At 37.8% G+C, this 70877-nt stretch overlaps 1 pseudogene; it reads right to left on the bottom strand.

The window, feature by feature from the left end:
- Nucleotides 1-24174: 24174 nt before the first annotated feature.
- LOC105525465 lies at nucleotides 24175-59938 on the bottom strand (annotated as a pseudogene).
- Nucleotides 59939-70877: the final 10939 nt, after the last annotated feature.

Genomic DNA, 70877 nt, shown 5'->3' on the forward strand with positions numbered 1-70877 from the left:
ATCATTGTCTTTCCACAATGGTTGAACTAATTTACATTCCCACCAACAATGTAAAAGTGTTCCTATTTCTACATAGCTTCACCAGCATCTGTTGTTTTTTGACTTTTTAATAATCACCATTCTGACTGGTGTGAGATGATATCTCATTGTGGTTTTAATTTGTATTTCTCTAATGATTGGTGATGTTGAGCTTTTTTTTCATTTATTGGCCACATAAATGTTTTCCTTTGAGAAGTGTCTGTTTATGTCCTTTGCCCACTGTTTTATGGGGTTGTTTGTTTCTTGTAAATTTGTTTAAGTTCCTTGTAAATTCTGGATATTAGACCTTTGTCAGATGGGTAGATTGCAAAAATGTTCTCCCATTCTGTAGGTTGCCTGTTCACTCTGATGATAGTTTCTTTTGTTGTGCACAAGCTCTTTAATTTAATTAGATCCCATTTGTCAATTTTTGCTTTTGTTACAATTGCTTTTGGCTATTTCATCATAAAATCTTTGCCCATGTCTATGTCCTGAATGATATTGCCTAGATTTTCTTCTAGGGCTTCTATGGTTTCGGGTTTTACATTTAAGTCTTTAATCCATCTTGAGTTAATTTTTGCATAAGGTATTAGGAAGCAGGGACCAGTTTCAGTTTTCTGCATATGGCTAGCTAGTTTTTCCAGCACCATTTATTAAATAGGGAATCCTTTCTCCATTGCTTGCTTTTGTCATGTTTGTCAAAGATCAGACTGTTGTAGATGTGTGGCCTTATTTCTGAGATCTCTATTTTATTCCATTGGTCTAAGTGTCTGACACCAGTACCATGCTGTTTTAGTTAATGTAGCCTTGTAGTATAGTTGAAAGTCAGGTAGCGTGATGACCTCAGTCTTGTTATTTTTTCTTAGGATTATCTTGGCTATAAGAGTTCTTTTTGGTTTCACATCAATTTTAAAGTAGTTTTCTCTAATTCTGTGAAGAATGTCAATGGTAGTTTGATGGGAACAGCATTAAATCTAAAAATTACTTTGGGCAATCTTGGCTCACTGGAACTCTTGCTTCCTGGGTTAAAGTGATTCTTCTGACTCAGCCTCCCAAGTAGCTGACACTACAGGCATGTGCCACCATGACTGGTTAAGTTTTGTATTTTTAGTAGAGACAGGGTTTTGCCATGTTGACCAGGCTGGTCTTGAACTCCTGACCTCAGGTGATCCACCTACCTCCACCTCTCAAAGTGCTGCGATTACAGGCATGAGCCACCACGGACAATAAGAACACATGGACGTGGGGAGGGGAATATGCACAAGTATGTTTATCCATCTTTTTTCTTTCATTTCAAACTTGGAGAATCTGACGATTATGTGTCTTGGGGTTGATCTTCTTGTGGAGTATTTTACTGGGGACTCTGTATTTCCTGAGTTTGAATGTTGGCCTGTTTTGCTAGATTGGGGAAGTTCCCCTGGATGATATCCTGAAGTGTGTTTTCTGACTTGGTTCCATTCTCCCTGTCTCCCTAAAGTACTCCAATCAGTCGTAGGTTTGGTCGTTTTACGTGGTCCCATAGTTCTCAGAGGTTTTGTTTGTTCCTTTTCATTCTTTTTTTCTCTAATCTTATCTGCCTGCCTTATTTTAGCGAGATAGTCTTTCTTCTACTTGGTCGATTCGGCTATTGATGCTTGTGTATGCTTCTCGAAGTTCTTCTGCTGTATTTTTCAGTTCCGTCAGGTCTTTTATGTTCATCTTTAAACTGCTTATTTTAGTTAGCAGCTGCTGTAACCTTCTATCATGGTTTTTAGCTTCTTTGCACTGGGTTAGAACATGCTCATTTACCTCAGCAAAGTTTGTTATTACCCACTTTCTGAATCCTACTTCTGTCAATTTGGCCATCTCGTCCTCCATCCAGTTCTGTGTCCTTGCTGGAGAGGTGTTGCAATCATTTGGAGGAGAAGAGACACTCTAGCCTTTTGAGTTTTCAGCATTTATTCATTCATTCTTTCTCATCTTCATGAGTTTGTCTAGTTTCAATCTTTGAGGCTGCTGACCTTTGGATGAGGTTTTTCTGGGGATTTTTTTTGGTTGATGCTGTTGTTGTTGCTTTCTGTATGTTTGTTTGTTTTTCTTTCAATAGTCAGGTGCCTCTTCTGTAGGGAGCCACTACTGCCATTTTCTAGGGGATCACTTCAGGCCCTATTTATCCGGATCCCTCCTGCATCTGAAGATGTCACTGAGGAGACAAGAGAACAGCAAAGATGGGTGCCTACTCCTTCCTCTGAGATCTCTGACCTTGAAGGGCACTGATATGATGCCAGTAGGATCACTCCTGTAGAGGGTGTCTGGCGACGCTTCTTTGGGGGTCTCACCCAGTTGGGGCCATGGGAACCAGGACTCGTTTAAGAAAGCACTTTGGCTGTCCCTTGGTGGAGGGGGTATGCTACCTTGGAAAGAAACCCACTCTTCTGGGCTGCCTAGATTCCTCAGAGCTAGCAGGAGAGAACACTAAGTCTGCTGGTCCATGGAGACCATGGCCACCTCTCCCACTAGGGGGTGAGACCCAGGGAGATCAGAGTTCTGTCTCTAAGCCCCTGGCTGGAGTTCCTGGAGTTCCTGCAGGGAGGCCCTGCCCAGTGAGGAGGGATGGGTCAGGGCCCGGCCTAGAGAGGCAGTCTGGCCATTGTCTGCCACTGCCAATATGCTGCGCTGTGGGGAATAACCCTTGGGAGGAAGTCATCCAATCTCCCCGGCTCCAGCAGGGGAAAAACACAGCCTGGAGCTATAATGATGGCTGCCGCCCTTCTCTCCAGGAGTTTAGTGTTTTAGGTAGGTAGCTGCTTGCAGTGATGGCTGCTGTCCCTTCCCTGGGGAGCTCAGTTTTTTTAGGCAGCCGGCAGCTGCAGTGATGGCTGCTGACCCTCCCCCAGGGAGCTCAGATGGCTTAGACAGCAGGCAGCCACAGTGATGATGGCTGTCCCACTCCTTGAGAACTCGTTAGTCTTAGGCGGATTCCAGCTGAGTGGCTGTTGAGAATCTGCACAGCTCTGTGGTTGGGGCACAAGGCCCTGGTTGCATGGGCTCACAAATGGGATCTTCTGATCTGTGGGTTGCACAGTCCCGTGGAAAAAGGACAATTTCCCAGGCTGGGTAGCGTGCTCACTTACCACCTCTTTTGGCTGGGGGTGGGGACTCCCCTTGCCCCATGTGGGATCTTAGGCAGGCTGATGCCCCACCCTGCTTTTCCTTGCTCTCTGTGGATCACACCAACCGCTTAGTCAGTCCTGATAATAGAACCTGGATACCTCAGTTGCCAGTGCAGGATTTACACGCTGTTTTGGTTCTTCTCAGTGGGAGCCTCCAAATGCCACTGCTTCTAGTTGGTCATCTTGGCCACACCCTCATCCCATGAGTTTTGATGAACTTGTTAAAATCACTTTAAAATATACTCATCACCATAAATTAATCAATTATTACCAATACTCTTCTAAATGTATTGCTCCTGGTGAGTGGATCACTAAAATTTACCTTCTCTAAGATATTTGCCTTAGCATTTGCCTTTCATTCCTTTGCATGCTAAGCATTTATGATTGGAACTAAAGTCATGCTGAAGGAAAGGGTTAAAAAGACAACTGGGGAGAAAACAAATACTTATGAAGCAGCTACTGTAAGTTAGGTATAACTATTTACAAATACATGATTTCATAAAATCTTGATAGGTTTTAAATTTTTTCTTATGGTTGAGAAAACTGAAGCTTCAAGATGATGAATAATTTTCTTAGAATTTGAATCTATGTCCTTCAGAAGACTGAGGTTATGCTCTATTTGTGTCTCTTCTACATAAGATAAATGAAGTTGAAAAGTTGTGTTTAATCATCTGGATCTTCATGTCAAAACTACCTGTGTTTGGACTATTCCAATTCATTTGCTCAAAAGCCAGCTTCTGGAATACCTGCTTTGTGAGCCATATTGTACTAAACCCATTCCCAACCTTCTCATTCTCTATGATCTTGTCCTGAGTGAAGAACTCGTCTTGCTAACCTGTTTTTGATACAGGATATAGTGTCATTGTGAATGTAAACTTATTTAGTTTCTTTGAACATCAGAAGGACCTTTGTTCATTGATCTCCTTCAGAGAGATCTGAGGGGTAGGAGGAAAGTTAAATTCCATGACTTTGTATATTTTAATCCTTTGACTTGAAATCACAAGGATACTAAACTCAGCTGGCTCATTCCAATGACCCAAATGACAAACTGGGCTTCATCCTGAGTGAGTTTCACACAGAACAAACAGCCCTTTGTAGATTCAAGAGTGACCCAGGCTGGGGACTGACAACCTCAGAAATCAGCTGTGCTGGTCCCCACAACATAGTCCTAAGCAGAGAGACACACCGGACAAAAAGAAAGACACTGAGACTGTGTCCCACAATGCCAGAAAAATAAAATGTAATCTTTCCCTGATTTCATCTACATGAAATCAAAATATTGTATTTTTGGAAACATCTGGATGACTGAGTACATTTTTGCACAGCTTCATCTGAATATTTGATAACATTTAGACACAGCCTGAGGTTCCTAGACTCAAGTCATCCCCTACTGTTAGGAACAATTTTTTCTTCTTTTCCTCCCCATAAAAATGGGTTCACTGTTCTTTATTTAGTCTAACAGAAGGATCCATGTACCAGCACTGCCTTAGCTTTGCTTGGCTTCAGTTACACAAACTAACCACACTCAGTTGGACGGCAACTGCCGTAGCCGTGTGCCTGCCCTCTCCAAATTCATGAGTGGAGTTTTTCCACCCACAGTGTCAGGTACAAGATCTGAAATAAGGATTAACTTCTCTAGTACAAATAAGGGGAAAATTTAAATGAAATAATACTTCTGCTAAGCTTAAGTTATGCCCAACTGTTCCCCATGGAGAATAATACTAAAAGCAGGCAGGTTTTCAACAGGTTAATCACTATCATCCTGGCACTATGCTAACTTCCTTACATATATTATCTCACTTACCACTTTACCTTTTAAGGAAGGCAATATGGAATTCATCTATAGAGTAATTTATCAAATTCTTAACTGCTTGAATATATATCTCTCTTACTTTTTTTTCAATCATAGTTTGTTTTAATCCAGTTGAGCTGTTGGTCCTCCCCTCTTTGTGGTCCCTGAGGGCTGTCAACTCCCTGTTGCCATGAAATACCAATTACATACTTCTAGACCGCTAATCTCTCTCCACCCCACCAGCTTTCCTGCTCCTGACCACAGAGTGACAACATCAGCTGCACCATGCCACGGAAAACAGGACTCAACATTTTCGGAGAACCAACTCAGCTAAGAGAGTTTCCTGAGTTGTGAAAATCCTCTTAACACGTCAATATTGCATGAACCTTAATGTCACTGCTTTTCTTTTGGGCACAGGGGTCATTAGTCATGTGAACATCTTCAGTCCAACCACAAACAGAAACAGGGCAGTTGCTTTTACGCTGGGGGGGGCCTTCTAACCTTGGCAAGAGGGTGGTACAGCTCCATGGGCAATGTGGCAAAGTGAAAATCCTGTTGTAGTGCCACCTAGAAAACCAAGATATTGTGGGAGCCTGAGCTAGTATTTAACTTTTTGGCTCTTTCTGAGCCAAATTGGAGATGCCTTATGAAAACAGTTGGATAACTCCTAGTCAAACATTAAAGAAAATATTTCCACAAGTGAGCACTGGCCATCACTGGTCCCTACCTATAGTTTAGGTGATATATCTTACAACCGTGTTCAACCAAGGTTTGTATGGACCCTCATCAGTTCTCAGTGTTTTTCCCTGGTTCAAAAGCCACTGACAGGACTAATGAAACTGTATTTTTCCAACTGTATGCTCACTTTCAAAACATCATATCACTAAGCATAGGTATGATATTCTCAACTTCTTCTCTAGTGTACTTCTTTATTATTAATGAGCACAGTTGGTCATTCTTGCAACTTTGATTGGCTCTTATAGGGCTTTTGAAGTTTAAAACAGAACATAAAAATTTATAAGTTAATGACTTTCTGATGATTTCCTTTTTTTCTTTTTGTTTTTTCCTCCTTTTTCTTTAACCTAAAATGCATTGCTGGGTCCTAATGCTACGGTGAACATGGGATGAAAGTAGATTCTGGTAACATGTTACAAACTGCCACATTCATCCATCTTTCATGTATTCCTGTATCCTGACTTTCCACAAAAGTGTTGGATTAACTGTTTTCAAGGCTTCTTAATCTGTTTCTGAAAAGCCGGTTTTATTAAAGATCATGTGGGGAGTTGAGAAACAAGTAAATAAAGTATCAAAATAAATCACTACTCCGTTTGTTTTTATAATGGGGAAGTGACATCATAGGGTGCATTAAGACTCAGCCACAACCACATAGCACTGCAGTATATGGGAGACTCGGTATCAAAATTCCGTCGATGATCTAAAGCTCTCACATACTGTGATACACAACACATGATACTGTATTAAACTAAGACACTCCTTTCTTTCCAAAGTCATTGCAGGGAAAATCATTCCCTAAGCAGGTGGTGCTTCTGATCCAATGCCTTCTCAGTGTTCTGAAGTAAAAATATTGAACACAGCACCAGAATTGGCTATTTGTTTGTAGGGGAACTGAAACTGGAATAAATTATGTACACTTTTTATTATGAAACAAAGAAAGGACTTTTGACAGCAGATCAAATAATTTATCCAGATTCAGAGTGAACATTTTACTTATACTTCTACTATGAATAGTTTTCCTGTGTACAGAAAAAAAAAATGAATACAAAGAAAAGGAAATAAGCCATTCATTGCTCTCTTTTTTTGACAGAGTCTCACTCTGTCATCCAGGCTGGAGTGCAGTGGTGCAATCTCGGCTCACTGCAACATCTGCCTCCCGAGTTCAAGTGATTCTCCTGCTGCAGCCTCCCCCATACCTAGGATTACAGGCATGCACCACCATGCCTGGCTAAGTTTTGTAGTTTTAGTAGAGATGGGGTTTTGCCATCTTGACCAGGCTGGTCTCGAACTCCTGACCTCAGTTATTCCGCTACAGGTGATCCACCCATCTCAGCCTCCCAAAATGCTGGGATTACTGGCATGAACCACCGTGCCTGGCCCCATGCACTACTTGTGAAGAATGCTGTATTCTTGCATTCTGGAAATGATTGGCACTTCCTTCTGATTTGTGACTGTCAATGATAAACTGACAATGGAAATAGCAGTCAAGTATATATACTTTCCTCTGCTTTCAAAAATCTTACTTAAAAACTTATTAAAATTTGAAAAACAAGGCTAATACCTTATTGTTCTAATCAGAATCTGCTCAGAGTCACCAGTTATTTCCACTTATGACCAAGAATTGAAGGATATGATTTTCTTCTACTCCTTATAGCATATATGCAAATATCACCAGCCCAAATTTTCTCTGCATTTCAGCCCAGAATAGAAGGTGAAAGCTTTGGGCTCAGTAAATGTTTCAAATAACTAAAAGGGCCACTAATGATGACCTTTTCGTTGTAATGTGCTTGGCAGGATAACTTGTGGGTGTCCTCCTTATATCCACTCTTTCTTGATCAGGCTGCAACCCCAGCCTCAGTGACTTTGGCAAAGTCTCAGGCAGACAGAAAGAAAATAATACTTTCAGGGTCAGGAATCAGGCAGAAGGAGATGTATTTGATAAGCTGAAACATAACCTGAAAAATGAGAGAGATCTATAAGTCCCCTAAGTATTGCCTGCATATGCTCTAACAGCAACTTAAGAAAGTGGCAAGACTTCAAAGGGGGAATGGTTGAATAGGGTGTGTAAGGAGCAAAGATCTCAGGCACCAAGATTCCCTAATCATAAAAATCTTCTGTGCCCAAGTGCAGCACAGAAACAGCAAAACTTCAGACTAAATTACAATGTAAACTGGATTAATGTGGTAACTGCAGTTCAACTGTGGCAGACTACTGACCAACATCTGAATAAACTTCTCCAATGCTTTAGGACCAAGCAGAAACACAAAGTTTTGGAGGATGGGAAAAATCAGTCATACTGATGATGAAATTTGGGGTCTCAAGATTGACAAAAAAGTTTTTGATGTGGTATTTTTCATATAAATATGTTTATTTTGTTTTGATAAGAGGCAAACTTCCCTGATATATCAGGTGCTGTTAACATAACAAAAACCCAGTACCCAACTATGTATTCTTGAAAGTCAGAAAAACTGGTTTCTTTCCTTGCTTCTACCTTGGGTATGTGCTTTGACCTTAAAGTAAGTCACTGAAGTATGCTCAGGTGCATTATCCTTAACTTGGAAATAAGTGTAGCTGTCAGGCTTATCTCACAGGGCCAGTAGACACAGAACTACCAATAGTAGTAGTAGTACCAGAGTTAAAGTTGGCGCTATTGTTGCTGTTGTGGCTTATTTTGTTATGACACATCTTGCAAATGGTATAACTTCCCTAATAACATCTTCCAATGACTATTATTAATACAATAACTGATAAACATCATACTTACTCTAGCTGGAAAAGGTAAATGTTGCAGATAATATAAATGTGCTTTTATATATTAACTTATGTTTTGATAAATGTATTAAGCCATAACTATAAATCAGCTTTGAGGTTATATTTCTAAAAGAGGGATAATTATAAAAAGCTCTTTGAAAAATCACTTATTAAATTTACGAACCAACTGAGGAGATGGTTGCTTGATTTTGCTCATGTGAGTAATATTCAAACATGGGTAGTTTGCCTTTTAAAGGACATTCCAATAACCAAATTTTGGTGGCAAAGTGATTTGAAATAGAGCATGGTATCTTAACCAAGCAATATTTTTGCTTTAAGTCAGGGAAACAAGAGCTGCAGAACCAGGAAATGTGGAGGAGCATGGAAAATATTTAATCAACAGTTATTCTGCTACAGGAAAATCACTGGTGTCCATAAAATGAAGCAGATGACAGCGTTGTTCTGCTTCTTAGTATTGTGGGAGGAGGTACTAGGCATTCAATTTCTTTCACTTAAAGAGGGGAAAGAACAGAGAGCAGAATGCTGAAATCTGGTAGTGAATGGGGCTGGGAGGGTGGGGATAGGCAGTGAGGAGAGGTGTGGAATCTACATAACATTCCAAAGATGAATTAGAGCTAGGAATTCTACTTTTATAAACTATGCAGACAAAGGAGAAATGATGAATGAGACCATTAAAACATATCTAAGGGATCTGAATTTTAACCAGTCTATAATTTACAAAACCTCGATATTCCCTTTAGCATAACTATATTATCATGGAAAATCCTGAAGTCAGTAAGTAGTTCCTAACTACCCACTAATAAGTTACCTATTACAACAATAATCTAGAAATCTATATTTCAATGTAGCAGTGAAATTCGTCCATTATCTTTGGAGTTTTTATTTCCTATCAGTGAAAAAGAGTGACTCCTCAAAAATTACTCAGTAACTGATGATCATTCTAATTAAAATCTAAAGGTAGCGTTTGTATTATTTAATTCACATGCATTATCACATATCATGACAGGAAAATACGTCATTTTACTATAATATTCTATCTTGACCAGAAACACTTAACAATCTTCATTTTTTTCTACTTCCCTGAGATGTTGGTCCATCTTAGGTGCCTACTCACAAAAGTGAAATAACCACTTGTTACACAACTAGGACTCATACTCAGCATACCGGGACAAGACTCTGTTTTTAATTTAGACCAACTAGATTACAGCCACTGTGACCCTGGCCACTTCAAAAAGCACATAGATTCTTTTCATTGCACACACACACAAATCAATCTATGTTGGGAAATTAGACCTCTCCTTGCAACTACCATTTTGAGAAATAAGCATTGTTTCTGTGGGAGTGCAGGATGAACCTAATTATTTTAAATGGATGACGTCAGTAGCCCATTAGAGATGAACCAAGATTGTGCTGGAAAATAAGTGTGAACAAAAATCATCAGAGTTAATGCTGCAAAATGGCCTGAGTTCATTTGCACTGAGAAGTGCCACTTGGCTTGAATTATTTATAATGCTAAATTCCCTCATGTGGTAAATATAATGCAGTATTTGGGAGGATTCTGTTTAGTTGGTTAGTTGCTTTTAAGCCACTGGGCCTTTAAAACCCCAATACTCTTAAATCTGGGCCAAGAGATGGGATGTGACCACATTATGTCTTGTAAAGTCTGTATTAATCTCCTTTTTCTGTTGTCTAATCTCCCATCTCTCAATACTAAGATTATGAAGAGTAGACTACGTAGTCATAGTATAAGGCTATGCAGGGGTACATTAGCATGAGTTTATGTAGTAGATTAGATGAGTAAAAGAAAGTCCGTTACACCCACTCCTTTGTCCATAAGCCGGGACAAAGCATTTGATTTGACTGTTGCCCTTAAAGGGGTCCAGGATGCCCCCTGGTGGGGAACCAGAACTAATATTTAAACTAGACTCCAGAGAATCATTACCAGTTCTTTCAGTTCTTATCCATGACTTTGATACTTTTAAATTCTTTCAGGGATTATTGCCAACACATGCACTGTAATCACCCAACTTGTAGTTACTGTGGCTCCTAAGCAATGATTAGCTTTTAAGCAAACAAAGTCTATTAGATTAATCTTAAACACCTATGTTGCCAGCTGATTATTGGATAACACGCAGAATCTATTTCTGAAGGTGGTGGCTTTTTGGAAGACTATATCACCAGGCTCTCTCTTAAAATAGCTTTCAATTGGAGAGTTCGGATTCATTCAGTCCAAATAAATGAGACCTGTGCCTAAAAGTTCAGTTATTTTTATTATTTAAATGTTTCATCCTATGGTGATTTTGTCTCCCTCCACAGTCTTCTATTCAACATCAAGGCAATAAAAACGAACTTTTAAAAAATTGTTTTGGCAATGTAAATAAATAAAAATATTTGCTTATTCCTCATGCGTAGTCTAACTGAATTATATATTCTTAGCATTACCCCTGATATTTCATATATTAACAGACATTTTGCATTATTGGCTTTGTGCTGCAAGCATGTTGTTTTGATTCAAGTACCCTTTAGAAAAACTTCTCCATCTCTTTGTACATGTCTGTATCAACAGTTAAGTTTGCTGCTCCAAAATAGTACTGTTATATGTTCAATAAAGAAGCATTAAGCCTTTGTTGTTCTTTACACTCTGCAACCCTCTTCTCTCTTTCCATCTTGACTCCAGTCTGCACACTTAGACAACCACATTTACAAGGACCAATCTTGACTTTAGGCATACTGACTTTAAGCATCTCCGTATTCTTTGACTTGATATCTTTACTGTTTTTGTTAGTCCAACCATTACTTTCTTCATGCATATTTAGTATCTGAGTTCTTAGGTTATTTATGTACTCAGAAATCTGTGGAAATAAAATATTCCTTGCATTTTTCAGTTCTCTACTGTGCTCTTCTTGTTGAAGGCAAAGGGGCAGGGCCTCTGCTTCCTGCTACTCTTTCTCCCTGATGCCCATTTCTCTTATCCAGGATTCCAGATTATCACTCGCTCTCACACTCCCTATTACAAGGATATTTTCCCAATTGAAATAACAATTCCCTCATTAGACAAGTTCCTCACACACCCCAGACTGCTGGACCAGCTACTATCTGTTATATAATAGTTCAAGTTGAAGTTATTCCTCTCTCCTGTAAATGAGTCTGTTTCTGGCACAGAACATGCTCATTACAGTGGAAGAGGCCAATTTCAAGTCCTGTAACCTCTCAACCTGGCCTGTTTCACTGTAATTCACTATCCATAGTAAGTCATGTATAACATGCAGGAGAAAACAAGGATATCAAGATATGTGACCATTGGCAAGAGAGATAATCAGTATAGTTTATCGAAAAAAAAGCTTTAAGTTGGATCAAACCATAAACAATTTCCACTTGATCTCCTTGTAATCTAGAGACAGCTTAAGTTTGTGGACTGTGTTTGGTGAGGTATCTATATCCTTTTTCTAATTGAACTCTATTCAAGTGAGGAGCAATATTGTAGAGTCAAAATAGCAGAGACACAAACATTAGAGGATCTATGATCTAGACCTGGCTTTGCTATTTACTATTACCCTCATATTGAGCAGGTCTCTTAACATCCTCTACTTGTTTCTTCTAGGTTGTGTGGGGACAGTAATGTTCATTAGCAGATACCTGCAAACCACTGAATATTCAAGACTTGGCTATGGTGAATTAGAAAAACAAGGAAGAAATTCCTGGCCAGAGCAATCAGGCAAAAAAGAGAAATAAAAGGCATCCAAGTAGAAAGAGATAAAGTTAAATGTTCCCTGTTTGCAGATAATATGACTCTATACCCAGAAAAACCCATGTTCTCTTCCCAAAGGCTCTTTGATCTGAAAAACAACTTCAGCAAAGTCTTGGGGTACCAAATCAATGTACAAAAATCAGTAACATTCCTATACACCAGCAACATTCAAGCTGAGAGCCAAATGAAGAACTCAATACCATGCACAATAGCCACAAAAATAGAATAAAATACTGAGAAATACAACTGACCAGGGAGGTGAAATAGCCTTACAAAGAGAATTACAAAACATTGCTCAAAGAAATCAGAGATAACATAAACAAATGGAAAAACATTCCACATTCATGGATAGGAAGAATCAATATTGTTGAAATGGCCATACTGCCCAAAGGAATTTACAGCTTCAGTGCTATTCCTACGAAACTACCAATGACATTCTTCACATAATTTAAAAAACCTATTTGTTTTTATCTTTTCTTCAACTTTTATTTTAAGTTCTAGGGTACATGTGCACAATAGGCAGGTTTGTTACATAGGTAAATGTGTGCCATGGTGGTTTGCTGCACAGACGAACCCATCACCCAGATATGACGCCCAGCATCCATTAGCTATTCTTCCCGATGCTTTTCCTCCCTCTCCTCAACCTGACAGGCCCCAGTGTGTGTTGTGTCCCCTGATGTGTCCATGTGTTCTCATTGTTCAGCTCCTACTTATAAGTGAGAACACGCAGTGTTTGGTTTTCTGTTCCTTTGTGAGTTTGCTGAAGATAATGGCTTCCAACTACATCCATCTTCCTGCAAAAGACATGATCTCAGTCCTTTTTATGGCTGAAGTATTCCATGTTGTATATGTACCACATTTTATTTATCCAGCCTATCACTGTTGGGCATCTGGGTTGATTTCCTGTCTTTGCTATTGTGAATAGTGCTGCAATGAACATACGCATGCATGCATGTATCTTTATAATAGAATGATTTATATTCCTGTGGGTATATACCAAGTAATGGGAATCCTGGATCAAATGTTTTTTCCGCCCATAGGTCTTTGAGGAATCACCATAGTCTTCCACAATGGTTGAATTAATTCACATTCCCATCAACAGTATAAAAGCGTTCATTTTTCTCCACAACCTAGCCAGCATCTGTTGTTTCTCGACATTTTGGTAATTGCCATTCTGACTGTCATGATATGGTGTTTCATTGTGGTTTTGATTTGCATTTCTCTAATGATCGGTGATGTTGAGCTTTTTTCCATATGTTTCTTGACCACATGAATGTCTTCTTTTGAGAAGTATCTCTTCATGTCCTTCGCCCACTTCTTAATTTTTTTTTTGTTTTTTTTGTTTTTTTTGGTTTTTTTGAGACAGAGTCTCGCTCTGCCGCCCAGGCTGGAGTGCTGTGGCCCGATCTCAGCTCACTGCAAACTCCGCCTCCCGGGTTCACGCCATTCTCCTGCCTCAGCCTCCCGAGTAGCTGGGACTACAGGCGACCGCCACCTCGCTCGGCTAATTTTTTGTATTTTTAGTAGAGACGGGGTTTCACCATGTTAGCCAGGATGGTCTCGATCTCCTGACCTCGTGATCCACCCGTCTCGGCCTCCCAAAGTGCTGGGATTACAGGCTTCAGCCACCGCGCCCAGCCCGTGTTTTTTTTTTTTCTTCTCATAAATTTGTTTAAGTTCCTTGTAGACTCTGGATATTAGAGTCTTATATCCAGACCTTTGGGTATTAGACCTTTGCCAGATAGATAGATGGAAAACAATTTCTCTTACTTTGTAGGCTGTCTGTTCACTCTGATGACAGTTTTCTTTGCTGTGCAGAAGCTCTTTAGTTTAATTAGATCCCATTTGTCAATTTTTGCTTTTGTTGCTATTGCTTTTGGCAGAAAACCCTATTTTAAAATTCATATGGAACTGAAAAAGAGCTTGAATAGCCAAGACAATCCTAAGCAAAGAGAACAAACCTGGAGGCATCACATTACCCAACTTCAAACTATGTTACAAGGCTACACCCCATGTGAATAAAGTTCCCCCATGTTCTACCTGTGGTGAACAGGGTGAGTCAGAGTGCTGTGGGAACACAGAAGTAGGGCACTAACCAGGTCTGCAAGGATTGGAAAGACTTCCAGGCCAGGTGATGCCCAAGCTGCTTTTCTTGAGATGCAACCAGATTCCCCAGAGCTTTTTATGCATAAATTCTGGGGTCAAAACAGAGAAATGTCACCCTCTAACTACAATTGAGCTGGTCTCTAAGGAACCTCAAACCCTAATGGGGCACACAGGCCTTCCCTAATCTCATCACTGCTTACCACTATAGTACATAACTGGGCATCTATGGAGCCAGACTGACCATGATAATACATCCAGAAGAAAAACTCTAAGTTCAAAAACATCGATAAGCAGGGTAGTTCTACTAAACTCTTTGTGGAAAATCAAAGGGCATTACATAACACTATACACAAGAAATCTTCTTAAAAACCTCAATAACAGCAGCTCCCTTTCTTTAAGGTTCTCATGTCTGTGGTTGTTGCTGTCTTTCCTGTTCTCTGTCTCCTTCTTTAATGTCTGTCTTTCAATGAATGTCTCGATCTCTGTCTCTGTTCCCTCATTGCCTGTCTGTGTTCTCTCTAGGTGCTCCTACTTCTCTATCATGTGTCTTTCATTATTACTGTCTTATGTGTGTGTTTGTATGTGTGTGTGTGTTTTTCTGTCTCTCTTTGTCTCTCTCTTTCCCTCTATCTCCACCACCTCCTCAACTTTTCCACATGCTTATGTCTCCATCCTGACTGTGGAAGGCTCTATCTCCCAAATCCTTTGTTCTCCCAATGGATCTATCATCATTTTTAGTATGTGAGGCAATTTTCAGCTTCTTTCATTTTCCATTTCAATCTTTCACGCCACTCAGGAAATAAGGACTGTTATCTCTGAAATCCACATTTCCTAGAATATCAGAGACGGAACATTGTAAATGCTTATAGTTTTATCATCCTTTCTCGCCAGTCTCATCTGTTATTATTCCCTTCTTTTCACTCTCCTTATAAGGAATAGAGAATTTCTTGCAATTTCACAAACTCCTTCCTCCTTAGAAGGCCCTTTCCAGCTTGTCTAACATATGACTTCCTCCTGTTCCCTGGATAACTCCCATTCTTCTTTTAAACACTAAGTGTCACCTACCCAGAAAGGAGGCTGCCCCGTTCAATGCGGAATCAGATGTTCATTTAGTGCTTCCAAAGCCTTCTGTGCTTACCCTTACAGCATTCATCACACTGATTAGGAATTGTTAGTAGGGTTTAATGTCTTCTCCATAAGACATGGCTTCTTAGACATATGAACACATGTACTTTCAGTGCATGGTTCAGGTTGGTGCTCCATTAACACCTATTTAATGAAAATTGAAATTCTAAGGGATAAGAGTGATCCATGCCAATTTCCATTTTCTTTGAAAGATTTCAATCTTAAATTGCAAACAAAAAGAGCAATGTGCAATTACCAATAAGCCTCTCCATCTTTCTCAGAAGACCTCGGCAAAGAGAGAAAAACAAACAAACAAACAAAACAAGAGTTGCAAAGGAGAAAGGAAAAAGACCAGGTTCAGTGGCAAAAATCACAAAGCAATTCTTGCAAATCATAAACTAAAACATCTTGGCTGCATAAAGCTTCTTTTAAAGCAGAGTCGTATAATTAAAAAAGATCATTTGTATAAGGGATGCCATAACTTTGGCCAACAGTTCTCTTACCACTGATTTAAGAATCTTGGAATAGGTAATTCCAAGGAAAAGGCTTAAAGTAAATGAAAATATATTCAAATTATAATCAAATGAAAATGCTACAGAGGAGATGGTTAGGTTGAATTTTTTTTCAGGGCCCTACATTTAACCATATGAGACTATTTTCCAAGTATCATCCTAGTCTATCTCTGGGAATGGATTTGCTTTTTAATACTAAACCACATTTCATCACATGGATGGATCCTAACCTCCCTTATTTAGTTATTTCCCTTGACCACAGATAATTTTCCATGTTATATATACAGCATATACATAGCATGATGGCAGCTTTTTCAGACTTGGCAAACTGGAGCTACAAATATACAAAATAAGCAACAGTTAAAATCTGTTCTCTTCTCCCAACGAACTGAGTTACCTGTGCGAAATACTGTCTGTGGGGATATTACAGCTAACTGTTTCACAATGAAGTATAACAAAAAGATGAAAAAGGGGCAGGTTTATGATATGTGAATTATGTGTTTAAGTCATTTTATAGACAAGCTCTCTATAAGGCACAACTATTTAACTGTAGGTTTAAGCAATACCACATTAGGTATTGTTTAAATCTTATTTACCTGGACAATATTATTGATGTGTTAATTAGCCAAATGCATACAGGGTTTCTCTAAGTGCTGGGGACTGGATAAGGTTTCTGCTATGGAGTTGAGGGTGTGAGTGAAGTTTTGGGAAGGTTGAATACCAAGAAGAAAAATAAGACTTGGCATCTATCCCAGAGAAGCAGACAGTTAAATAAAGAAGAGAGACTTTTAAACTTGCAATTCAGCAAAGGGGAAATCAATGGCCCTTCTGGGTCCATTCAGTGGAAGGAATCTTAACCATCAAGTTTAAGATAGACCTGCCAAAGATGCAAAAGCTGAGCTAGAGTATTGGAAGTGAGTAGGGAATAGTAGAGAAACTAGCTAGAATGGTAAGATTTAGGAGAAAGAATTGCCAGTCTTTGATGACTGGTGAATGAGGGGGGCAGGAGAGAGATAACACCTAGATTTCTGCTTTGGAAAACAAGTAAGTCCTCATGTGCTGCGAGTTGTGTTCTTTGGAAGCAGATGCCAAAACAAAGACTGGCATGACAAGTATTTATTAGAGATCAAATTCTGTAGAAGGAAGGCGGAGGAAGCAGGGTTAAGTGGGAGGAGAAGATGAATCACAATGCAGGCCTGATGCCTTGGTCAATCTCTCAAGAGCTCTGGGTAGCATATGGCTCATCAAAGTTGTCCTGAAGGGAGCTGAAATGACTAGGGCTTTGTGCTCTCACTCTACTCAGTAATTGGATGTAGACCAGTCCAGGAACAGCATGGTCTTAGGTAAGATGGCTCTCTGAAGCTGTGGAGAAACCTGTGGGAGCTGACAACTGAGGCTGCTTGCTGACAACCTTCCCAGCTACTGAATACAAGTCTTCCTTGAGGGGTATCTGGGCAACACAGGTTGGGGCAGGAAGTGGTTTGAATGAATATAGAGTTCTATCTTGGACATACTGAGACTGAAAGACATTTAGCCAGAGCCAGCCTGTAGCCAATTAGTTGTATAAGAAGTCTTTCAGTGCTGGAGAAGAGTTTGGTCCAGAGACATAGATTTTGGAATTATCAATATTTGAGACTAAATTGAAGCAATGGGAAGCTAGGCAAGCTCACCCAGGCATGTAAAAATGGCAGAAGGGGACCAAGACTGGAAGCCAGGAGAGCACCAGCTTTTCTGAAACAGCCAGAAAGAGAGGATATTGACAAGGTTTAAGAGAGAATGAGAATCCAAGAAGGATCATTTCATAGTAAACAAAGAAGGAAAATTCTTCTAGGAGGAGAAATTGGACAGGAGTCAACACTTGCCTTAGAAAACTTCAGTAAGATAAGGACCCAAGTGTCAAGTGCATGTGTGTGTGTGTGTGTGTGTGTGTGTGTGTGTGTGTGTGTGTGTGAAGTGAGCTATCTATAAAGTCCAGACCTCAGGATCAAACCACATCTTCCCTCAGCATCTCTATCTCCATCTGCCATCTTGTCCTTATCTTTAGTTTTGAAGGAGAAATGGTCTTTTCTCCATATTAAATGTTAAATTACTTGTTGGTTTATCACATTTAACTCCTTTCTTTATATATTTCTCTTCAATTGACTATTTCTACCAAGTACCCTTATTTTCTGCCTTATTGCGACAGATCTACCCTATAATGGCAGGTGGAAGGGGTGGTAAAAGTAAGGTTAGCTTGATGCCATCTTCTAGCTATCATCAGATTTCCCTATTTTCTTTCATTGATTACTTTTCTTGTATCAGGGGTATATTTCTATTATTTTTATCTCCTCTTCATTCATTCCTCACCACTGAAATGATTATTCTCTTGAAGACTGTTAATAATAACTACTTATGTTTTTCTAATCTTTGTATTCAAGTTATTAGGTAGTAATCATAATTTTGGCTTTACCTTTGAGGGTCAGAGAGATAATTTGATTTGCCAGAGATTACAACATTATGAAGTGGCTCAACCGGGATTCAGACTGGCATTTGCTTGGCTGCAAATCTTTCCTAGAACAGCCCACTGCCTTTCTCACATTCAGGACTATTGATAAATTCAGAGATCTTTTTTCCTCATAATCCTTGTCATCAGCTGCATTTGATATTTTGGCTTTCCTCTTTGTGGAAGACATCTGTTTTTGCCAGTCCAGAATTATTTTCTTCTAAATTGGGTAAGAGTATCCCAGTTTTCTCTTTAGAGACGCACCCATTTCTCTCATTTCTAAAATGTCTATCTCAGCATATTAGGGCTGGTCTCACTCACTCCCAGATCTAGAGGTAAGCACATGACATAAAAGAAAGCAAATATAATAAGGCCAAAAGTCCTGCATACATGCCAATGTTCCTGATTATTTTAGGTACTCCATTCCTACATAACTCTTCTACTTCTAGGGGGCAATACTGATGTACCAGTTTGAAACATGGACTTGCTGAAAATAACAACTACTTGTATGATTTGCTGAAATCCCTGTCCTCTTTCCACTGCACCATGATGATCCAGTGTTTGGCTGGTGTCGTCCCAATTCAGGCCTTAAGCTCATAATTTGTATGGCCAGTAGCCACCAGGAATGAGTCACAAGCTGGCCAGCTTGTTCTCTGCAACGATTTGGGGTCTTCTCATTTTCCTTCTGCCTTGTTCTCATTCTCTATGTGGTCTTAGTGTCTACCAGACTCTTGTTCTTTCCAATTTTAATTTATGCTGACTTCCACTTGCAAAAGTGATAGAACTTGGACTTCTCCATAAATAAATAAATAAATGTATATATCATGTATATATATATCATATATATATAATTTTTTTGAGATGGAGTCTCACTCTGTCACCCAGGCTGGAGTGCAGTGTCACAATCTCAGCTCACTGCAACCTCCACCTTGCTGATTCAAGCGATTCTCCTGCCTCAGCCTCCAAGTACCTGGGATTACAGGCACACACCAACATGTACAGCTAATTTTTGTATTTTTAGTAGAGACAGGGTTTCACCATGTTGACCAGACTGGTCTCCAACTCCTGACCTCCTTTGCTCCCAAAGTGCTGGGATTACAGGGTTGAGCCACCACACCCGACCCAAAAATATTTTTTATTGTCTATTTCTTGGTTTAGTTGGGGTTTGGGGTTGTTTTCATATTTTTACTTACTAAGTAATTCTGCCCATTTCTGGTTGCTTCAGAACACTTACAAACCCAAGATCCAGCATCCTGGAACCCAAACATAGCACTAATCCATTTGGTCAATACCCAAACTTATTATGCTGGGTTTTCAGAAAAGGAGGATCAGACAATTTTTTGAATTCACGTTTATCTCTCCTGCTTATAAGCAAGAATCTCAGGGATGAGGACCAGGTCTTGTTAACTTTTGGTTCTTACAGTCCCTGAATAACACCATGGTAGTTATTGAGAAAATTCTTGCTAAATTAAACTGGTTGGACTCCATATGGCTTAGGATTAGAATCTTAGAATTTCAGTTTTTAACTGTGACAAGAATTCTCCCTGCAACCTGGAATGACTCAATATTTCCCTTACATATAACTTAGGGATGCTGATTGGAATTGTCTACAAAAGACTGTAATATTTTAATACCCAAAACTGAATATTACAAAATGTCCTTTATGACTATTACATAATAGAGAAAACCACAAAGAAAAGAGGTTTTCATTTGTTATGATTTCTAAGCTTAATTTCAAATTTTATCTTTTTAATAAAAATGTCTTCTGGAAAAAAATTTTAGGGTTTGGAAATTTTCATTCAAGTTCAATATGAGAAAATCCTAGAACAGTGGAGAATCATATGATATTGGACAAGATCCAATTTTCCAAAGAAGGAAGCAGAATTTCTTTTGCACATTTCTAGTCTTTTTCTACTGTTTTAGGTGTTAGTATCTTCTTTATTTTGTTACCTGCATGGCAAAAATAGAGAACAAAATGTGTGGCCACAGGAATTCTAAGCTGAATTTATGATCGTGAGAGAGACATGTTTAGGCATCACAGAGGGATGTACTTTTGTCTCTTCGGGACAATGAAGTTATACTAAGAGTGGTTATGTCTTGCATTAATGAAATCATGGAAAGATTTCTATTTGAAACTACCACAGATAGAACAATATATTCGTTGAAATGATAGTTTTCTTCAGTGTATAAGGATACATATATTGAAGAGTAATTCTCTATGTGGAAGATGATATTGCAGTTTGAAGGGACTATTAAATAACCCCCTGGTTTTCCCTCTTGAATTCTAAATCAATTGAGATGGGCAAAGGAGTGAGCCAGATGAACATAAAAGTAGGACTCCCAGGGAACATGTGACAACAATGAGCTTCCCGATTATGAGCCCTGGAACTAAGCAAACATATTCACCCACTCACTCTGGGGGAAGAAAAGCAAGCTTACAACCTTTACCACTAAGCTTTCCATATGGTCCACTAGAGCAGATTCTCTGCAGGCAGGCAAATCCCAAAGACCAAGGGGAGAAGAAGGAGCTACACTTGCCAGGTTCTCCTCCGAAACTCACCAATCTTGAAATTAGTCTGCCTCTCCTTGGAATCCGGCAGAGTAAAATAAAAACAGAGTGAAGAGCCTAAGAGGAGAAAATTCCTTTTGAAGGAAAAGAGGAGTGAGGAATAACAGCACTTCTGGCCCCTATCAGCGCCACCAAATGATGTGTACTTGGCACACTCCCGAGTGGGGGATTATAGGCGTGAGCCATTGTGCCCAGCCTTTTTAAACTTTCTTATAGAAATATCTTTTCAAAAATTCTGGATGCTCAAATGATGCTATTATCTCAGTAATGATACTTTCCCTAGAATATATTGTTTGATGTGCTATATTGTTCTACAATGGTTCAGTTCTTAAGAACGTTTCTGTTAAATATGATGGTAACCTTGTTTACTATCCAATTTATCATAATTTATATTTCTGATACTTATACTAACCAGCTGTGGCATGAAAGACCTGCAGAAGACTTTCTTAGATGTTGATGCCTATGAAGAAGACCAAGAAAGAATGGCCAAAGGTGGGAAGCAAGACAAGAAGAAATTCTCCTGAAATCCAGCAGCGTGGGGGAGTAAAAGAAAATTTCCATGGAGGTGCATTTTCTAAGAACTATATTAAACATTTTTTCCCATCAGTGATTTTGGCTTTGCAAGGTCACTTTCTAAGTGTTTATTTTTAATTGTACCACAGATCATTAGAAATTTGTCTTTTAACTTTCTTCTTTTTATTTATTTATTTTTTATTTTATAGAGACAGGGTCTCACTATGTTGCCCAGGCTGATCATGAACTCCTGGGCTCAAGCTATTCTCCAAACCTGGCCTTCCAAAGTCCTGGGAATCCAGCAGAGAAGATTCAAGAAGATTCCAGAAGTGATCAAGATATTGATGTTAAACAGTTAAGTAAAAGAAGAACTGAAATACATATTTGCCTCTGGCAAGTAAGAGGTTGTTGCATACCTCAATGAAAGTAGTTTTAGTCGAAAGGTAGACTAAAAACCATTTATAATGGGTTCAAGAGTAAATCATCTGTGGAAATGGAAACTGCTATTGTGAAATGTAGATTTCCACTTCTAAAGATTTACTTATGAATAGAAGTAAAAAGAAAGTACAAGATTTTACAAGATATGTTAGGTCAAAGGAAAATCAATGTTCTTTCGTAAAAAATTACTACCAATCTAATAAACATACTGAAAACCTATAATAATTAGTACATTGCTGATGTATTTCTACATAATGGTATCATACAATAAATTACAACTAATTTCTGTGGTCCCTGTAATTAGACCGTACAGTATATGATGGAACTAAATGTGATGAAAAACAATACATACAAGAGAGTTCTAAATGCACCAGGAACTTTATCAAAGGCTTCCTTGAGGGAGTAGGGCTTGGCCATTCATTAAAATTAGGTGGAATATTAAAAAAAAAAACTTGGTAAAAAGGACAAAGATTTTTCAGGATGGCGATAGAAGGATAAAAGGTATTGATCAAGGCATAACAATTAGAATGCAATTTTGTTTTTGAAATTTGAAATTAAATGAAAATTCTTCCCATTGCCTGTTCCTCCTTCAGAGGCCCCAAACAATTGCTCAGCCTCAACCTTCTTCTTCTTGAAAAGACTCCCAACCCTGGAATTATTAGTCAAACTAGACATGGGTCAGGGTGGGGAAAATAAAACAGATGAGGTGGTTTATGTGTTTTTCTTTTTCTTTACCTAAGAACATATTTATAACATATCACAGTTAGTGATTACTATGTACAAGACACTAAATCAAGCACTTTTTCCATATTAACTAACTTTTATAATTTAATCCTCACTATAACCCTATAAGAAAATTATTTCTATTTTGCATTTTACAAAAGGGAAAACTAAGACATAGACAAGGTAAGTAAATTACCCAAGGTTATCCAGCTGGTAAGTAGCAGACCTAAGATTTTTTTTTTTTTTTTTTTTTTTTTGAGACAGAGTCTTGCTCTGTCGCCCAGGCTGGAGTGCAGTGGCTGGATCTCAGCTCACTGCAAGCTCCGCCTCCCGGGTTCACGCCATTTTCCTGCCTCAGCCTCCCGAGTAGCTGGGACTACAGGTGCCTGCCACCTCGCCCGGCTAGTTTTTCGTATTTTTTAGTAGAGACAGGGTTTCACCATGTTAGCCAGGATGGTCTCGATCTCCTGACCTCGTGATCCACCCGTCTCGGCCTCCCAAAGTGCTGGGATTACAGGCTTGAGCCACCGCGCCTGGCCCAGACCTAAGATTTAAACCTAAGCAGTCTGGTGCCTGGGGCTAGGCTCTCAAATGCTTTTCCTCTGCTGCCTTTATCCTTATTTCTATATTTCTTGTTATTTTCCACAAAGTAAAAGTAATACAAGCTCAAGATCTCAAAAAATAAATAAATAAATAAAATCAAAAGTATGCTGTCTTATAATGAAAACAATGGTCTCTACCTCTTGAGGTGAAACCCCACCTCTACCTTCAACCACTGCTTTTTAATATTTTTATATTTATATAAGTATGTTTTAATGTAAATTTTATAAGTAATATATCTTTATATTATAAATACACATATCCTGAAAGGTAAATACAAACACGACATAATTCCCACCTACCCAATGTTACAGACATTTTAGAAAATTGACAAATAAATAGCAAAAGCCTCCCTGCTTCTCACGTATCCCAAAGGTAATTGTCAATCCCAATTTGTGTAATTCATCTTAAGAAAAAGAATATTTGCATATAACCAAAATAGATGTATCTATTGATATACTTCTTTTAAAAAGCACACAGAGTAAATGAATCATCTTTACGCACTGTGCTGTGCTTTGCTTTTTTTCTTCTATAATGATAATTATTTAATTTTTATACAACAATATTTATTATTTGAACAATCTCTAAAGAGTAGGTGTTTCACAGATAATGATATATGTACAAAAGATGAATTAAAACACATCCAAAGCCATGTGGTTTGGGGCTAATTCCTTGTTAGGTAAATGTTTTTACTTAATATAAATATGGGTATGTCCTGGGAGCCAGGAAGTATGGGAGAGTACAAAAGAGTACAAAATGTGGTCCCTGTCATTAATAGCTTATTGTGAAGGTCCAAGAAGATGTCAAGTAAAGGCAAGTGTGCATCACTGCCACCCTCTGCCCTGTTCTTTGGTCAGGGCCTCCAGTGCTTTGTTCTGCAGCTGCAGTCTTAGGCCCATCCTCCCACTGTGCTCTGAAGAATATAACTTTTCTGGAAGAAATTCCCTTCTTCAATGCTTCAGGCCAGTTAGGAGTCTCAAAATAAGTGGACAGAATATCAAATACCTGATTGATGGCCACCATCCCTAAATGATAGTTATTTCCACGTTGGTGTCTGATCATGTATCCCTGGAATGACAGACAAGTGGGCTGTCTTGAAAGAGTATTCCTGGGCCTTTCAAAATGTCACCTTCTTCTGAATGCTTTCATCTACAAGTCCATCAAAGATACAAACTTTGTTTATATCAACATCTTCAAGAGTGTATTCTGAGTTAGGAGTCGGAAACACAAGGGTTTCCAGAGGAAATAAACTAAAAGAAGTCCTCTTTTATGTCTATGAAGTCGCTAGAAAATTCTTCTTCACTCTTCACACAGGGCACTGTCTACCGTGAATCCAGTGAGGCAGATCCAAAATGGCCTATTAGATTTCGTTTGAACCATACAACCTTCATATCTGTCCAGCCAGTCTACTCCATTCCTTCTTTGACATGTGGTAGGTCATACTCAAATTGATACACAGCCTTTGTCCTGAGTGTTTGTCTTCCAAAAGAATCTCTTTGCTTAGAGATCTCAGAAAATATTTGCTGTGTTGGGGGCAGATTCCTGGATTTTCTGCACAATTGGCTTTTCTTCTTTCTTTTTCTTGTTTTCTTTTGCTCTTCTTTACTGCAACTATCTTTCCCCAGTGTCTCTGTTTTCCCTGGACATTTTTCTTATGATATCCAAAAAACCAAATTGTTGGAGAACGAGCATCATCCTGCACTCTGATGGTCAAGGTCTCTCCCTCCTGGCATTTGCACTCTGCATCAATCTGCAGAAACCGCAAACTTTCAGATATTGCAGGTATTCAGATATTTCTGATATTTCAGGTGACTGTGCTCTAAGCACTCCCTTCTAATTCCCAGTCCATGTGCCTAGTCCATGGATCCCATCATGTGCTTTGCTTTTTTCAATAGAAAACGTGTCTTCAATATTTTTCCACCTCAGGACACACACATCTACTTCCCTTTCTTTTAAAAGTTGCATGATATATAGTAAGATTACACTATAATTTACTTAATCAATATTTGTATATATTGATGGATAATTTTAATGTTTCCAGCTGTTTTAATTTTCCAGTTGTTGCATTTTTCTTAGATTTGTTGTGAAATTGAAAGAGTTAATGCAAGTAAAAAATGTGTTTTTTCTCTCTAGCAGAAATCCAATTATAAAAATCTAACAAAAACAACTGTACATAAAAGTCAAGACCTAAATATGAAGAATGAAATGTGGTATGATTTTAAGTAGTTAGTACAGTGTCAGCAAATATATTGACTTTTGCACTAGGATTTTTTTTAGCAACACATGGCTGTAACACTGGATGTATAAAGAAGTCCTTGTAATCTCAGCATTCTAACTCACCAGTGAACAGTTCTGTGTGTAACAATGGGGAGAGGAAATGGGCGAACAGACTGATGCAATACATACACATATATCAAAAAAATAACTCTCCTCCTTTTAACTTTACTTCTCATTACTGCTCTTTCTCCCTGTCAACGGGGGGTCCAAATATTCTCTCAGCACCACCAGGAAGATGAGCTGACAGTGGCCCCAACCACACACACACACACACACACACCCCTCAAAGCTCCCTTCCATATATTCTGAGCTATAGCTGCCTCTATTCTGTCTCATCCTTCATCTTGCTCCCATCCTCTTTCCAATTTCCAGATATTTTTTAAAATCTAATTTTGTCTTCCAGCCTCCTATATTTCCTAGGCATTCATTCCATCTTGTGTTTCTTTACTGTGATTTTCATAGAAAATTAGCCTAAACTGGAAACCACAGGGAAGATATTTTTAAAGAGATTAGTGATTGTTAATTACAGTTATAGCCTAAAGACTATATTAAGATGAAAGAGAGGAAAAACACAGGAAATTCTGAGAATAACTGATGAATCAGTTCCTAAAGAGGGCAGTAAAGTTGGATTCAGCGTGTAAACAAAGTTCTTGAGCAAGGGAAAAAGGATTCATTCATTTCAAAATTCGTTACTGAAGTTCTACTATATTCTAGCAATGTCATAGCCACTGGAAAGTATAGGGGTACTTTTTTAAAATCCAATTTTTATGGATCTTGCATTCTAGTCAGAGGAGGCAAACAAAATGAATATACAGAATGTTAGATGGTAGTAAGCACTATGGAGAAGATTAAGACATAAAAGGGAGATAGAGAACAGTGTAGAGTATCAAGCAATTTTAAATAAAGTGATTAGAATGCCTCAATGAGGACAGGCGTGGTGGCTCACGCCTGTAATCCCAACACTTTGGGTGACCGAGGTGGGTGGATCACCTGAGGTCAGGAGTTTGAGACCAGCCTGCCTAATATGGTGAAACCCCGTCTCTACTAAAAATACAAAAATTAGCTGGGTGTGGTGGCGGGTGCCTATAATCCCAGCTGCTTGGGAGGCTGAGGCAGGAGAATTGCTTGAACCCGGGAGGCGGAGGTTGCAGTGAACTGAGATCTTGCCATTGCACTCCAGCCTGGGGGACAAGAGCGAGACTTCATCTAAAATATAATAAAAATAAAAAAGAATGCCTCAATGAGAAGAAAACATTCAAGCAACAATCCAAAGTAAGCAAAGGGAAAGCCAGGCAAATATCATGGAGAAGACCGTTCCAGGCAAAGGGAACAACAAATGCAAAGGCCCAAGGCCGAGCAAGGCCACCATAGTCAAGGGACAACAAAGAGATGAACGACTGAGGAGAATAGGGCCATGAGGTCAAAGAGGCAATGATGAACCCAACGGTATGAAGCTTTAAAGGCCATTGCAAATACTTCGGCTTTTGCTTGGCATGAAATGAGAACACAATGGATAGTTTGGGGCAGAAAATATAATCTGATTTACATTTTTAGCAGAATAACTCCAGATACTATATTGAGAATAGACTGCAGGTGCACAATGTTGTGGGAGAAAGAGGATAAATTAGGAGGTTATTGAAATAGTCCAAACAAGAAATGATAATGACTTGGCTGGCAAGGATAACTCCGAAGTGTGTAGCCTAAAGAGCTGCAAGGATGCGAGTTGCCATTACCTGGCATGGGGAAGATGATGGGACAACTTCAATCAGTGAAGTTTGAAAAGTGTATTGGATACCCAGTAGAGATGTTTAATAGGTAATAAGAAATATGAGTGTAGTTCAAGAGTTCGGGTTAGGCTGGAGATACAAAAAGCATGCAGCTGATAAATATTGACTCATTTTCCCTTATACAGAAAAGAACGATGGATACTACCATGGGAAGTTTTATAATGTAGGGAAGAGAAATTGTTAATATCTGATGGCCTCTATTTTGTCTATGAAAACTGAGGCAAAGTAATCTACTAAAAGAGAAAAGGTTGAGGCTGTTAACCCATATTTAGTGAAAAAAATTACCAAGCAACACTGAGGGCTCCAGTGGACTTGAAAACCCTAAGTTTGCAGTAGTTTTAGTTGCTAGTTATACAGTCTTACTTCTGCACTGTTCAGTAGCCTATATGTTCAAACAGGGAAGAGAGTTCTTGAATTCAGTCTTGAGGATTTATTGCAGTAATGTGGAAAAAGAAAAGAGTAGCAGAAAATTAATAATTCTGGTGAGCGTATCATAGAGTTGATGACCATAGAACTCAAACTGAGTGAGAAACATGCATAATAAGGATAGTTAAAAAATAGGAGGATGAAGAAAAGTTGGTTAATGGGCATAAAAATACAGTTAGAGAGAAGAAATAGATTCTAATATTTGATAATACAATAATGAACGATAATAAATTATCATTAACTATAATTGTAATTACTATATATTTCTATATATCATATATAAGACATACATAAGATATACTACATATTTCAATATATATCTGTTATATGATATATATACCTTATTTACATATAATATATAAGTATATTATATATATTTCAAAATAGCTAGAAGATTTTAATATTCTCAACACAAATAAAAGATAAATATTTGAGGTGATGGACATTCCAGTTACCCTGACTTGATTATTATACATTGTATATATGTATCAAAATATCACAAGCACCCCAAAATATGCACAACTATGAGGTACCAATACAAATACAAGAAAATAGATAAGAAATTGGTGTAGTATACTAGTATAACTCAAATGAGCTAGACATCACGTAACACAAGTTATGTTTACAGTACCAATAGCTTCATTCACACTAACAAGAACACCACTGAATGCACGATATATAGGACATTCAAAGAAGAAAAAAAGTTTGTAGTAAAATCGATACTTTTCATAGTTGTGACATTTAGTTCACTGCTCAAACTATCTTTGCTTTTTCATTCCAAACTGATTTAATCTGATTCAAGCCAAAATCCCATATGCTTCTTTCTAACCTTCTCTGGAATTTTTCAACAGATGTAGGCATAATAATATAATTTCGGTTGGTCAAGTCCCTTAACAAAGGACAGAATGTCCTCTCACAGCATTCCAAAGAGATGAGTTTGTCTAAGCTGAGTAGAGTGCAAGAGAAGCAGTGGTCACAGACATGGAGGCTCTAGGCTTACATTGACCTGTTTTAATTAAATAATTATCAATATGGAAGCTTTTTTGAAAGAGTCTACCAAACATCAAAATTTTTAAAAGATAAATCTAGAGACTAATGAGTGTCTTTTTCATTATGCTTCCAAAAATATCAGGGTGTCGAACAGGTTTATAACAGGTGGATAATGAGAAGGAATTCTCAAATTACATTCATAGAGTTCACAGCCTGGCAGTAAGAGAAATCATATCTGGCTAGTTTAAGGATAAAGAGGACTGTATTGGAAGGATACTGAAAACAACCAGAAATCCAAAGATGAGGTGAACAACCAAGCTTGGGAAGAATAGGAACCAGGGCTAATTGTAGACTGAGAGGTAGGAGCTGATGGGACTTAGCTTTAGAGAGCTGTTAACGCAATTCAGCTTCCGCCCCCTTTAGGCTCTACATTTCTTTGTTCAAAACTCCAAATTCTTGGTAGAATGAAAAAAAATGGTCACCTAAATTAGATGCTCAACTCTGCATGAATGGACAAGATGAGAACAGGAAGGGGGGGAATGGTAATGAAGTTTAGAAATGGAGATTCTGAGAGATCATTCCTTTGTACAGTAGACAGTGTCCAGAAAAGATAAACTATTGGATCAAACAGCCACAGGAGGTTTCTACTACAGGGAAAGACTGGCGATAAGACAAGGAACTTCAAAGGTAAAGAATAAGAAAGAAAAAGAAAAAAGATTGAAGAAAAGACATAGCCAAGGAATCTAAGTATCAGAGAAGAAACTTATATGGAAACAGAGGTGGGAAGGACGTGCCAGAGTTAGCTGGTCCAAGACGTAAGAAAGAGTACGCATTCCAGGAGAGAGATCAGTCAGTGTGAAGAATCCTGAAGTAGGGGAGAGCATGTCGTGTTCACCATGCTGGTAGAAGTCAGTATAGCCAGAGCACAGGGAAGCAATATGGAGAAGGAAATTTAGATGGTGAAAAGCCTAGAGACAATGTTAGGATTTTGAAATTGATTCTACAGGCAATGGGGAGCTGTAAAAGCATGGCTGACAGAATCAGATATGTCTTTTAAAAAGACCACCCTGGCTGCAGCTGATTTAGCCACAGTCACCTGTAGGCCACCTGATACAGGAAGATGAAGGACATTAGGATTAGACCGTGCAGGGTTAGATGCCTGGTGCTACTGGCTGCTTGTGTGGTGTCAAGTATTATGTTGGTGCAAAAGTAATTGCAGTTTTCGCCATCAAAAGTAACGGCAAAACTGCAATTATTTTTGCACCAACCCAATAAGATACTTAACCTTTGAAATCTCAATTTTGGCATTTGTAAAGTAAAAATAACAAAATCTACCTTGCAGAGTTGTTGTCACTATTACTAAACATAAGCATAAGTTTTCCAGAGCATCATAAACAATAAATAAGAGTTACTTCTCATATTACTATCTTTCTGACTTTTATTTGCCATCTAGTTTTCCCTCATCTCTTTTCAATTCTGCTGGCATTTATTGAATACTTACTGAATGTCATGTAAAGCTGAGTGCTTTATAAGCATTTTCGCATCTGAGTCTCAAAGCAATTCTCTAAGCTAAGTACTATTATTATCCCATTTTTGAAGATGCAGATACTGAAGTTTAGAGACTTAAGCAACATATTCAAGATGAGACTTCTAGGAACAGAATTGCTCTTTGAAAGCAGAAACAAGTTCCAATTTCTACTGCAGGGTCTAGTTCATTACTATTCAGACAACAGACAACCAGGTTGTATTGGATGAAAGAATGGGTGAAATCTTCATTTGGAATCTCAGAAGATGTAAAGAACCCACATAAAAGTCCATAGGAGAGTTAGAAAATGACTATTTCTAAGTAGCTTAATATAAATACTCTTTTGCTTTTTATTTTGAACTTATAGATCAGTGTATTTTTTAGCAGTTCCTGTGTAAGAAATCACCCCGAAATGTAGTAACTTAAAACAACTGTTTGTTATAGTTTGTATTTCCTGAGGGTTCTAAATAAAGATCAGAAGTCTAGCTGGACTAAAATTAAGATATCCACAGGCCTGTGTTCCTTCTCGTGGCTTTAGAGAGGAATCTGTTTCCTTGTCTTCTTTAGATTCTAGAGGCCACCTATATTCTTTATCTCATGACTCCTCCCTCCATCTTGAAAGCCAGCCATATACCATTTTCAAATCTCTCTATGATATCTACCCTGGCTTCCATTACCCTATCTTCTCTGACTCTGAGTCTCCTGTCTCCCTTGTGATTATAATAAACTCACCAAGATGATCCAGGATAATCCTCCCATCTTAAAATGCTTAGCCACATCTTCAAAGTCCCCTTTGCCATGTAAAATAACACATTCACAGGTCCTGAGGATTAGGATATGGACATCTTTGCAGGGTAGTGAAGCTAATTTTGCCTCGCACAGACAGCTTCTCTTACCTACCTGGCAGTCGGCAGATTGTCAGCCCAGATGCCTCAGTTTTTCTCCATGTGATCTCTCTTTCCCCCTGCAGGCTTGTTCATGCTCATAAAACGTGGTGGTCTCAGGCCTTTAGCTCAGCAAGAGACCAGATTCCAAAGCACAAGCAGCTTTTCACATTTGCTTATGTCCTTTTGACTAAAACAAGTCACATGGCCACCCCAGACTCAAGAGGTAGAAATATATACCCCACCTCTTTATGGGAGGAGTTGTGACATCACATTGTAAGAACCTGGATGCAACAAATGGGAAGAATCTGTGGCTACTTTTACAATTTACCAAAATTAACATAATATGTGAGTGAGAACTTCTAAGACCTTCCCTCTTTGATTGCAATAATTGAGGTTTTGCATGGCTATTTCCTTTGCCTAGAATGCTCAAAATGCATTATCTTTTCCTGGCCAAATTATTTACCCCTTTCTTATTATAGCTTAGGTATGAACACCTCCAGGAAAATTCTTCTAACCCCAAACCCCATATTGTTCCTGGTGCTTTATCTTAGTGCTGTCATACTAAGTACTTCCTCCTAATATAGCACTTAGCACTCTGTATTGAAATCACCTGTTCATCTTCTTGCCTTTCATTCTAGACCATAAGCTTCTTGTGGACAAGAAAATGGGTCTTAGTTTTTCACACCTTCTCTGTGACTTAGCAATGTATCCTGTATATAGTAGGTTAAAAAGGTTTTATTGAATATGTGTATTAACACATATTCTATAAACTCTGATTATAGAGTTTCATCTACCCTTTTACCCCTCAATTGCTACTAATTTTTTTTTAAATAGGTTTCTTTACTTAGGAAATCTTTAATCCCATAGTTTTTTTCCTACTTTGGAACCTAGTCTTTCATTGATCAGCTAAATAAGAAAGGAAGGAATTTCTAGTACTAACCATCAGTCATAGAAAAAGTTTTCCTTGGAATAAAAAGCTAAATTGTGATTTTGGTACCTCAATAATACAAATTGGTTGTGTGACATTTAGTAAATCCACAAATTGCTGCCAAGGATGTTGATTTGCCAAACTAGACATCTCTAAGGCTGTCTTCAGCTGGGTGGCCAGTCAAAATTAGGAGCTCAGGGATAACTTGACTGATATTTCTTCAAACTAAAACCAAAATAAAAGTTGAGGTATTTTGGGATGTTTCCAGGAAGGTCTTAAGAGGCTGCCTGATTGCTGTTAATACATAAGGCAGAAGGCAAAGATTTCCAAAATTACATGACTCAAGGGCTAAGACTCCAGAACTGCAGACACAACATGAGTAAGCAGACCACTCCAAATTGCCAGTGGAATTAAGGAATTAAAAAGGAGATGGTGAGTTACAAGAAACAGAGCTTGTTTGGGGAATAGATACTCTGTGTGCCTGTAACCAAGAAAGCCAGCTATAATACAAGCTAAAATGAAATGTACAGATGTTTAGTATAATGAAATAACCAAGGAGAAACCCACCCCTGTGTTATTCTCCTATGTAATATGTCATGTTCTACAGACCACACTTGGAAGATGGGTGGTTGCCCTGCACATTTTTTAGCTCAGGTAATGATATTTTTATAACCTGAGTTATGAAGGACAAAAATATATAAAGACAGCATTGAAGTCCAAAGACAATCAAGTTAGCTAATGTTTAAATATCTTGAGAGTGTTTCTATGCCAATGTTAAAACTGTCACTGTTAATGCACTGAATATTTTGCAGGATCTCAGTTCATCAAACCTTAAAACAGATCACAGTTTAACAACAATAACAACAAATTCTAGGCTTTTTGAGAAAGGTTCTGAATTCCAAGTCTGCAAGGGGAATATACAATAAAAGGCACATTCTTATCTATTTGGAACTTATTCATGAGCTCACCCACGCAAATTGGCTACAGCCTATACATTGCCATTAATTTTGAAATCTTGCATTTAAAACCTCAAAGATATCATTCATTTAATCTTGGTGACACCACTGAGAGGTGGGCATTATTATTATTACACTCGTTTTTCAAATGCAAACTTGGCACAAAACATTTAGCTAATTGTCTAAGGTTACAAAATTATCGTATAATATACTTGAATCTAAGCAGGTGATTCCTAAACCTATTTCCTCAACCCAAGCACTACACTGCCTCTCTTAAAATATACCATGTCACCTGTCCTAAAGTGTATATTTAGCATGGATACACATGGAGAATTTGGAAACATCCTAATACGGTCATTTCAATTTAACAAATATTTCTTGAGCCCATGTTAAGTATGAAGTTCTTTATTAGACTTTCCCCCTCAAGAAAAAACTTCATGAAAAATATATATCAAGTGATGGTTTACTGGTTTTATAATTTCTCTTAAACTGATTTTACAATTGTCTCATGAACTAATAGAGACAAGTATAAATCTGAGCCCACAAATTTAGAAATGTCGGAAATAATACTTATTCATTACAATTCAACCTATTTAAATCACTGCCGCAGCTTCCCTGTGTTCACCTAGCAAGAAACCCTTTCTGCTGTGTTGCTCTTCTCTTCCAGCATTGTCAGGGACTCAGTCTTATGTCATACCAGATTCTTGGGGATGGGGATAAATTAGTCCCTTTGTTATCTCTTAGAATCTCTGAATGTCCATTTCCACAACTTGTGTGGCTCCTGTAAGTCTGATTCCTCTGTTGTGTCTGTGCTCCATGTTTTGGGTAAGGGAATCACAGGCAAGGCTGGGAGCCCTCAGACCCAGGACCATTTTCCTTTGATGCCCCATTTTTGCCATGTTTCTTGGACATGATCTTGTCATGTCTCTAGTATATGATCACGAAATGGGGCAAGCTTCTCTTCTGATCACAGATTTCTGATCACTGACCCCAGATTTCTCTAGCACAACCGAAATTTCTTCTTTCTGCTGAATCTCAATACCAATACACGCAATTGGTATATTTCATGATGCTGAGGTTTAGGGTGTGACTGATCCCATCACCCAGGTACTGAGCATAGTATCCAAAAGTTACTTTTTCAGCACTTGCCCCACTCCTTCCTTCCCATATTGTGGAGTCTCCACTGTCAATGTTGCCCATCTTTGTGTCCATGTGTACCCAATGCTTAGCTCCCACTTAGAAGTGAGAACATTTAGTATTTGGTTTTCTGTTCCTATACTAATTTGATTAGGATAATGACCTCCAGCTGAATCTATATTGCTGCAAAGGTCATGATTTCATTCATTTTTATGGCTGTGTAGTATTCCATGGTGTATATGCACCACATTTTTTTATCCAGTCCACCATTGATGGGTACCTAGCTTGATTCCAAGTATTTGCTATTGTGAATAGTACTCTGATGAATGAATGAGTGCATATGTCTCTTTGGTAGAATGGTTTATTTTCCTTTGGATATATACCCAATAATCAGATTGTTGGGCCGAATGGTAGTCCCGTTTTAAATTCTTTGAGAAATATCCAAACTGCTTTCCACAATGGCTGAACTAGTTTACACTCTCACCAATAATGTATAAGCATTCCCTTTTTTCTGCAGCCTCACCAGCATCTATTATTTTTTGACTGTTTAATAGTAGTCATTCTGACTGGTGTGAGGTTATACCTCATGGTGGTTTTGATTTATATTTCTCTAATGATTAGTGATTTACAGCACTTTTTTCATGTCTGTTGGCCACTTGTATGTCTTCTTTTGAAAAGTGTCTGTTCATGTTCTCGACCCACTTTTTAATGGGGTTGTTTTTTATTTGTTGATTTGTTTAAGTTCCTTATAAAGTCCAGATATTTGACCTTTGTCAGATGCATAGTTTACAAATGTTTTCTCTCATTCTGCAGTGTGTCTGTTTTCTTTGTTGACAGTTTCTTTTGCTGTGCAGAAGTTCTTTTGTTTAATTAGGTGCCATGTGTCAATTTTTGGTTTTGGTGGAATTGCTTTTGAGGTCTTAGCCATCAATTCTGTGCCAAGACCAATGTCCAGAATGGAGTTTTCTTCTAAGAATTTATAGTTTGAAGTCTTACATTTAAATATTTAAATATTCAATCCATCTTGAGTTAATTTTTGTATACGGTGAAAAGTAGAAGTCTTATTTCATTCCTCTGCATATGGCTGACCAGTTATCCTAACAGCATTTATTGAACAGAGAATCATTTTCCCATTGCTTGTTTTTGTAGACCTTTTCAAAGATGGACAAGGCTGTAGGTTTGCAGTTTTACTTCTGGCTTCTCTATTCTGTTCCATTAGTTTATGTGTCTGTTTTTGTACCAGTATGGTACTGTTTTGGTTACTGTAGTCTTATGTTACAGTTCGAAGTCAGAAAATGTGATGCCTTCGGCTTTGTTCTGTTTGCTTGAGATTGCTTTGTCTATTTGGGCTCTTTTTTGGTTCTATCTGAATTTTAGAATAGTTTTTTCTTACTCTGTGAAAAATGACATTGGTAGTTTGATAGGAATAGCACTGAATCTGTAGATTGCTTTGGGCAATATGGCCATTTTAACAACATTGATTCTTCTAATCCATGAGCATGGCATATTTTTCCAGTTGTTTGTGTCATCTCTGATTTCTTTCAGGAGTGTTTTGTTGTTCTCCTTGCAGAGATCTTTCAACTCATTGGTTGGAGGTATTCCTAGGTTTGTTTTTTTCTTTTGTCTGTTGTGAATGGGATATGCATTCTTGCTTTGGTTTTCTTTTTCTTTTAGAGATGTGGTCTTGCCATGTTGCTGGTCTCCAACTCCTAGCCTCAAGCGATTGTCCCACCTCAGCCTCCCAAAGTACTGAAATTACAGGCATGAGTCACTGCAACTGCCTCATAAACTCTTTTAAATGGAGTGTAGATGTTTACAAAAGGCCACTTAGTTTAAAAAGCTTCTGCCTTACACTTTCCAAAAACATATGTGGCAAAAAATGGCTACAGATCAGCTCTCTCCTTGAAAACCAGAAAGCAATAAATATATCTATACAAATTAGTATTTCAATGAATTACCCTGGCCTCAATTATAATTGAAATAATGAGATTGCAGAGTTTAGCTCAGCCTAACACTCCTTTAGTCTAAGTCAGTGGTTCTCAAAGTGTTATCCTTGGACCAGCGGCCTCAGCATCACCTGAGAACTTCAAATACAACTTCTTGGGACATATCCCAGATGCACTGAATCAGAAGTTCTTGGGTTGGGTCCAGCAAATTGTGTTTTTAAAAAGCTTTCCAAATGATTTTGATGCCCACCAAGTTTGAAGACCACTGGGTTAGGCGATGTATTTCTCTAGCATGGACTGTATACTCTTGAAATCAGCTATTTATTTGTCTCCTCCGTTAGACTGCAAATTTAATAAGAGTAGGAACCATGCCAGTCTTTTACATTGTTATATTCCCATTGCTTAATATTGACGGTAGGGGTAAGGGGTATATAGTGAGTGCTCATAAATGTTTGTTGAGTACACCAATAAATGAATGAGTTAAGAGATATTTTATTTGTCTATGGGATTATCATTCTAGTTTTACCAGATTATCATTCAGAGTGCAGTCATGAATTTGGAACAATTCCTACAATGAATTGAATAACTTTTGATGATATAATAGGCCTTTGAGCCTACTTTTCTTAGAAGAACTGAAAACAGATGTGCCTTGCAATATTCCTGAGCATGGTTGTTTAAATCCATGAGTTCATTCATTCACTAAATATTTATTGAATAGCTACCTATTTTTAGGTCTTCTGCTAGTAGTTTTGGGAGCTAGATTGATAAGTAAAGTGTATTTGCAGCTCTCAAAAGAGTATTCATCTCAGTAGTTAATTAATTCTAAACCTGTTATACAAATTTGTTGAGCACTATGCATTATTGGAGAATGAACCGATAAAGCCATATGTGTCTTCTGAATAAAGTTGAAAGTGTGCAAACAATTGCAGTTTACCAGCCTTGTCGATTGTTTTCTATGACCATTCAAGCTATTACAGATGGATGGGCAATGTATCACACAAATAATTGAACACATATATTTTCTTTTTTTTTTGGAGATGGAGTCTTGCTCTGTGGCCCAGGCTGCCAGGCTGGAGTGCAGTGATGTGATCTCAGCTGACTGCAACCTCCACCTCCCAAGTTCAAGTGCTTCTCCTGTCTCAGCCTCCTGAGTAGCTGGGATTACAGGCACGCACCACCATGCCCAATTAATTTTTTGTATTTTCGTAGAGACAGGGCATGTTGCACAGGCTGTTCTCAAACTCCTGAGCTAAGACAATCCACCTGCCTCGGCCTCCCAAAGTGCTAGGATTACAGGCGTAAATCACGGCGCCCGGCCTGAACACATGTATTTTCTTAAATCTGTTTTTGCATTTCTAACTACTTACAGATCATATTCATTTGAATGATACATGGATCCTTCAGCTAATGATGATTACTAATCATTGCATTTACTAACACTTACTGATCCTTCACTGTGCCAGGCAGTGTCAAATATAAATTTGTGTAATAGGTTTAGAATTAATTAACTACTGAGATGAATACTCTTTTGAGAGCCACAAATGCACTTTACTTATCAATCTGGCTCCCCAAACCACTAGCAGAAGACCTAAAAATAGGTAGCTCTTCAATAAATATTTAGTGAAGCTAAGAGATCACATGAAAAATAAAGATGGAATAAAGTTTATGAAGCCCCTTAATGATGAGCTCTTTTCCAACTTAAGATGAAGGAGAGGGCTTCTGTGACAGCTAGCAAGGAAGATTATTGGCCTGGGCTATAGATTAATAGATTTAGTTGTTACTTGGCTTTCTAATTAACTATCCAGACCAATGTAGCCTGAGAACCTACCTGTCCCACAAGTCTGCTCGCTGTAGTCCAAAGGTCTTGGGATGAGATACACTTCTTTTGAAGAGTGCAACAGAAGACAGTCCCATGCAGAATTATGGGCAAAGCTATACTGTGGGTGAGTTAACATGGTGGGAGCCTTTACAGTGGCTACCTCAAGAGTATAGTAGCACATGGAATGCATAGCAGGAGAGAGGAATGCACACAGTGCAAAATGAGAAGCAGCATTGTCACAGTGCTAACAGGACAGGATTTGGGCAGTGGCAGTGGCATGCTGTCCCTGAAAGTGATCATTAAACATACACACTTACAGGAAAAATGAGAATGAACTCTGTCAGTAAGGCATGTATTTTGTATTTTTTGTTATTTTTCTTTGTATTTTTCCTAAAAGATTTCTGTAATGAATATGTATTGTGATTACAACCAGAAAATACAATATGCTGGTTTTGAACAGCACTCCGATTTCCAGGCAATCGATCTACCTGCCAACTTCGAAAGGACAAATAGCTACTTACCTTCTCTATTATTCTGTAAGTTGATATTCTAAAATCATTCTGACTTAAAGTAGAGAACTAAGAAAGCAGCCCAAACTATAGCATCATGATCCCACAAAGTGACCAGGCTTTGATTGTTTTCTAATTTGGAAGGAAAAAGTCATGAAGTAACAACTGGGCACAGAGAAAATGTTGAAAGCAAAAGCTATTTTCTATATCACTTTATATCATCTAAAAAGTGATTTATATATGGCTCAAGTGATGACATCATTCTTGAATAAGTATGGGCTAAGAGTTGTTAATAGCATCCCTGGAAGCCAATCAAAGCTTGTTGTTTTTGAAATAATTATTAATCTCACTGTTTACATAAGTGTTTCTTGGCCTTAATGCTAACTGATGAAAGTCAGGGGTCATTATCCCCAGATACAAATATTGCCAAAATGACAATATTTTTCTGAACCAATGCATAGTTGTGACAGACTGACTAAACATAGGTTGACTATATAAAATATATTACTGTGCTCTTTTTTCCAAACAAAAAATGTGCTAATCTCATATATTTAATGCCCTAAGCCTGAAATAAGTAAACATCCAAGATTCTTCCACAGATTAATTTTGAGAAAAAGAAATGAAGAGAATAACTATAGATTGAAAAAGGCTGATATAGAAGATTCTAAAAGTATAATCAAATAAATATAGTGACTAGAGACATACATTTAAATGATGAAGCTAAAATAAAAATTTAAGAAGTGATTACTATAGGCCAGGCGCAGTGGCTCATGCCTGTAATTCCAGCACTTGGGGAAGCCGAGGGGAGCAGGTCCCTTGAGGTCAGGAGTTCAAGACCAGCCTGGCCAACATGGTGAAACACTGTCTCTACTAAAAACACAAAAATTTGCCTATAATCCCAGCTACTCAGGAGGCTGAGGCAGAAGAATCACTTGAACTCTGGAGGTGGAGGTTAGAGATAGCCGAGATCACACCACTGCACTCCAGCCTGGGCAACAGAGCAAGACTCCGGACTCTGTCTCACAAAAAAAAAAAAAAAAATAGTGCTTACTATAAAAGAGTAAAAGAAGAACAGTTACTTTTGAGAGTATGGAGGGGGTTACAACTGAGATAGGGGACATAAGAGAAGTATCTAGGCTAACTGACAAAGTACTACTTCTTTCCCTGAGTGGTGATGTCAAAGGTGTTTGCCTGATAATAATTTATTAAGCCTTAAAAGTTAAATTAAAATTATTTTAAATTAGTGCATACATATCCACAAAAAATCCACATGTGTTTGGTATTAAAGCTAATACATTAAAATTTCTAAGAGTGGTTCTCCGCTGGAGACAATCTCTCACTCCCTTCCCTATTCCCCATGGAGGAAAGTTCGGAAATTTCCTGTAATATATAGGGACCAAAATGAGTCATCAAAAGTACTGTGGGTGCACTTTTCATTGTCATTATGACTGGAGGGGCATTGGTAACATTATACAGGGTCAGATTTGTAAACATCCTATAGCATAAGAAGAGCTCTATATAATAGGAAAATTATCCCACCCAAAAGGTGAAGTGTCACTCATGTGAAATTAACTAATCAATTATGATCACCTAAAGTCCATGATGCCACATTTATTTATTTCTTTATACTCATTTCTGCCCTTTCAGAAGGGAAACATGATGTGTACACATGTATATGAACACACATACATATACATGCATATATATAATATGTGTGTGTGTGTGTCTATAAAGAACTAGTCTATCAAGTTCAAGGTTGACCAATTCATTTCACAGTTTACCAAATCGTAGTTGATTGCATGTGGTTAAGCTCATGAGCTTTAGAGTCAAACAGCCTGGAAGCAAAACCTTGAGCAAGATACATAATCCTTCTAAAATTCAGTTTACTCATATATAAACTGAAAATAATAGTATTAGCTACATGTACCATGTAGCTATTGCTAAGTAACCAACTACCTTCGAACTTAGAGTTTAAACCCAAAACCATTTATTATTCCTTACAATCTGGGCTGGGCTGGGCTTGGCTGGTCTCAGTCAGGGCTCACTCAGGCTTCTGCGATTACCTAGAAGAGAAGCTGGGGCTTGATAGTTTAGAATGACCTTGCTTGGGATATCTTGGCTCCTTTCCACATATGTCTCATGTCTCTCCAGGAGGCTGATGGCCTGTTTGCTGGTGGTGGCAGAGATCCCAGAGACAGAAGGTAAATGTGCAAGCACTTTTTCAAGTCTCCGCTTGTATTCAGTTTGCTATTGTTCCATTCGCCACGCAAGTCGCATAGTCATGCCTCAGCCAATGTTAAAAGAAATTACTAAAGGGTGTGGATGCAAGAGTGTGTGAAAAAATGCAACTATTAACACAATCAGCCCACCACACTACATCACACAGCTGTGTGAACATTACACAAGCCAATAAGTGTAAAATACATAGTACAGTGCCTAGCACACAGTAAGTGCTCAATAATTGTTAGTAATTATCAGGAGTAAGAGGCTACACATAATATTTCAAGCTTTCTACCTACTGTAGCTGAATATGTTATGGAATTATAGCTGTGTCTGAATTCAAGACTACTTATCTCCAGATAAACATTTTTTTTTTTTTTTTAATGCTAGAGACTTTGGAAATTTCACCAAGTTACTGAAAATTTGTTACTTAGATCTGGGTTGACTTAGTTTGAATCTATTGAAAAACTGCAAAACCCAGGGCCTCTCATGGGGTGGCGGGACAGGGGAGGGATAGCATTAGGAGTTATACCTAATGTAAATGACGAGTTAGTGGGTGCAGCACACCAACATGGCACATGTATACATATGTAACAAACTTGCACGCTGTGCACATGTACCCTAGAACTTAAAGTATAATTAAAAAAAGAGAGAGAAAAAAGAAAAGCTGCAAAACAAGTAATAAAAACAACATGAAGATTATGCGAATACGTTCCTAGAATCTTATTAACAACAAAATAGAGTGTTAGTAAAAATTGAAATAACAAAAGAACATTTTTTAAGCATGAAGCTTATTTCTCTACAGTAAAGTTGAATAGACAACCTTAAAAACTTTGAACTTGAACCCCTACAGGTGGAAAAGTATGTGCAAATTTCTAAGCAGGGTTCTTCACAGGATTACAAAAGCAAATTCTCATTTTTAATTAATATTGTGAAATAATATTATATTAATGGACTTTGAATTTAGCTTGGAAAAGCTTTAGGCAAACGAAAATTTTCACTGACCCTTTAGAATCTGCCCTGGCCCTTCCCACAGTTCTACTTTCACACCCAAGTATGAAATGTGAAGACATGCACATAGAAGTGCAGTTAGCATTTGGCTGTGTTAGCTAAACGTGTCTGCAAAGAGAGCTTGGTAATGCCAGGAAAGTAGAAACACACAATGAGCCCATCTGTTAGGGGACCACCAAAAAATTTTCTTCCCACCAATTATTTTACCAACTTTGCTTTCCACCCACAAATATACAAGCTGTAAAACAGATCACATTTTCAGTGTTTTGGCTAAAGACTTGTCACTAATTTTTTCTCCTGGAATATTAGATCCTTACTGCTGCTATGGCAAACTACCACAAATTTAGTGGCTTACGACAACACAAATTTAAGTAAAGGTATCAGTAGGCCTGCCCTCCTCTTTCTTTCTGTAGGCTCTAGAAGAGAATTTATTTCCTTGACTCTCAGCTTTTCAAAACCATCTGTATTCCTTAGCTTGTGGCCCTTTTCTTTTCAAAGTCAGCAACATGGTATCTCCAAATCTCTTTAATTGTCTCTGTCTCTCTCTGCTTCTAAGATCACATCTCCTTTGATTCTGACCTTTCTGCCTGCCTTATAAAGATCCTTGTGATTATATTGGTCCCACTCAGATAATCCAGGATAATCTCCCCGTCTCAAGATATTTAATCCCATCAACAAAGTCCTTTTTCAATGTGAAATAACATACTTACAGGTTCCAGAGATTAGGAAGCGGGCATTTTTGTGGACCATTATTCTGCCTACCACACCTGGTCAAAAAGGAGATTAGATATTTTAAAAGATTATATAATTAATATGTATTTCTTAACTGTCAGCTACAAAGAGCTGACATTTCAAATGGGAAAAGTGATATCTGACCTTTCTGATTTATAAGTTTATTGTAAAGATTAAAATAATATGGAACAACTTTTGCATTCTGCATACATGTAGATATAGACTAACCCTCAAATTTGAGAATATAATGCCTGAACTTTTGCTTGTCAAGAATAGCAGGAGTAGTGAGAAATTTGATCTGCATTTTGTCAAATCCCTAATCCTATCCACATTTTAATTCCAAGTAACCTCTTGCTTAATAGTATCCAAGAGAGAAAAGAGTACTTACTATGGTAGAGAGCTACTGGAAGCTGGGTTTGACTTGACTGATCATGGCCAATGCACAGTAGCTGAGACAAACTTACCTTTCCTTTCATTTTTATTCCTTGAGGAGGGGTGAACCCATTCCCTGGTGTTATGGCCAGTAAAGAGAGCTGGATTCCCAGAATTAAAGCACTTTCACTTCTTTTACTCAGCCACTTCCTCAGGATAGAGAGCAGAATGTGCCATATAAGGCGTGATTCCTGAGTACACTCAGGCAATGTTTTTCCTGGGCAAAGTGATCTCCAATGGTTGTGTCCAGAGATTTGATGGGGAATCAGATCCCTTTTATGCTGCCCATCGCTGGCTGTTGGGTTCTTCACAGACTAACATACTGAACCTCAGGTAGACCTGATCTTCCAAAATGCTACAGCCTTAGTTTTCAGATCTTTGGGGTCTTTTATTCCTCAGGGCAAGTCATTCCCAAGGAGAGTTGATTTAAAGCTGATTCCAAATGGAAGACATAGACATAGCTGCTGCTTCAAATATAGAGTATAATGCTCACTCTTTTCCTGCTGCTAGGTGCCATCATTGTCTGATCTTAATGTTAACTTTACTTAAAGACTTGTCATTGATGGTTGGTCGGGACCACTTTAATACTAGCAGAGCTCCCCAGTTCTGAATCAGAGGGAGAACGAACTAAGGGAATGGAATTGCTTCTTTCTCTGCCAACTCTCTGGGCTCCTCATACAGGCTAGCCAACTGCCACTTAAAAGTTCCTTATACTGAAGGAAGGCTTAAAGAATAAGATAGAAGATCTCCTTGCAACTTTTTGTTACTTTAGCATTCTAGTCAGCATATATTCACTTACTCAGATAGGTACTGAAGCCTTTTCCAAGAAGACCTTGCAACTCTACAGAGTGGTGAGCAGCTACTTTTCCTGATTAAGAATATAAAGTAATTAAATTCCAGTAGGACTTTCTGGTTTAAAGATAATGTATATGAAAGGGCTCCATAGACTTTAAAGGGCTGTTTAAAAATTTTAGTAAATTTTATCTTTTATCGGGGAATCAAGGAAAGGACATCACAAAAACTAGCCAATCTGTCTGTTTGAAGAAGAACTTAGAGTAGTCTCTGATCCTCAATGGGCTTACAGTCTAATTGCAAAGATGAGGTTAAGTGTCCTTAAAGTATTCAAGAACAATGCAATACAACATTCAACCAGAAGAGAGAGACCAACAGAAATTCAAAGTAGTAAAAAAAATTAGTCAAGGTTGCAGACTGGAATAGTCACAGAAAGCTTCATGAAAAGGGACATAAGCTGAGATTTCTGGTTTTAATGAATAGATTTCAGCTAAACAGAAAGTCTATTTGCAAACTTTCTAAGTGAGGAGAGATATGATATTAAAAAGTAACCCAGTGCCGGTGAGGTGAATGAGAATTCTCTTGTCTGTTCTAAAGATGTGTTTAAAGAATAGCAAGAAATTAAATTTAGTAAATTTGAAGATGTTTTCTATAACATCTAAAAAATTAGCAAAGTATTTTGAGCTGATTTAAGAGATGCTGGATCCTACTTCAGGCTTCTGAACAGAGGAGAAATCCTAGGAAAACATTAAGAAGCACGTAATTCTATGGTATGTAGAAAGGATTGGAAGAAAAAAAGACCGGAGGCAGCAGCCTCAGCTAGGACATGATTTCAGTCTTTCTGGTGGAAAGCCTGGGAGAACATCAGTAACAGGAAAAAAAAAAAAAAAAAAGAGCTAAGACCAGCCATACTATTGATGAAGAAGCAATCGTTTTGGAGTTTTGTTGTTGTTTAAATTGAGTTAATATTGAAAAGATGAGGAGAGAAATTTGAGGGAGGAGTCAAGGGTTGGTTACTTTTTTAACAGATACAGAAGAGATTTAGGGAGAGGCCACTTGAGTAGTGAAGGCAGAGAACTTGATTTGGCCAAGATACATTTGAAATTGTGGCAGCATGGGACTGGAAAGCTGTAGAATCGGGACTGGAGGTGAAGATGAATGCATATTCAAGGCCAGCTATAATGGGAGGTGACAATAAGAAGGAAGGGAATCTTCTTGATAGCCCTCCATGCCAGGGTGGAAGACTTACTTTGGGAAGGACAGAAACCTCTCAGATCACCTCTACTGCTCAGACTGTGATGCTGACTTCTTCACTCTGAAGTGCAGAATCTGGAGGCTCCTTGATGCTGTGAATACATTATTGTGCAGATTCATTGGCACTACCCAGATTCTGGGGCCTGAATCTAGGCCACCTGCAATGTTAAGTTGAGGAAACTCTTTCCCCACATGCCTAAATATTAAGTTGAGGAAACTCCCTGCATGCCTAAAGAGGAGCAGTGGTCTTGGTTTTCTTAGCGTGAAGAGTCCCCTGAAAATCAGCCACATTGCCAGAGTAAAGGAGGGAAATGGAGAGGCCATCCATGAACAAAGAGAAAGGTTTGGAAAGAGCAGAATATCTTTCCAGCTGGTGTGAGTAGCCTTATTCTGCAGGATATCTCAGAAAGTTACAACAGGCCCATAGGACAGCTGTCTTTCCAAAATGATTCATGGATTTTAGGCTAATATACAGTGTTGGGAGAGAGGAGGAGTAATTTATAGGGGGAATAGGAGTAGCATTTGGTTGATCATATAAGCTAAATAATGTTAAAGCATGCCCAGCAACTCACTTTACAAGTGCCAAAATATGATTTTCTCTTCTTGCTTTTAAGCTTGTTTCATCATCTGGTATTCTATAAATGCCATTTTGTTGGGATGGAGGCGGGGAGGAGAGATTTTATTGTGAATTCTCCAGTTATTCCGTTTCAGTTGCAATTTTCCCACCAGAGTGTTAAGTCATATGGCCATAAAAACACTCCAGGTGACTGCTTTGTGTTCTGTGCCCACACTCTGCCTCTTCTCTCGATGCCCATGGGAAATGTCAGTGAGTAGCCTCAGTTTGCCAGTAATTTTTGTCATCTTCTACTTGGTAAATTGCTTTTCTGTCTTTGGTTTATATTCACTTCCTTTAGAGAAAGATACTTTTCTTCAAGATTTCTGCAAAGTAATTTTCCCATTGAAAAAACATAAAATAAAATACCAAATATTTGCCCTATCCAAATAATGCTTGACTGCTTAAAAATGCATATATGAGAAAATTTATGCTTCATGTCATGGCAAGCAGAAGAGGTTTAGTTGCCCCAAATCTTTACACGAGTGTGATCACCACTGAAACAAGGCAAGGAGTATAGCTAAGATCCATTAGAGAGCACGAGCTTCGGAAATCAGTATTGATGCTAACAATTCCATAAGCATGCTCACTGGGGAGCCAGCTAAATCTTCCAGAGAGAGAGAACACAGTAAGATGGATAAAAACAAGGACTGGAGGATAAACAAGACTTGGTTCCAATCCCAGCTCGAGCACTCACTAGTTATATGATCTTGGGAACGTTATCCAATATCTCAGAGTCTCAATTTCCTTATCTGTGAAAAGGGATAATGGTATACCCATCGTGGATTCTCATAAGGAATACATGAGATGAAATCTTAAGTTCATAATTACTAGTGTATAAGTATCAGTTATTCATTACCGGCCAACCTAAATGAAAAGGCAACTGAGATTCAGGTAGAAAAAGAAAGGAGAGATGCTTAGCCTAATCAGACAGGGAAGAGATAGCAGCACAAATTTTTTATTTGCTTGATAAATTTCTCCTGAGCCAGTGATGGTTCTTGCCCTTCAAAACTTAGTATTTTCACAATTGAGTAATGATGGCTCATAAAGAAATTTAAAAAACCCCATTGTTTCTTGGGGAAAGAAAGAGTATGAAGTGATGGGAAAAAAAAGTCTGCGATTATTACAGTAATCCTCTGAGTGCAAACCACTTTGCACAGAGATGACAGATTTTTCACAGAAACAACCAAGGCTTGAGGTTTTTATTTCATGCAAATCATAAATGTGTGTTTTTTTATTACTCTGAAATAAGAGGATTACTGCCTAATGGGACCATTATTTGAACACTCTTCTTTCCAGTATGGAATCATTAACTTTGTACAGTCTGTACAGAATGCCCGAGGCATTCTGAATTAGAATGAACCAACCTTAAATTTTACTCATGCAAACTAGAAGAACACATTCTTCTTAATGTTCATCAGAGAATCATTTTAGAACTAGAGTGATCCTGGTCCAATTCTCATTTTGTCAGTAAGGGAATTAAGGTCAGAGACTCTCACATTAGGTTACTGACTTACTCAGAAACCACACAGCAAGAAAATGGCACAGCCAAGAGGCAAACCTAGGCCTTTTCCATGAAATCCAAAATGACTAATCTAACATATTAACATGTTAATCTAACAATGAACAATAAATATTCATTGAATGAGTGAATGAATCCTAACTCCCAAATTTGTTCATTTTCTACTTCATGTGACTATTCACTTATTTCTTTTTTTCTTAGGTAATTTTTATTTAATCATGGTCCTTGAAATAGTGGTTAGAGGTTTATTTAAATAAATTAATTTTCTATAAATTTCTCAACTTTTAAAATTTATAACATTGCATTTTCTAATGATAATGCAATCATTAGAAATGCAATGTGATTGGTAAACATGGAACAATTCAAGAAAATAGAGTCCAAATTGTTTTTGTTATTGTTATTTGTGACAAGAAAACAACGTAAGAGCAATCCACTTAGCAAATTTTTAGTATGCAACACAGTGTTGTTACCTCTTCTTTCTTAAAAATAGCATTTTTTCTGTCCTATCATACTCTCTAGTTACGGGTTATCCTTTTTCCTTTCCTCTAATCTTCCTGAAAAAATTCATTCACATGTCCTGCATCATCTACAGTTTGAAGCCTGTCACAGCCTCTCTAATACCCTCTTGGCTGGGATAGCATACTTCCTGTGCATTCTTACACCATCACTGAGTTATTCTGTAACTATTAATCTCTACCAAGTCCTTCTGTTTACTCACCTGCCTCCCAGTTGAAATGGTAAGACTCCCATGAGAGTAGGAACAAAATCTTACCTGCGTTGAAGCTCTAATGTCAATTGGGCACAATGCCTGACTTCTAGTAAGGGCTCAATAAATGTCTGATAAATAACAGTTTGGAATGAATATGGTATTAATTAATTTCATCTAACTATCTACACCCCCAGTGACTTGTATTGGTCAAAACAAAAGTAGAAACATTTCTCTTTGATGTTTTCTAACATCTGAAATTGATTTACAAAACTAGAGGAATAAGGAAAAGAAGGGAGACCAAAAGCCACTGCAACAAAAGCAAAAGTTGACAAATGGGAACTTAAGAGCTTCTGTACAGCAAAAGAAACTATTCACAGAGTAAACAGACAACCTACAGAATGGGCAGAAGTGTTTGCAAACTATGCATCTGACAAAGTCTAATATCTGGCATCTTTAAGGAACTTAAACCAATTTACAAGGAAAAGAAGATAAATCAGAAGTAAGTTTCATCGCTTCTTCTTCCCATCAGCCTCAAACCAAATACGAGTCTCTACCGAAATATGTTGGGTGTTTTGAGTGTGCTTTTGACACCAAGTAGAAAGCAAATGGGAGAGTTATTCTCACCATGCTTCAAAAATTCTTGGAAATCTGAAGGAGGGTAAAGTTCTACAATCCTGTTTTTCCCAGGTGACCTAACAGAATCAAACCACATTCAAACTGGCAATGTCCTTTCGGGCTTGGAGGCTGTGCCCAAGGCTGAGTAACCTAGGGGTCTTAGATTCCTTCACACTACACTACCTGCAGCACCCATGTCCTCACCAACACCACTTCAGGACACTTTCTATTAAGCATCTGTGTTAGATTGCTAGAGCTGCCATAACAAAGTACCTCAGGTCCTGGAATAACCTGGTGGTCTTGTTCAATACCATTCATGATAACACCAATGGAAAAAAAAGAATCTATTCCCAGCCCATGCCACTGTCCATGTAGTGTTTGTTCTTCCCATGTCAAATTGGGTTTTCTTCAGGACTTCAATTTCTTCCCACATTCCAAAAATGTGCACATGAAGTGAATTTCCATGTCTACTTGGTCCCGATATGAGTGAGTGTAGGTGTATGTGAGTGAATGAGTGAGTGTGCCCCGCAGTGAAATGAGGTCTTGTCCAGGGCTGGTTCCTGCTTGTGTCCTGAGCTGCTAGGATAGACTCATGACTCCTGTGACATGGAACTGGAATAATTGAGTTAATGATTCTTAATTATTTAATAATTAAGATTGAATAATTTTTATTTAAATAACAAAATTTGTTTTTATTAATCTTTCTTAAATGTATATACAGCTCACATTTATTTCAATGTTTTAAATTAGAAATGTCTTATAAAATGTGCTAGGGAGGAGTCCCTCTTTTTCTATTGTTTGGAATCATTTCAGAAGGAATGGTACCAGCTCCCCTTTGTACCTCTGGCTGTAAGTTCGTTTGGTCTTGGACTTTTTTTGATTGGTAGGCTATTAATTACTGCCTCAATTTAACTACTTGTTGATCTATTCAGGGATTCAATTTCTTCCTGGTTTAGTTTTGGGAGGGTGTATGTGTCCAGGAAATTTTTCATTTCTTCTAGATTTTCTAGTTTATTGGCATAGAGGTGTTTATAGTATTCTCTGATGGTAGTTTGTATTTCTGTGGGTTCAGAAATGATATCTCCTTTATCATTTTTTATTTTGTCTGTTTGGTTCTTCCCTCTTTTATTCTTCATTAGTCTAGCTAGCAGTCTATCTATTTTGTTAATCTTTCTAAAAACCATCTCCAGGATTCATTAATTTTTTGAAGGATTTTTCATGTCTCTATCTCCTTCAGCTTTGCTCTGATCTTAGTTATATCTTATCTTCTGCTAGCTTTTGAATTTGTCTAGCTCTTGCTTGTCTAGTTCTTTTCATTGTGACGTTTGGGTGTCAATTTTGGATCTTTCCAGCTTTCTGATGTGGGCATTTAGTGCTATAAATTTCCCTCTTAACGCTGCTTTAGCTGTGTCCTATAGATTCTGGTACATTGTCTCTTTTTTCTCATTAGTTTCAAAGAACTTCTATATTTCTGCCTTAATTTCGTTATTTACCCAGTAAATAACCCATTATTAGTAAATACCCACTATTTCCATGTAGTTGTCCAGTTTTGAGTGAGTTTCTTTCTTTCTTTCTTTCTTTCTTTCTTTCTTTCTTTCTTTCTTTCTTTCTTTCTTTCTTTCTTTCTTTCTTTCTTTTATTATACTTTAAGTTTGGCGTGCTGCACCCATCAACTCGTCAGCACCCATCAACTCGTCATTTACATCAGGTATAACTCCCAATGCAATCCCTCCCCGCCCCATGATAGGCCCTGGTGTGTGATGTTCCCCTTCCCGAGTCCAAGTGATCTTATTGTTCAGTTCCCACCTATGAGTGAGAACATGAGGTGTTTGGTTTTCTGTTCTTGCGATAGTTTGCTGAGAATGATGGTGTCCAGCTGCATCCATGTCCCTACAAAGGACACAAACTCATCCTTTTTTATGGCTGCATAGTATTCCATGGTATATATGTGCCACATTTTCTTAATCCAGTCTGTCACTGATGGACATTTGGGTTGATTCCAAGTCTTTGCTATCGTGAATAGTGCCACAATGAACATACGTGTGCATGTGTCTTTATAGCAGCATGATTTATAATCCTTTGGGTATATACCCAGTAATGGGATGGCTGGGTCATATGGTACTTCTAGTTCTAGATCCTTGAGGAATCACCATAATGTTTTCCCTAATGGTTGAACTGGATGTGGAGAAATAGGAAAGCTTTTACACTGTTGGTGGGATTGTAAACTAGTTCAACCATTATGAGTGAGTTTCTTAATCCTGAGTTCTAATTTGATTACACTGTGGTCTGAGAGACTGTTTGTTATGATTTCCTTGCATTTGTTGAGGTGTGTTTTACTTCCACGTATGTGGTCGATTTTAGAATAAGTGCTATGTGTTGCTGACAGCAATGTATATTCCGTTGATTTGGGGTGGAGAGTTCTGTACATGTCTGTTAGGTCCACTTGGTCCAGAGCTGAGTTCAAGCTCTGAATATCCTTGTTAATTTTCTTTCTCATTGATCTGTCTAATATTGACAATGGGGTGTTAAAGTCTCCTACTATTATTGTGTGGGAGTCTAAGTCTCTTTGTAGGTCTCTAATAACTTGTTTTGTGAATCTGGGTGTTCCTGCATTGGGTGCATATATATTTAGGATAGTTAGCTCTTCTAGTTGCATTGATTCTTTACCATTATGTAATGCCTTTCTTTGTCTTTTTGATCTTTGTTGGTTTAAAGTTTATTTTCTCAGAGACTAGGATTGTAACCCCTGCTAATTTTGCTTTCTATTTGCTTGGTAAATATTCCCCATCCCTTTATTTTGAGCCTATGTGTGTCTTTGCATGTAAGATGCGTCTCCTGAATACAGCACATCGATGGGTCTTGACTCTTTATCCAATTTTCCAGTCTGTGTATTTTGATTGGAGCATTTAGCCCATTTACATTTAAGGTTAATATTGTTACGTGTGCATTTGATCCTGTAATCATGATGCTCGCTGGTTATTTTGCACATTAGTTGAAGCAGTTTCTTCATAGTGTTATTGGTCTTTACATTTTGGTATGCTTTTGCAGTGGCTGATACCAGTTATTTATTTCCCTATTTAATACTTCTTTTAGGAGCTCTTGTAAGGCAGGCCTGCTGGTGACAAAATCCCTCAGCATTTTCTTGTCTGGAAAGGATTTTATTTCTCCTTTGCTTATAAAGCTTAGTTTGACCAGATACAAAATTCTGGGTTGAAACTTGTTTTCTTTAAGAATGTTGATTATTGGCCCCCATTGTCTTCTGGCTTATAGGGTTTCTGGAGAGATATCCACTCTTAGTCTGATGGGCTTCCTTTTGTAGGTAACCAGACCTTTCTCGCTGGCTGCCCTTAATATTTTTTCCCTCATTTCAACCTTGGAGAATTGACGATTATGTGTCTTGGGGTTGCTCTTCTCTAGGAGTATCTTAGTGGTGTTCTCTGTATTTCTTGAATTTGAATGTTGGCCTATCTTGCTAGATTGGAGAATTTCTCTTGGTTAATATCCTGAAGTGTGTTTTCCAACTTGGTTCCATTCTCCCTGTCACTTTCAGGTATACCAATCAATCGTAGGTTTGGTTTTTCAACATAGTCCCATATTCTTGAAGGCTTTGCTTTTTCCTTTTCATTCTTTTTTCTCTAATCTTGTCTTCACACCTTATTTCAGTAAGTTGATCTTAAATCTCTGATATCCTTTCTTCCACTTGATTGATTTGGCTATTGATACTTGTGTATGCTTCATGAAGTTCTCGTGCTGTGTTTTTCAGCTCCATCAGGTCATTTATGTTCTTCTCTAAACCAGCTATTCTAGTTAGCACATCAAAATGGACAGGTAATCTAGAGAATGGGAGAACATTTTTGCAATCTATCCATCTGACAAAGGTCTAATATCCAGAGTCTACAAGAAACTTAAACAAACTTACAAGAAAAAAAAAACACATTAAAAAGTGGGCAAGGGATATTAACAGACACTTTTCAAAAGAAGGCATTTATGTGGCCAACAAACATGAAAAAAAAATCTCATCATCACTGGTCATTAGAGAAATGTAGATCAAAACCACAGTGAGATACCACCTCATGCTAGTTGGAATGGCAATCATTAAAAAGTCAGGAAACAACAAATGCTGGTGAGGATGTGGAGAACTAAAAACATTTTTACACTGTTGGTGGGAATGCAAATTCAACAATTGTGGAAGACAGTATGGCAGTTTCTCAAGGATCTAGAACCAGAAATACCAGAAATACCATTTGACCCAGCAATCCCATTTTTGGGTATATAGCCAAAGGATTATAAATCATTCTACTATAAAGACACATGCACACATATGTTTATTGCAGCACTATTTACAAGAGCATTTGGAATCAAGCCAAATGCTCATCGATGATAGACTGGATAAAGAAAATGTGGCATATATACACCATGGATACCATGCATACACCACTATGCAGCCATAAAAAAGGATGAGTACATGTCCTTTGCAGGGACACAGATGATGCTGCACTAACTCCAGGTAGATAGTATCAAAATCAAATTCAACTACAGGACACTTAGTTGGTGTCTGCAGAAAACTGAATTTTTGCAGGACAAGAACCTACACATTTGGTCCCTGAAGTGTTCTAGGTTGAGTGTGAATACAGACAAAAGTGTTTTATATACATTCAAAAAGGTGATAAATTGGTGTGAGATAACTCCACAGCTTCTAACCAGGAGTATTGCAACTTAGGTCAACTTCCACTATAGACCAGACTATCAACTAATGTACCAAGTGATGATACTGAGCATAACTCAGAGAGCCAAACTGCAAGCCATTTCTGAGTCTTTATTTGTAAAGTTGCTTTTGACTATTTTATTTTATTTATTTTTTTATTTTTGAGACAGAGTCTTGTTCTCTTACCCAGGCTGGAATGCAGTGGCGCCACGTCAGCTAATTGCCCAACCTTTGCCACCTGAACTCAAGTGAGCCTCCTGCCTCATCAGCCTCATGAGTAGCTGAGATTACAGGCATGCACCACCATATCCAGATAATTTTTTTGTATTTTTGGTAGAGACAAGGTCTCACCATATTGCCCAGGCTGGTCTGAAACTTCTGACCTCAAGCCAACCACCTGCCTCAGCTTCCTAAACTGCTGGGATTAAAGGCGTGAGCCATCATGCATGGACAATTTGACTCTTAGTAAGCCCCAATAATCAGCATAATTCCCCTCACTATGGGTCTCAGTGAAAATTCTGGTCTCTCATTTAGGGTATTTTTTCTTAACCCTCTTTCTGTATTCCTTTAGTGACCATATTGCAAAAGGTTTCTCCCCTTTGAGTGTGAGAAGTCTTCTCAATATGCTTTCTTGAGTACAGAATCAGACATAAGAGTAATGGTTAAATTTTATTGAGTGCTTACTGTGTAACAGGTACTGTGCTAGAAATTTTAATTTGTTATCTCATTTTTTTTCTTTACAACAACCATAGGAGATAATGATTAGCATTATCCCTACAGGTGACTTACTTACTTAAAGCGTACAACTCAAATATGGTGAAGCAAGAATTTGGATTCCTTCTGTATTGTTCTAAATCCTATGTTTCTATGTCATACCATCTCACACATCGCTATAGATCATTCCCCAGATGGCACAGGTGCCCACAGGAGCTAGATACCATATGACGGAGTCCCTTGTTTTATTCAAGGGACCATCTGGAAGTGTGGGAGGAGGGAGGTCAATCTGAAACATTCCTCACTCTGGTTGTAAACTATAGCAGTTTTGCAACCTCCTCCTCTCTAAAAACCCAAGTAATAATGGAGAATGAAAATGGAATTTGCACATTGTTTATACTCATTTTTTTCTTTACAACAACCATAGGAGATCATGATTAGCATTATCCCTACTTTACATGTGACTTACTTAAAGCACACAACTCAAATATGGTGAAGCAAGAATTTGGATTCCTTCTGTATTGTTCTAAATCCTATGTTTCTATGTCATACTATCTCCCACATCACTATAGATCATAGATCATTCCACGGATGGCACAATATTTACACATTTTGAATTATTTTTATACACTCAAAGGAAAAATGATTATTAACAAAAGAGAACAAGAGAATTTGCATATTAAAGATTTTTTTAAGTCTCCACAAAATGACTTCTAGCCAATCCAAAATCACCTAATCTTGTTTAGTAATGACCATTAAGAAATCATTTATGGATTTCTTGTGAGTGTTCAGAGATACTAATGGGCTTTAGAATGACTTGGGAATCTTCCTGAGGTCAAAGGAAGAAAATGAAGTATGAAGTGTTGATAAAATGTATGAGGTGACTAATGGGCAGGTTGTATATATAGATAGATAGATAGGCTCTAGCAAAAAAGCATTGAATTTTTATAGCATACATTTCAACAAATGGAAATCTCACTGCCATAGCCTCTTATCTTCACTTAAGAGCCAGGAAGAATGATAACGTTGTGTGTAACCATCTTCCATATCAGATTGTCAATGATTTTCCAGTCCTCAGGTCACTGGCCCAGCCCACCTCCACAGCCATCACACCCTCAGCTGCTGAAATCTTATGAAAAGCAGTGGGAAAATAATGCACATTTGATGAGGCACCAATAAATGACTTGCTCTTACACAGCGCAAACAGCTAATTTAAACATGATTGTCACATGGCAAATATTAATACTACAACCAGCCCATCTAGGAATCAGGTATCTCTCGAGGCTTTTGTTACATATGTAAGCCAATAAAATGATATTAAATCTAATGAAATTAAGAGGTTCATAATATCATAAAATTCTGAATTGTAAGAGGGACATTCAGAGCAGAATTCTATGATTTTATTTTGAATCACACAATAGCATTCTGGAGTTTTTCCAATATAGGGACAAACAGAATCATGTTTTATAGAAAATAAAAGTATTAGAAATAATGCAATAATGTAAATAATGTAGAAAATAGTTGTAATACAAACAACAGGATAGTGGACAAGTTATCATTTTAAAAGAAATTTGTCTTGAGTCATCAGTGAATCTAATTAAGAAGCCTGAATGAGATGCTGAATTGTTGTTTAATAGAAATAATCCCAATTCTGGCTCAGTAAACCAGGACATAAGGTCAAGTCAATTATCTACATTATTGAGTGATTCAGTTATATACTGATTATGTATTTGGAGTATACATAAAGTTTATATGAAGTATGCTTGACTTACAATGTACCCCTTACATGCTGTTCCTGTATTTAAGAAATGTATTTGTTTGAGAAAAGACATAATTGGTATTTTCTAAATATAATTTTTTTAGGCATATCCGACTCCATCCCTATAGTAACATTAAGCTTGCTTGCAGGTTAATATTGGGTAGAGAGTCTTGAAAATAAATAGATTTTCTCAAGAGCAAGACAACAACAAGAATTATTTTGCATAGTAGGCAACAGGGTAGGCACATTGGGGATATTAAATGATATATATTTGATAAAGTATACTCTGCAAGCATTTTGACTGCTATACCTTATCTTTAAACCTTAAGCTATGATCCTATGTTTAATCTAAAGAATTCACATCTGCAATACATAATTTTGTGTTTTGTTTGGAAAAGAAAATCTAGAACAGTCCAAGATAATTTTTAGTACCAAGAAGGGAAGAGCAAAGCTACTTGTGAACTGGAAAGCAATAGATGCAAACACTTTCAAGGGAATACTGGAAAGAAATATGTTAGTATTTAACTGTGATCTCATCAGATGACTATATAGAATGTTTATCTCATTACATTTTCATTTGTTCTTTATGGTATGAACACAGGAAAAGTTTTAAAAAAAGCAAATGCAGAACTGAAAAACTTGGAGCCTTGCTTTCATGTTCCATTCCTACCCTTTCACGTGTATGGTTTGTATTGTGGTTAACAGTTTAAAATCTGTATGTTCCCTCTTCCACATGATTAACAAATATGCAAGATAAGCTTTAGGGGTCTAGGTCAAAGTCTCCCACCACTGGCTGCCCTGTGAGAAAAATACATCCAAATTCTTATCTTTCCTCACCTCTCACCCTCCACCTCTCTCCCCCAGAGTTTTCATTAACAAGACAGAACGTTCTGTGGGAAAACTATGTAGAAAATCTAAGTGTTTTAAAATATACTAGATAGGTTAATTTAAGTAAGTATGGCTCTCTCTCTGTCTTCCTACCTTTAGCTAATACATTATCTCTATCTTTTTCTAGTACTTTAAAATATAATGAAATAATCTAAAACATGGCATTTGAGGGATAATGAAATAAGAAGGAACAATGAATAATTTCATTCAGCACATTATAGACACACAGTTCCTATACAGTTAAGGAATAATAAAGGTTTACATACCTTTATCTTTACTATGGTCTTTAATTCCATAGAAAAGGAAAACATGTAGATATGGCTGACCAATCCAAATATACTCAATGCCTATTAATTACATGTTCAGTAGATAGGTGTTATGAGAAAAATGAAAGATATAAAATAGAGTGTCCTACCGTTGAAATGTTTAAAATTTAGCTGAAGAGACTATGTATACTTTAAATAAGATATGTATAGTTAGGAATATATTTGCATATCTATTTTGACATGTCAGAAGACAGAGTTCTGGAATCCATAAATTTTCTTTAAGGAAGAAGTGATCACTTTTTCTTGAGGTGATCTACAGACAACTAGGCCTTCAGTTACGGATATAATTGTTATACTTAAGGAAGAGAGGAATAGTATAAGCAAAGGTATTAATGTGAGAAAACATTTAAAAGCTTCTGGAAAAAGTGTGAGTAGTTCACAAGGGTCACCCAAATTCTTTAACAGTAAGTTATTGCATTCATTACTCTGCTAGCTTTCTATCTGCCTGGCTAAGGCCAAGTTAAGCCTTTAAGGATCTTAATGAATAGATTATGATGTTGTTCCCATCCATACACAGACAATATTTAAAATAAAGGCAAGAGAATCTATAAAAGGAAGTCAAAATTCTGATTTGTTTTATTTTGGAATAATAAAATTCATTGGGTGGGGTGCTGTTGGTTCTCCTACTTTGCTGATGAACTAAAGTAAATTGTCAAGACTATGCATATCCTGACATTGGGAAATCTGACTATGGCTGGAAGAATTAACTTTGAAGAATCTTATTATGTCTCCCAAAGTTTTCAGGTAAGAAAGATTAGACACAATTTCTCAAAGTCACCACTCTAGGTGTTTTGAATTTGATAATTCTTTGTTTTAGGGGGTTGCCCTGTGTAGGGTATTGAGCAGTATCCCTGGCCTTTACCTACTGGACAGCAAGAGCAGTTGTAACAACCAAAAATGTCTCCAGACATGGCCAAAAGTCCCCTGAGAGAAAAATCCAGGGGACATTCTGGCTCTTTGAGAACCACTGGGTTAGAGGAAAGCATCAAAACTAGTAAATTAACAGGAAAGTCCATCAACTTTCCCCTGAAAATTAGAAATACATTTTCAAACTCTATTTGCACTTGCAACTGATCAACTACTTAGGAGTGAAAGATACTTAAAATATATATTAATATATTAAGGCTAGTGTTGGGCTAAGATGAGTAGATAAATAACTAATTATATACAAGTGTAAAGATTAACACAAATCAGGAAACCATTAAAGGCTATTCACAGCCAACATAGAAACATTGTTATCTGCACCTAGGAGAAATACTGGAGACCAAGCAATGAAGCCTGTTAGAAAGTTCTCAGTTTCTGGGAGAAACCGTTTTAGGACTACTAGCTTCCTTGAACTTCAAAAGCCAACAAAAGCCAGCAGAACTAGTGCCCACTTGGAAAGGGGTTTGTTTATCCTGCTTATCTGGAGCCAAAGACAACAATCTTAATAGTTTTGAAAATCTAAATGTTTCATAGCATTTAGGAAGGACCTAGTTTGTAGACAGAAGTGTCTATCTATAAATGAGCACATATTCTCACAGGGTCTTGACATATAGTCAAAACTAATTTAAAAGCATTTACATTTAACTATTTCTAAACAAGGAGTAGAGGACCAATACAATTATGAGTTGGTTAGTTTTTTTCTCTCTGTGAAGGTACAAAGCAGAACATTTGTAAAAGGAGAGGTTGGCAAAATAAAACCACACCACCAGAGTTTTTCTGCCACTATTTTGAGAAAATTTCTGATTTCTGATTCTAAACTTTTAAGCAATTTCAATATACATACCATGTTACTTTAATCTTTGTATTCTTAGCACATAAAACATGCCTGGTGTACAGTAAGTATTTAATACATGTTTGTGAAGTGAATCAATGAGGAAAGGAAAGGGAAAATGTTTAATTCGACACTCAGAAATATGTAGCATAAAGTAGATTATGAAAGAAATTTAAGTCTCTTATTACTGTTTTTATTCAAATAGATTCCCATCCTCTCATTTCAAAATTTTATCTTTTAAGATGATCAAATTTAATTTATACCAAACTATAAAATACTAAGGTAATGTCATAGAATTCCCAAAATAAGTCTGTGGGGTAGAGGCCATTATTCCTTTTACAGAAAGCACATAACATAATGAGTTCAGAAAGGTTAAGTGATGCCCAAAGCCACAAATAGTGGAGCAGGAACTCAACACAAGCTTCAATTCTAAAACCACCCTGAGTATACAGTATCTCAAGTGATGTCAGTGGAGGATAACATTTAGTTTGTTGCAGTGTTTTAATTGCACATAGTGGTTAAAAAAACATGCATTGGTGTCAGTCTCCCATCTCCACAAATTACCAGTTGTGGGATCTTCAGCAAGTTATTTCAACTCCTTGAATCTGTCTCTTCATCTGAGGAACTGAGCTGACAACATCTACCCTATAGCCTTGATAAGATAATATAAATGGAATTTCACCCATGCACCATCAGTAGTGGTCATTGTCATGCACCACTGTCAGTGTGATGGAATCTATGGGTGCTGTTATATGGAGTTCTGAGGGTACCTAGACTGTTTATGGCAACACTAGCACTTCTGGGTTTTGAAAACCTCTTCTTGTTTTGCCCTTGTATAAACTCTCACCCCTTAAAATTTGAATTCAAAATTTGAGTAGATTACATGTTAAGATATATGTGAAGTCCTGGGTTTGGGAGAGTAGAATTTGATTGTGGAATGTAAGAGAAAGCATTCTACTGAAAAAATTCACTAGGAAGATTTTTCTACATATGTAAATTTTAAAAGGCAATATGCATCTCCTTCATGACCAGAAATAAGGAGTGCTTGAGTGCTTATTTTCCGCCTGGCTCTGTTGTATATGCTTTGTGCATATTCTCTTTCAAAACTGACACCAACACACTTGAGGTAGGTTCTCTATTATTGCCATCCTCATTTTACACAGATGGGGTGATAAGCACTAAGAAATTAAATAACTTGACCAAGTTCACCCAGCTAGTAACGCAGATGATTTGAACGCAGAGCTACCTCCAGAATCCATGCTTGTAACTACGGTACAAGCTATACTTCTCACCAGAGATGGCACGTTGGTAATCACCCACACATAAACATGGATACGGCAAAGCACTTCTGTACTTTTCCCATCAAGTCTCCCATCATAGAACCCTGTGTAACAGACACAGCTGATACCCTGCTCCATACTCCCTGGCTGTCCAGTTCACTTACAGCTACAATAAAATTCACACACAAAAAATGGACAACTTCCCACCTGGGCCTCTCTAGACCTTGCCTGAGGGAATTTTCAGGGAGGGGAACCTGGAAGCAGGACCTACCAAAGACCCACACAACCTAGAACTACAGGAGACTTAAAGGCTCTCAGGGCAAACTTTAATTTATACAAAACAGGAATTGATAAAGAAATACTCAGCCTCCCCATCCCATTCACTTTCTCAGACAGTGCTCGGTGGAATTGAATCTAGTGAGCCCACAGCAAAACTTGTTCATTTAAGCAGCTTGTATTGGCTCTTCACACTTCCCTGTCTCACTTCCCAAGTTCCTCCCTGTGTTTTCTGCGATCACCTCTTAAATAGACTACCTGTATCCAAGGCTTAGTCTTGGGGTCTACTTTGAGGCAACTCAAATCAAAACAAATTCAGCTGGGCATCTAGAAATTTCCTGCTCTCTCAAATCTCATAGCTTCCTTGACCCCAGCTCTACCTACATCTGATTACCAAGGACAAGGCATCATGAAAGCAGCAGGAGTGTCACGAAAAGGGCTTCAGGAGACTTTAAATCCTCTGGATTCCTCAAACTGAAAGATAAACATTTTCTCTTACTGACATTGACCATTCTCATAATATCAATTCAATGTGTCATGATGAAAGTTTCTTTCTCTTTACTCTCACTAAGGACCTATGAAGGAGGCAAAGTAGAAGTGTGGAAGGGACGGGAAGAGAAATAAACACTGTCCCCTCAGACAAGAATTCCAAAAATTGAAAGAGGGTTAATAATCATATCATGAATGCGCTGTCATTAGGAAGCCAAATGTCCTCACTAAGTGATATCTTTCTGAGACTTGCGATTTACTAGAAAGAATATACATAAACCTGGAAACATACAGACCTGAGTTTAAATGCCAGCTTCCCCACAAAGAATATGACCTGGAGCAAATTAACTTCTTGGGGCCTGATTTTTCATACATGTATAATGATGTGGGAATATCCACCTTCCAAAATTGTTAAAAGCTTAAATGAGATCATGCATCTGAAAGTTGCTGACAGGTGTTTAATAAATATCTTTCTATCCCTACCCATATCCCATTACAACCCTCCACCCCACAGAGAAATAGCCATGGGCAATTTTCCTAACTCTACTCAGTCTGACACATGCAGGGATATCTGCTGACCTGTTGTATTAACCTCCTGGAAATTCTACACATTTATGGTCAAAAAATTTTACTCAATTATTATTTCTTTTTTGCCCATTATCTGCCAGATTCTTCAAGCTAACAAAGGTAAACTAAAGAACTCAGAAAATGTAGATGAAAATAAACATCGGATTTTGAAACTATTGTGTAACTTACATGCATTAACGTAGCCAGATATGTGGAAAGTCAATTTAAGATAAACAGTAATAGCAAGGTAAATAAATAATTATCCCTACCTCTATGACAAATGGACTATTTTTCAACAAACTAATGCAAGAGAAGGAGGAGGAAGAAGAGGAAGAGGAGGTGGAAAAGAGGAAAAGAAAGAAGAGGCAGCAGCAAAAAGCATAGGCCATCTTTTGTCTCTGATTCCAACATAGACTCTCCTCCTTTTGCATTTCTCCCACAAAGAGTTATGTGGTTCATACATTATATGAATCTTCTAAATACACAGACATTTTAAAGATTCAGCTGATGATCTTATACATAAAAGACTTTTTAACGTTTTGAACAACTTAGCAAAATGGTGTAGCTTCAAATTACAGAAGCATGCACATACATAAATAACTGCTTTCCTGGGACATGAGGGCTGGACTCTGAGGCCTCCTTACTCTGGGCTTCAACTCATTCAGAGTAGGAGCTATGCTTAAGATCCTACCGCAAAGCTGGAGATAGGATGAAAAATGTACTATTTGTTCCACCACTGCTCACCCACAGTTATATCCATCCCCTACAGACAGAATAAAGCACAAGGAGCTGTGGCCAGGGGTCTCCCAGCACCTGGCTTGCTGCACAGCCTGTCACATATGTCACAGTGGTCCGTGTACATCTTTGGTGACTTGAAATTGTGGAGAGTGGACAGGCCTCAGCCCTCTCATGGAGTCACACAACAGAAGCAACACCTGCATTTGCATGTGGGATTCACAGAAGATTTAGAACCTTCTGCAGGACATTTTCATGCCTTCCAACTTTCAGTAACTGAACTTCTTACTCTGCTTATTCTTGGACTTTTAGAAATTATTACTCAAAACTCCTAGTTGCCGTTTCTAGTTTCTATTCCTGGAAAGCAGTATTTTATTTTCTAATATTTATTTTGCCATTTGGATATAAAAACGTAAATATCTGAATTTGAATACTTACCCTACCACTTAATAACTATATAAGCTCTCTGTATCTCAAATTCCTCACCCATCGGCTTGATGATATTTATACAATAAAACTGTTCTCAAGATTAAATAAAGATATAAAACTGTGCTATAAACTGCTATGTCTCATACAAATATAGAATAATAATTTTCCTTCTTAGAGATCAACACTCTTAGAAAGAAGACTACAGTTTACCAGGTTCTTGGATGGGGCCTGGGGTTTCTCATGCATTATCACCCTGACAAGAACTGGGCAATGATGCTGACAATGATGGTTCATTCTTGTGGGTCACATTTTGCTGACTGGATGAAACATTGGGTCTGTTTTGTCCCATTAAGCCATTTAAAAATCAAAGCAATACACAAGGTCACTGACCCTTCTCCAGTTTAATAAAAAAATACTAAACATAAGTAACTCCTCTCAGAACTGAGAAAGTAAATTGCATTTCAATTCATTTTCTGTGTCATCTTCTCCAACTAATATGTAGCATTTTCAGTGCATCAGTCCCTACAGACTGGACAGTGGTGGGAAAGATTTACCAAGCAACATCAAACAGCACAGAATCAGACCTTTATGGAAGTACTCCAATAAGTACTGATAACCAGCCACAGACCTACCTTCGTATAGTGCACAAACCAATATATTCAAGCTGGAACAGAAGAACCTTTGGGATTGTCTATCATGTGGTTCCTTAGGTCACAGATGATGAAACTGATGACCAGAGAAACAAGATAGTAGCAAAACTGATTTTCCATTTACAGTGAAGTTTGAGTTCCAAAACCAGCCTCAAGAAAAGACCTAAAAAGGAAATTATACTCATCAAAATATATACAACCTAGGAACTGGTCAGGATCACCACCAACAAAACCTTTTTTACCCATTGGTACTGCTCCAAAATATTTCAGCACTAGAATTCATTCCATATATCATTTAAAATGTAGGGCTTACTTTCAAAATATAGCCTCTGGAGTTGATAGAAGAATCATGGAGTATATCAAAGCTTTAAGTTGCTGTGAGAGAGGCAGTGAGGGAGAATGAGGTGCCTGAATCAGCTACTTGTGTCAATTCTAAAATACAGAGGACAAAAGTTTGTTGTGGGATGCAGTTTCCTCTTTATCCTTCTTCACGACAGTAAAGATAGGGATGAATCATTCATTCCTTTACCTGCACTATAAATCTTAGCATCATGACCCATGATAGTGCTCCCAGAACACAAACTGAGAGAACGGGGGTGGGGAAAAGAAACGTCTCAGGAAAACTGCTTGAGACATATGGGGTTCAACACTGGTAAACTTTTCTTGCAATTAGGGGAGTCCCAAGGCTGAATTCTCAAGTAGGTAAAAATTTTATTTTATATCTTTTTCTCCTCTTTCCAAGACCTTCTCTGAGGACTTCGTTCCCCCACTTTCTCTCCCTCACCGCCCCCTAGGGCTCCTTATATTCCATTCATTCCATTTTTATGGGGTCAGGGTTCTTTCTGTTAGATCAGCCGTAGGAAGATCAAATTTCTGCCAAATTATAATACCCCTCAGCTATATCTTCTTTGTAAATGATGACTCCCTATAAAACCAAGAAACCTTCAAAAGCCAACCAAATGAGGTTTGAATGGAGGAATCTTAGGCTGATAAATGGATAGGATGTCCCCTTTAGACAGTGTGGGAGAGTGGGATTTCCTGCACCCCAGAACCAAAAGCATCTGCAATAGCAGCTGCTTCTTTGTTGGGTTCCAAATTTGTAGGATTTACTTTAAAACAAAAAGTCCATCAGTAGCATTAGCACTGACTTCATCAAAACTAGAAGAGATCCTGAAGAACAACCCATAGGCCATAGTACTACTTATGCTCCAAATTAATTAAGGTTCATGAGACCAAAGAACTAAACTAAGGAAAAGAGTAAACCTCACCCTCATCGGCTCCTTCTAATTCAGGGCCTTTGCACCTGCTTGCATTTGCATGAATTCTTTCCCCAAGGATACTCCTCAGTTCCTACTTTCGCCTCACTAACGCCTACTTATCTTTCAGTGCTCAGGTGACATCATGGAAGAGTTCCAAGATGCCGAGAAGAGATCATCTTCTCTTCCCACTCTAAATTGCTTTGCTTTACCACTATATATAAATATATATATAGTCAGATGACATTAACCAACTCCACATATGTTTATTTATAATAATCATCTAAGGGGGATCATTCACTCAGAATTTTACAAGAACAATACCATCTGTTGGCAACAATAGTGCTACATCATAGAGCAACAACTCTGTGAAACTTAAATCATTTGAAGCACAAATCTACATAACAACTCAAAGTTCCAAGCATCAGCTTAGCAACAAACTTGGAAGCTAGTTCACTTCTAAGGCAGTATGTGTTGGTATGTCTTCTTATGTTGGTATGAAAATCATTGTACTGTAAAGATCTTGTTAAGTGGAAACAGAAATGGAAGTGTTTTCCAAGAACATATATCTGCCATAATGCCAGATCAAATAATAAAATAATTCTTGCCCTATTTTATATATCAGAATTGCCTATTTAAAAAAGCTCTCCCAACCTTTCCACTAAATACTTATAAAAATTTTGGACAAAAATCATCTAATAAAATAAAATAAGTACATGATGTCAGTGAAATGTTCAATTGGGATTCTACAATGCGGATTTTAGCTAAGCATTGTATTCTGCCTGATTTAATGTCATCTTACGGAATAAAGTTACTTTTACTGTTCTTTATTTGTTTACTTTGACATCAAAAGAAAACTGCAACAAATACATAGGAAGTACCTGTGTGGAATGGTATGGTGTGCTGCTCAGATTGCCCTTCAGAAATGAGGAATTTATTTCCCCAGCTTCTGGCAGTACTGCCAGAGCATGGCCCTCTGCCGTGAGCACTCTTGGAAGATTGTCTCAGCTGAAGAAACATGCTTTGCCTAAGATCATGTCTACTTTCAAAAGAAGCTCCTATCCAGGCCAGGCACAGTGGCTCAGGCCTGTAATCCCAGCACTTTGGGAGGCCAAGGCACGCAGATCATGAGGTCAAGAGATTGAGACCATCCTGGGCAACATGGTGAAACCCCATCTCTACTAAAAATATAAAAATTAGCTGGGTATGGTGGCACATTCCTGTAGTCCCAGCTATTCAGGAGGCTGAGGTAGGGGGATCACTTGAACCTAGGAGGCAGAGGCTGCAGTGAGCAGTGAGATCACGCCAAAAAAAATAAAAACAAAAATAAGCTCCTATGCAATCCCAAACATTGCAGGGATATAAAAGCCCAGACACCTTACCCCAACTCTAAAGTGTCATCCCAGATCCAGAGCTCCCCATGGGACATGCTGAGGTCTTCAGCATGATAAATCTTCCTATGTTGGTATGAAAATCACATTTCAACTTCTTTCTCTACAGAATTCTGCTCTCTTCTTCTCGCTTCCACTGGTATTGATCCCCAGGGTGCTTCCTAATAAATGTCTTGCACATTAATCTCCATCTCAAAATCTCCTACTGGGGAATGCCACCTACAACAGCCTGGAAGTGAAAGCCCTCAACAGTTACAACTGAGTAGGTGTCAATAGAGAAGTGGCTGAAAATTAAGGGCCTGTTAACTGGAACCTCAGCTGCTTCTTCCTGTCCAAGGGCTTTGGTTTGTGTGGTTGGAAGGTTGAGGTGAGTGAATTTCTATGAGGGAAATTTCCTAGGAGTCCACTTTCTAGTATACAAATGTGTCTTGTTAAATAATGATCTGAGTGCTAACCATTCCCTAGGTGAAGGCTTTGCTACCAGGAGATATGTGACCTCTAGGCCTTTGAGCCTATGGTTGTCCCTTCCAAGCCATCCTTGGAACTGATCTTTGCCCTCTCTGTAGCTTCTGTCCCTCTGGGCTGTTCAGCATCTCCTGGGATAGAAAGTGTAGGAACTGATGATTTATTAAGCCAGTTTACTTTTCTATGTATCCCCTCTAACAAACTGAGAATGGAAAAGAATGACACTTTTAGTTTATTTCACCTCTCATTCAAGAGAGTCCAGAATATTGACCTTTCAATATTGTATGCTTTGGTCTCATGTTATTTTAATAATGCAGTTTTTATTAGTATGGTGCAGGTGTCAGAACATTCTATTCATACAATTCTATACTTGAAATAAAAATATAAATTTAATTACATTATACTACTAACACCTGTTTGATTATTGTATTTTGTTTGTTTCTATTCCCTTTCAGTCTCTCGCCACTATTAGAACATTTCCTTGAGAAAATTATTCTTAAAATTAAGCTAAAAAATATCAAATCCCTTTGATATGCACTCAGGGGTATGCGTACCAAGGGAAATAAGGAGAAAATACTGATTTAAGATGAAAAAAATGGGAATGACTTTAGTTTGGGCTAAAGCACAAAAAAGAAGAAAAGGGAAAGAAAGGGTAGCAGTATTGCAATATGTTGAACTGAAATTGTTGCATAAATATTATTCATTCACAATTTTTAATGATTTTTAAACTGACAGTCTATAACATTGCATAATAGCTTATTTAATCTTTTTTATTAAAAATTATCTTATTAAAGATTATTTCAGTTCATTTATATTTTAAAAAATACCCCATGCAAAAAAAAAAAAAAACACTTATGAAAATGGTACTTCTCCCAATATTCTCAAAAATTGAATATTATGTGTCAGGTTCCTAAATGCTCCACATACAATAAAACAAGGAAATTTTTACTTTTATTACCCAACTGGAAGATGAAGTAAACTGAGACTAAGAAAAATGAGGAAATTTGCTCAAAGTTTCAGTCAAGGGATTTGAATTCAGGTAGTCTACCTTGCAGTTTAAAACACTCCTCATTAGGACATGATACTGTCCCATCTGATGGAAGGTCTAGAGCCCTGGGGAATGTGTCTAGCCACGATGAAAAGCCAATCAGAGTTTGTGGGTTTGGAATTTGAAAGAGAATTCAGACCTCTTGGCATTTGCATTCTCTTTGTGGTGGACAAAATGCAAACTTCTATTTGAAAAAAGGGAAAGAACATGGTCTAAATGGCTTCAAGGTTTTTGAACATCAAACAGTTTTTACCAAAGAACAGTACAATCACTGAAGTGTATCCAAATAAAAAAATACATGGATTTGACAGCAATCTGATTCACAAAATACCCAGAGCCATTTCGTGATTGTCATAGTTCCAAGTTAAATAGAAAGCTCTGTGTTGTATTCTTCTCTCCCATTAATTGATTCCTGACTGGGTATTCCTGATCTTCCAAAGGCATGCCAGTGGGCACACATGGGGAGCTTCATCATTCAGGAAATGATGTTGGCAGGACCCAGAGGTTTGGCAGGGTGAGTGGCTTGGGGGCAGCCCTGGCTGGAGCTGCCTCCTCTCATATGGTCCAAGTCAGCAGCACCAACTGAAAGTAGGCACTTTCAGTCTGGAAATTTCACAATGGGTGATTTTTTTTCCCCCAGTCTTTCAAAGTCTGTGGATGAAGAAATGGGCAAGTAATTTGTGCTTGCAACTTGGTAGTGTGGCAGCTAGGATCAAAGTAAAGGAAATTGTACCAATTGTCCACTTGAATATGAAAAAAGTAAAGAAAGCCCAGCCAACTCAATCAAATATTGCTTTTTTTCTTTCAATTCTTTATTTTTATAATTCAGAAGTTTATGTTTTCAATGGCTGGGTAGAAAAGTGGCAGAAGTGGCAAGATTTTGAGATTGCTACTAGAAAACCTGACTTAGAAAGCAGGAGACTGAACTTTTTATTATGTTAATGCCAATGAGGCATAATTCAAATAATCATGTCAAGCAAATTTAGGCTTTAATGACTTACAGAACACTGAGTTAGAAAATAGTTCTTCTTCAACTTGAAGAAGAAACTAGAGCCAGGATGCAGCTGGAACATAAAAACCTCACAAAACACATTACTTATCTTAAAAATGAGAGAGCTGAACCACCTTCTCCAAGGCTCTTCCCCATTCTAACATTCCATGACCCTATTTTATACTAATGTATGTGTGGAGCTGAATAGGTCACTTTATCTTTAGTCTAAAGGCTTTTGATAATGCATCACAGAGTCCACCAGTTCTTAGATGACTCCTGTTAAAGCTCTGATCTTGTAGAACATTCCAGACCCCAACGCTGAAAGTGAGATAAACTAGACTTGACCCAGATCTGACATTGGTTAGCTACATGCAATTGGCAAGCAACTAGTTTCATTTCTTAATCTGGAAAATGAGACTAATCTTTTCACTTCTAATATTTGGTTATCAAATAATCACCATTTGTTATTCTTATCACCCTTCATAAAATTACGTTAAATATTGTTTTAATTATTTTAATATTTCTTGAGGTAGAATAATGTTAAGTTGGTTTTAATATCTTTAACATCAAGGAACCTATGAAATATAGGCAGCATCCTTAATACCATTTTCTTTAACACAGAAATAATGTGAGATTAAGGAATCCAAGAATCAGCGCCTTACATAGTTTGGCTGTGTCCCCACCTACATCTCATCTTGAATTGTAGCTTCCGTAATCCCCAAATGTCATGGAAGAGACCCAGTATGAGGTGACTGAATCATGGGGGTGGTTACCCCCATGCTGTTCTCGTGTTAGTGAATGAGTTCTCAGGAGACCTGATGGTTTTATAAGGGGTTCTCCTCCTTTTGCTCAGCACTTTTCTCTTCTACTGCCATGTGAAGAAGGATGTATTTGCTTCCCCTTCAGCTGTGATTGTAAGTTTCCTGAGGTTTTCCAAGCCATGCAGAACTGTGAGTCAATTCAACCTCTTTTCTTTATAAATTACCCAATCTTGGGTATTTCTTCATAGCAGTATAAGAACAGACTAATACAGTGCCTTAAAAAATATATGTAAGTCATTAACAAGTATTTGAAGATATACCTTCTGGTGATAGATGACATATCAGTTAATTGACAGAAGAATTTAGTCACACAGTTTACCTGGCATTGTTAATTAATTGGAAAGGAGATGAAATCAAAGATGTTGCTGAGGAAGAATTAAAAATCAGGCAACAACACATATAAAAGTCCTCACTTAGCCAAACTCTGTCACCAGCTCATATTTGTGTATTGAATCTCATTCCAGCAAGAGCACTATCTATTAATTTGAAACACCATTATGTTTTCTATGAAAACAACTGTATCCTAGAAAACAAAAAATACCCCAAGGTTCTATACATGAAATACTAACTGTAATTTACTTGTGATGAATAATTAGTATGTTGGAGAGGTTGGAAACATTTTATTCCCAGATATATTACATGACTTGTTTGTATCTTCTTGTACCCTAGCTTAGTAAAGTTAGTGATTCAGATTTATTGTTCTTAATGTCTCCTATAAAGTCTTTATCTAAGTTTACTTAAGCTCCTAAATCTTTGGAAATGGAAATGAGAAATTTCACCTACTACAGATATATATCCTATACTTTAATCCATGGAACTCAGACACCTTTCTAACATGACCAAATTCTCATTTACTTCATGCTTAAATGAAAATACTCCATATTTGCATGCTTTAAAACTCCAGAAATTGAGGCAAATATTGACTGCTCTGGATAATAATTGCTCAGAGACTAAATGATTCATATAATCTCACATAGATTATAGTATATTTTGAGGACAGGATCAGGTTTTTCACATTTTATCGAGTCCTTTCCACTCTCTGAGCACCATTCATCCAAAATTTCCCCAACACAAATATTGCATACCTTGAACTCTGTAAATGAGGCAGAGTGAATAATAGAATTGGTATTTTAATTTCCACTTCATATATGGTGGAAACGTTCATGTGAGTTTTGTCATTGCTCAAAACCCTCTAGTGGCCTCTCATACCACTTACTCAGAGGAGAAGCCAAAGCCTGTGATCCTTTAAGTCCCCCCCTGTTTAGCCTTTCTCCCCTACCTGCGGTCCTGTGCTCTTTCAAGGCCCACTCCACTGCTATCGCAGACATGCTTCTACTTCAAGTCCTCTCCAACTGCTGGTTCCCCAGCCTTTTTTTCTAAGGCATTCCTGTGGCTGTTCTGTTTCCTTGACTCCTTTAAGTTCTACCCAAACGTCACATTCTCAACTAGGCCTTTTCTCTCCACTTTTTCAAGAATTTTATCCATTTTCCCACATTCTCTTTTTGATACTTAATCACCACTTGATCTATTGTACAGCTATTTTATTTATTTCTTTCTACTGACTGTATCCTGCAACTAGAATGTAAGATTCATGAGGGCATAGATTTATGTTTCTATTTTTTCACAACATATTTAGCACTTAATAAATATTTATTGAATGAACAGATGCATTTCTGGAGGTCCATAATTATAATTTAAAAAGAGCATTTACACAAACTGGCAATAAATAGGTAGAGTCAGCACCCTTGTCTCCCCTCATCTCAGGGAAGGATTAACTCAGTCCTTCTCAATATCAATTTCAGTAAGTTTTCTCTTTTACCTACTAAATCCACATTTGTGCTCCTTGGATAATATTCATCAGAATCAACTTGAATCTTTGTTGAAAATGTAGATTCCTAGGTCCTAGTTCGGGTCAAAATCTTTGGGCAGGGGATGGGACATCTGTAACCTATATATATA

This window comes from Colobus angolensis, unplaced genomic scaffold (assembly GCF_000951035.1).
Source record: "Colobus angolensis palliatus isolate OR3802 unplaced genomic scaffold, Cang.pa_1.0 Scaffold535, whole genome shotgun sequence".
Lineage (NCBI taxonomy): Eukaryota > Metazoa > Chordata > Mammalia > Primates > Cercopithecidae > Colobus > Colobus angolensis.